The 60948-nt window shown below is 45.0% G+C and overlaps 1 protein-coding gene across 1 annotated transcript; it reads left to right on the forward strand.

The window, feature by feature from the left end:
* Nucleotides 1-39061: 39061 nt before the first annotated feature.
* On the forward strand, nt 39062-40018 carry SERTAD2 (SERTA domain containing 2). Its single transcript, XM_068985664.1, has one exon. It carries the CDS (start codon nt 39062-39064, stop codon nt 40016-40018), a length of 957 nt encoding a protein of 318 aa, XP_068841765.1.
* Nucleotides 40019-60948: the final 20930 nt, after the last annotated feature.

The following is a 60948-nucleotide window of genomic DNA, read 5'->3' on the forward strand; positions in this document are numbered from 1 at the left end:
TCTTCAATATTTTTTTCTTTGTCTTCTCAGATTTGATTATTTTCATTGTCCTATCTTTAAGTTTGCTGATTCTTTCTTCTGTGCAAATCTACCTTTGAATCTCTCTAGTGAATTTTTCATTTGAGTTATAGTACTTTTCAGCTCTAGGCATTCTTTTTGGTTTCCCTTTTAGGTTTTCTTTCTCTTGAAATTTCCGTTTTGTTCACACATCATTTTCTTGACTTTCTCCACATCTTCCTTTACTTCTTTGAGCAGTTTTGGACAGTGTGTTAAAGTCTTTGTCTATTATATCTCCATTAGATCTTTTCTGAGGACAGTTTCTGTTGATTTATTTTTTCCTTTCAATGGATCGTGTTTTCCTGTTGTATTGCATGCCTCATGGGGGTTTTTTTGGTGAACACAGGACATTAGAATCTAATAATGTTATAATTCTGGAAATCAAGGTTTCAGATCCTCTTCCTCAAGGTTTGCTGTTTTCTTGTATTGTTTTTGTTGGTCATTTTTGCTTTTTAGAATGTGTTAGCCTGTCTTTGTGCCAAGGTCAGCCTGAGGTCTAAGTTTAAGGTTTTCTCGGGTCTTTTCTGAGCCTTTCTTTAGGTGTACATGGTTATGTTCTTGTTTTCCCTATATATTATAGTTTTTCAATGTCCTAGTCTTTAATGTCTAGGTGTGGTGGGTAGGTTCTGGCCCTTTAAAACCCCTTGGAAAGTCATTTCAGGTGGAAGGGGAGGGGCTTGCAATAATACGGAGGGGGGCAAGTGCAGCAACAATGATTTCTACTTCTTTGTCTATACTAACATCATCAGAAGCAACAATGAGAGCCCAGACCCCCTAATATTTAGAGGACAGGATCGGTTTTGCTCCCCTAACTCTTACGAACTGCTTGCAAGCTACTCAGGAGCATGTGCATACCCCGGGGTAGGAGGGTGGCTAGCTGCTTCTGTGCTAAGAGCTGTAATTGACTGAAAGTAACCAAAACTTACTACAGTTTACCATGGAAGTCTTCCCCTGGAAGTTGGAAGCCCTTAACAGATGCCAGAATTTCAAACGATTGCGCCAGTGCAGTTGTTTTCTAGGTGGAGAGACAGATTCCTGGTGCTTCCTACTCTACCATCTCCCAGAATCCTCTCCTCTTCATTCTGTCTTTAAGAGAGCTCTGATTTTATTTGGGATAGCTCTGTGCTAAGCTAAAATACATGATGTTCTGACACCCTTCTAGATGAAGTGGCTACATTCTGCTCTGTTCTTGTCTGTGAGATATGGGTAGAGGTCCCTGGGGAGAATATGCCTTCTTAAATAAAAAGACAAAGCCTCATGAAGACAAGACTTTTGAATTTATTCTTACATAGAATGTAGATGAAATAGCTGGTGGATAGCAACTCTCTTGTGACCTTGAGCTGCCATGAGGATAGTGAACAGTTCCTTTTGAACCAGCTTTCTAGTCCTGAGCTGTGAACCCCAGACTTAGTAATTTCATGAGAAAAAAAAAATAAACTCTTAGTCATTTCAGCCACTGTTAGTATTTCTTTACTTATGTGGTGGTGATAAGTCGCTTCAGTTGTGTCTGACTCTTTGCAGTCCTGTGGTTGTAGCCTGCCAGGCTCCTCTGTCCATGGGATTCTCCAGGCAAGAATACTAGAGTGGGTTGCCATGCCCTCCTCCAAGGGATCTTCCTGACTCAGGGATCGAACTGGGGTGTCCTGCATTACAGGCAGATTCTTCACCATCTGAGCCACTACTTATAGCCAAGGAAATCCTAATATACTACTCAAGCCCATAATCCATCAAACAGAATAGAAGCATAGACCAGTGGAAATACTTATGGCTGTGATGAGCACCAGTATTCTTCAGAGCAATTCAAGAGATTGAGATTTGGGATCTAAGGTTCAGTTGCATACACACATAATGGATATTAAAAAAATATGGGTAAGTCTACTCTTAATGAGACTTAAAGTTTTCTAAATTTTTTGTGTACATTCCTCATTTCTTGGGGTTCACTTGCCAAACATTACTGGCATTTTTTTAAAGTGAAAAAAGAAAGTATTATAGCCCAGTTACAGCAATGAAAGTAGGAAGGGATATGTTGGTTTCTCCCATTACTTATGTTTTAAAGCATTTGAAGAAAGTAGCTGAACTTTTCTAGTCTTTATTATGCTTTGTTATGTATACATCTTTCCATCAGAGTATGAAGTGACAAGGAGGAGAAAATTATGAATAATTAACCAGCCAGAGATCTTACTTTCTCCTAGTTCTTTCCTTAAGCTTGCCCTAGGGCCTGACACAGTGGACAGTGAGTAAATGTTTGTTAGACAAAGAGGAAAAAGGTGGAGTTGGTTTTATATTGAATTGCAGGGACAGAGGTACATTTTGAATGCTAGTCAGATGATGAGATTTATTCAATAAAAATGTTTCTTTCCTGTACTCCAGTCTGACCTAATGCCTTAAGTAAGTGGAGCTCCATCTAATCTCCAGTGTGTATCCCAAACCTGTACATGAGATTCATCACAGCTGACAGCAGTGAATGAGGCCTGATGGCGAGGAGCAAGGGAGCTTGCCTTGCAACACCAGGGACCAGTGTGCAGTATTGAATTTAATGAGCATTATCTAATTAAGTAATTATTAATAACAAAACAGCTATAATACCTTACTTTATCATTTTTTAGAGACTGTGCCAACATCTTTACATTCATAATCTCATTTAACCCACATGATAACACCATGCCTCAGGTTCTAATTCTGTCCCATTTTTACAGTTGAGAAAATTGAGGCTTAAGCAAGTTGTCTAAGGTCAGATCGCCAGCACACAGTCAAGCTGGAACTTGAAACCCTGTCTGTCTCAGGACGATTTGACTCCAGAGTTAGTGTTCTTAGGCATGTCAAAAAATCTTAACTATAGTTTGTTTAATTACATGTTAAATAATCTCAAAATACTCTGTGTTTTGTACTTTGGTTTCTCTGCAAAGAACCAAAAGGTAATGGTATAAAAGTGGTCTAACTCATAGTAAGACTTTTTTACTGTTAATGTGAAAAAGATGGTTTCTGAGGAAGGGTGCTTTACATGATCTTTTTTTATTTACTTCGAATGGGAGGGTGGGTCGGAGGTGGATGAATATGCTTTGCTGGCGTTACAGCAACGCATGGTGGGGGCAGAAGAGCGTGAATGTACATTATGCAGAGTGCAGCTTCACATCCAATAGGTGTATAACTGAGCTGCCTGACTGTGGCAGCCTGATGAATCATGGCATTTTAAGCTCTGTGTGTGTCATCAATGTATGTGGGTTGAAATTGCACGGAAGCCTAGTAGTCCACAACAAATAAATAAAAGCAAAAATACACCACTGAAATAACTGCAGCATTTCATATAGCAACTGAATATTTGTGAGATCTGTACATTGTGAGCTTTTTGTTTTTAGAGGTAATGATTTTATTAGCTTAGATCATTTTAGCATTTTCTGTTTACTTAAGTGTTTAAGATTCAGTCATAAAAATCTCACTCTGAACTAAAGCTGTTTATAGACACTTAGCCAGTGTGTGGGCATTTTGAAAAGAAAAAGATATATTTTTAAAAGATATGTTAAAAATTTGCTGCTTTATAAATAGGTAGGTAGATAGATAAATGGATAGATTACCATACTTAAAATTTCCATATGAATCTGTTTGCAGAAATGTGCTTTGGCAAAGAGTCTTCTTTAAATAGTGAAGTAAAGTGATATTTGCAATAACATAAATTTGAAAAAGAAAAAAAAAAAAACCCTGTATCTGGAATCTACACTTTGCCGCTTGGTCATTGTGGCATTCTGAGAACGTTTTCTTTGAACCTCAACTCCTCAGGTGTAAAGTGGGGTGGTAGCAGCTGGACCTACTTGGAGCTTTGAGGTATAGGGAGCAACAAAGATGGTGATGTCAACGCACTTCATAATGTGTAAAAATAAGTAATTATACAGATTTAAAGGTGTGGTGTTGTTATCACATTCTCCACAGCCAGCAGATGGACCAGTCTAACACCGTCCTTCATCCATGAAAGTGACAGTGTCAATTTCTGTCTCTCAGGCAACACAGATTTATTGAACTCTTATACTGTGGTGGACTTCCTTCACATCAGCGGAACTTATGTTTAGATTTACAACAGCTATGGTTTATACAGTGGTGTATTATTTATTCAGGCGTTCTGTATACATGCATTTCATAGATGTTTGAACTTTCTCTTTAAGCACCCAAATTTGTTTGATGTAAACTTGTTCAATAAAAATATTTCCTTATATCATTTCCCTATATTGTTGTTATTATTACATTGTCCCCCCAGAAAGCATTGAACATAATGCTGCCTTTTCTTCATGATTCAGGATCATTTAGATCGCTAAGGTATTCCGTTGGAATACAGAGTCCTTTAGGGCAGGGCTAGTGAGGGGCATGGTGCTCTTTGTCTCTATTTTAAATGATCCCATGCACTAAATTTTTTGAGCTCTTGTGTCAACATTTTTTAATCCCCCAACCCTGGTTTCTAATTGTTAGCCACCTTTTTCTTTTCCTTTTTTTTTTTTGGTGGTGGGGGGGTGGTGGTTACTATCAGTGTGCTTCTTTTTAAATCCATTCTCCCCACTAATTTCCATTTACGATCTATTGTGTAGGGGAAAAAACAAATAAAATAATCTTTAAACTTAAATAGATACTCAGGGAGGGCATAATAACACATGAGGTTGATGCATGGGCTTTATGATTTCTTCTTTTTTTTTTTTTCCTCAAGGACTTCTTTTTGCTTGCTTTGTTGGTTCTGAGTAACTGGACTCTCTCTGAATGAATCATTTTGCGCAACACCACCATTTCTAGTCTGTATCAGTTTCCTCTAATAGTCACCAGTGATACTTAGCTAGCTCATTACCAAATATAAAATTCTTCAGCATTCCTCGATCCTCACATATTCATGAGAGGTAGGCAGGTTGTATATATTTAAAAAAAATATTTTAAGATGATGAAATGAGAAAACTAAGGCATAGTTGGAGGTTATTTGGCAGGTTATTTTATCCAGGGGTTGCAGCAGAATGCATTCTAGGGAGGCTTATTCACCCAGACATGCATGTAGCCTTTACCTGGATCTTCTTGTTCAGTTGTGTCCGACTCTTTATGACCCCATGGACTGAAGCATACCAGGCTTCCCTGTCCTTCACCATCTCCCAGAGTTTGCTCACACTCATGTCCATCGAGTCAGTAATGCCATCCAACTATCTGATCCTCTGTTGTCCCTTCTCTTCCTGCCTTCAGTCTTTCCCAGCATCAGGGTTTTTTCCCAGCTGGCTATCCCATTTCACTAGGTCTGGGCAGGACTCGGGTTACATTTTGGAAAAACATCCCAAATAATTCTAATGCATAAAGCTTTTCCTAACTTTTTCCCCATTTTCTGCACTCTTCCGCCATCTCTGCTCTCATTCAGAACCACTAGGTTGAGTTTCTATGACCAGTAAGTGATTTATTAAGATGTTTTCACCTGCATGTCAACAAATAGTGTCTTACAGTTATGATTTGTAATGGTCCTGTAGTCAACTGAGGGCTTCCCTGGTGGCTCAGACGGTAAAGACTCTGCCTGCAATGCAGGAGACCCAGGTGATGTGGTGATCAGAATAGTGCCCTCCCTCCCCACCCATGTTACCCATAGTAAAAGAGAGTCTGTGAATGTTTCTAAATTAAGGGTCTTGAAATTCTTATTGTCCAGATTATCCTGGGTTATTTGTCTGTGCTCCGTGTAATCATAAGGGTCCTTATCAGGGGGAGGCAAGAAGGTTAGAGGCAGAAGAAGATGGGACGACAGAAGCAGAGGTTGGAATGGGACATTTGGAAGATGGAAGAAGGGGATGCAAACCAAGGGGTGCAGGTGGCCTTGAAGCTGGAAAAGTCAAGGAAACAGATTCTCTGGTGAAGCCTCCAGAAGGAACACAGGGCTGTCAACACTGCAGTTTTAGACCTCTGAACCTCCAGAATTGTAAGAGAATAAATTTGAGTCATTTTAAGGCCCTGGGTTTATGGTAATTTGTTACAGAAGCAATAGGAAACCACTATAGCTGGCAAGTCTAAAATACAGACTCCTAGGCGCTCCCACAGAGATACTGTTTTAGCTGAGCTGGGCAGGGTCTGGGTTGTGGGGTTGAACCATTCCCCCAGTGATTCAGTGGTCTGTGTCCTTGGACCTCACCTGTGGTTACCAACATACTCATAAGGCCATTGACTATCTCCCTTGGAGGTCTGAAGGTGGGTAGTCCTAGCGCCAGTTGTTCTTATCAGCTCGTCAGCTCAGTGAACACCTTCAAGGACCCAGGCTCCACCTGGACCTTTCCCCACCACCTTTGGTCCTTAGCCTTCTAACATTATGTACACAGAATGGCTGCCTTAGCTCCAGGGACTACATTCTCCTATGGTCAGGAAGGAGAAAAAGAGCCCTTCCTGCATGCCCGTATGTCTTCCATTTTTTAATCAGAGAAGAAAAATTCTTTCCCAAAGCTCCCAGCAGACTATCCCCTTTACCCAGCGGGCCAGAACTGCACCACCCGGCATTACCTCCAGCAGCAAGAGAGGCCAGAAAGCAGGAAACCCCAGACCAGAGTGCATGCGTGCTCAGTGGCTTCAGTCGTGCCCATTGTGTCCAACTCTTGGCGACCCTGAGGACTGTAGCCCGCCAGGTTTCTCTCTGTCCATGGGACTCTCCAGTAAGGAGTACTTGAATGGGATATGTCGCCCTCCTCTAGGGGATCTCCCTGACCCAGGGATCAAGGCTGCATCTCCTGCATTGCATGCAGGTTCTTTACTGCTGAGCCACTAGGGAAGCCCCCTGGACCAGAGTACTGTCTCAAAACGCTCTCCTGTTCTCCTCCTCCTGGGAGCCCTTTGTATCCCTCAAAGGACACTTACCTCTCATCCAGCTGGTGCCTCCCTCCTCCAGAGATGACCCCTTAATGCCGGGTCTTTGTGCCTTTTAAAATCACCTCACATGCCACCAGTGGCAGTGTTCACTTTGAAGGGAAAAAACAAACAACAGCACATTTTCTTATTTAATCTTTATAACCCTGGGAGGTGGGTAGTATTTTCCCTTTTTTACAGTGAAGAACCAGAGATGGAGAAACATGCTGTGGAAATCTCATTGGTGGCCAATCCGCCTTAACTGTGAAGCTCAGGCTCTTAACATCACACCAGCTCCAGCAGTGATTCTCTGCCGTGCGCTATTCCTAGTACATCTTTGAATATCAGGGTTTGGGCACAGTTGAAGAGATTACAAAGTCACAGCAACACTAAACAAATCAGTCATTACAATCCAGTCACCATCACTGGAGGTTGTTAAGAGAGGAGTGGGGTGACCCGACTTTTGTTTTAAAAGTATCCTTGACCACTGTCTTGAGGCTACATGGTTGGGGCCAAGAATATTGCAGTATTTGCTTCCCATCAGACTCAAGGTCAAGGCCAAAGTCGTTGCGTTGGCTTCTAAGGTCCTCTGCACCCTCCCCCCTCTTCCCTTTACCTCCTCTCTACCCATGATCCTCTCCTCTCCTCCTCCACTGTGCCCTGAGGTCCCTGAGCCCTTGGGCACACACCTCACTGCAGCCCTGCTCCCTTTTTCTGTTCCTCCTGTCAGGAAAACTGGTGCTTGGCTTGAGTCTTCACCTTCAGATCTTCACTCAAACACCATTCTCTCAGTGAGGCTTTTCTAAAGCACGTCTTCAAAATTGCCCCCCACCCCACACAGACACAGCCAAGCACACATTCCCCATCCTTTAGAACACCTACTTTCTGTTATGCTGTGTAATTGACTCTTGTTTCTTTTCTCTTTCCCCTCACTGGAACGTAAGAGCCATGAGAACAGGGATTTGGGTGTGTTTTGTTTGCTGCCACATTCTCAACTCCTAGAACCTAGGACACAGTGGACATTCAATAAATATGTATTGAATGAATGTATTCTCTATGCGTAGCTCTGATTGGTTCCATGGGGGGTAAATTCCTAGAAATGAGGTGACCACAGTACAGGATACGGACCTTTTAGGAGATTCTTGATACACATATCCAAACTCTGTCTTTCCAAGTTTGAATTCACTGAGAGTTTCATCAGTGGCTATGACAACCTGTCCGCGGTGCCTTCACATTGTTAGCAGTTCTGTCTAACTTGCTTGGTGTATGGCAATTATATTTCTAATTTGTATTGCTTTGATTAGATGCATTTGTACTCGTTTTTTTTCCTGCATTTCTTCCTTTTGTTGATCATCAGCTTGTGTCCTTTGCCAGTTTGTCTAATTTAGTTTCATTGTTTCTTAATGTACTGTATGTAGTATTGGTGTAACTGAGCCATAGAATTAGGTTAGGTTAGGTTAAGTTACTAAGTCTTTGTTATATGTTTGCACATATTTTTCCAGGTTTGTCATTTTTCTTTTAATTTTGCTTATGGTGTTTCTTGATGTATAGTTTTTTAGTGTAATTCGTTTTAATTTTATAGTTCTTTTTTTGCTTTATGTTTAGAAAACAAATCTTGTCTACCTCTAGGATCAGTTATTCATTTGTAATTTGTTTTAGTTCTCTTACAATTTTAAAAATTATTTTATTATTTAGTTAATCTCTTGTGTTTTTTCATGTGTGAGGCGAAACTCTAACACCCATTATTCACCTTTAATCATTAACTGTTGCACTAACAATGCCATCTTTAGAATATACTAAATCTTTATACTAAGGTCTGTTTCAAGTATTTCAGTGCAGATTCATTTATATTTTTCTTTTGCCAGAACCCAACTCTGTTAGTTATTACAGCTTTTTAATACATTCTTTAAATTTTTTTTTTCATTTGTTATTATTAATAAATTTTATGCTCATTCTGTCAAGTTCTGGAATAGATGAGGAATTTACATCCTAAAATAAAAATCAGATTGTGCCTCTCTCCCATGGAAAGTCTTTTAATGACTCCCCCTCACCTTCAGGATATAAAGGCCAGACCCTTCAATGTGGCATCCAAGTCCTTCCTAGATGTGCCCAGTCAAACTCTCTGGTCTGGTATATTGCTACTCCCTGCTTGCGATTTACAAGAGCCTTACCCATGTCCTCTGCCGTTTCTCACCTTCCCATTTCTGCTGCTCCATCTGCCCTTAAGGACCTTAACTAACCACCATTTACCCTAAGATCCATCACCGCCTCCCTGTTTCCACACTGGTCAGGCTCTGTGGCCGCTCGTGTGTATCCATCCTCACCCTACGCATGTCTGTATCAGCATGCAACCCTGTGTCACAGTGATGAGTTAGTCTACCCTGTGAGCTTAGCAGGAGCATTTCTTGTTCATTTTGCATTTCTTGTACCTGGCATGCTACCTGGCATGCCGTAGGTGGTATAGATGGATTAGAGGAGAAAATCTAGGACCGGAAGTCAGGAACTAGATTGTTGAAATAATGAAAGGTAATATGGCCTTGACCAGGGCAGTGGTGGGGAAATGGAGAGGAGGGGACATATTTGAAAAACATTTAAGAGAGAAAATTGATAGGATTTTATGTCTGGTTAAATGTGAGAGAAAGGGAGAGATAAGAAACTTAGAATCTTAGATTTCCAACTTAAGACACCAGGGATACCTTATTGGTGGTTGTTGTTTAATCACTAAGTTGTGTCCAACTCTTTTGCGACCCCATGGACTGTAGCCCGCCAGGCTCCTCTGTCCATGGGATTTCCCAGGCAAGAATACTGGAATGGGTTGCTCCAGGGAATCTTCCCAACCCAAGGATTGAACCCTCATCTCCTGCATTGGCAGGTGGATTCTTTACCACTGAGCCACCAGAGAAACCCACCTTGTTGTTACCTTAACCATATTTAAGCATTCAGAAGGAGGAACAAATTTAAGGATGATAAGATTAGGACACTTTTAGATGTGCTGTGAGTTGGAGATGCCTTTATACTATCCGGTGAAAATGTCTAATAGGTAATGAGATAGAAATTGGCTAATTATATACTATTATTGTTCAATCCTGGAGAAGGAAATGACAACCCACTCCAGTAGTCTTGCCTGGAGAATCCGACGGACAGAGGAGCCTGGCAGGCTGTAGTCCGTAGGGTCGCAAAGAGTTGGACACAACCGAAGCAACTTAGCATGCACATTGTTCAACCTAGGACACTTTTGAGATTGAAACAGGGTGCTGTTACTAATTATGCCAGGACAAGCATATATTAGGTATGACCCTGACAAACTGGGATATATGTATGGTCTTTCTCTATATAAAGCTCAGATACGAACCTCAAAGAGAAAGGTCTAGAATGTGATTAATGGTTTGTGAATCACTAGCATATAGATGCCCTGAGAGTGGGTGAAGTTACCTCATGAAGATTCCGATATCCTAACCATCATCCACTCACCTTTGTAATCTTCTCTGGTCCCAAATTGCAGTAGGGGATGATTATTTTTTAAAGTGAAGACCTATAGGTTTATAGGGTGGTAAGAGGAAGAGGAGCCAACAAAGGAACAAGTAACCAGAGAGATAAGAACCAGGAGTTCAACCAGAGTTACTGAAAGAAATGGTTGGAGGCAGTCATTAATATCAAATGCTATAGATAGGTGTTCAGTCAGTGAGGAACTGAGAAGTCTCCAATGGCTTGGCATTTAGGGAGTAATGGTGCTCTTTCCAGAGGTGGTCGGTATAGTTTTTTTGTGAAGCCAGAGGAAGTAGGTGGAACTGAAACCATGAAGGGTAACGACAGCAGTTGTTGTTAGTTGGTAAGTCATGTCTGGCTCTTTGCAACCCCGTGGACTGTAGCGCTTCAATCTCTGTCCATGAGACTTCCCAGGGAAGAATACTGGAGCGGGTTGCCATTTCCTTCTCCAGGGGATCTTTCCAACCCAAGGATCGAACCTGGGTCTCCTGCATTGTCAGGAGACAATGCCTTTACCTCTGAGCCACCAGGAGCCACCAACATCCCCGCAGCATTGAAGCAGGGGAGGGCCGTTTCTTGTTTTAAAAGTGAAGAGGGAGAACACCAAGTCTGTAATTTATTGACTGCAGGAAGGAGCCAGTAGAGAGGGCAAGACTGAGTGTGTAGGAGAGAAAGAAATACTAGTCTGCAGTCATATTTAAGCTGTTTTACTCAGCCCAATTTTCTTGTCTGGAGTACCTGTGCTGTACTATAGTTGAATGCCACCACTCTGTTCCAGTAGCAGTCACCGAGACTTTAAAAACCATTCATTAGATGTTTTTCTATTTAGTTGGCTTGGGATCTAGGTTTTTCTCCCTCTTTTTCACTACAGACTCAAGATGTGAGCCTTTGAATACAATATATGTCTACTAGATGCGTTGATTTGCTGAAATGTTACTGGCAAAGTGTTGATAACCCATCCATTTAGGTTTATGGGTTGATATGATAGTGTCTTTGTTGATAGATTTAGAAACATACACTGCAGATGAAAATATCCTTTTGGGATGTATATATGTGCGTTTATGTGGTATTGTATGTATTAGAAGGAAAAGTGAGTTTTACACTGAGAGTTGTTTTTTTTTTCCCCCTTTTGAGAAGCTCCATTAAGGAAAAAAATGTTAAGTTTCAGAATAGAAACGGTTCGGTTTCTGACCTGCTACCTCATAGTAAGAGGCTTAGTTGTAAGGTTAACTTCCTCAGAGAGAAGGCAGGGACAGCAGCAAAAGGAAAAGGAAGGTTTAATTGCTCTGCAAAGGCCCAAACATGCTCTGAAAAGTAAAGATTTCAGGCTTAATGTGCACGGAACAAAAGGCCGTTGTGAGCTGTGTATAAGAGTTGGTGAGAGTTTGTATTCTGCCCCTTTTTTCTGTGGGAGTTATTTCCTGTTGTTGACTAGAGTTCTTTATTTAGAACCACCTAGCTTCAGAATGCCTGCTAGTGAGCAGAAAAGTGTGTATTTAAAACATAGGCTTATTTCAAGACAGTCTCTGAAAAAAAAAAGTTACACTACCCATGCGCTGAGAGAGCACCACCTTCCCTGAGATCAAGAGGGTATGGGGGCTTTATTCCTATAACCCTGCATGGAGGGTTACAAAAAAGAGAGAATCAGAATGCATTTGGGGTAGCTGTAAATGCTCAACTGAACACCTGTGGAAGATAGTTCACCAGGAAAGAGTGTTTTTGTTGTTTTTTTAAAAAACAAAACAAGATTTCACTTTTTAGGGCTAGATGCATGTTAAGGAAGTAACAGGAAGCCTTACACATTTTTTAAGGAAGCTTTTATCCTTTCTAGCATGGGTGGGCTGCTGTCCATAGGATCGCACAGAGTCGGACATGACTGAAGCGACTTAGCATGCATGCATGCATTGGAGAGGGAAATGGCAACTCACTTCAGTATTCTTGCCTGGAGAATCCCAGGGACAGAGGAGCCTGGTGGGCTGCTGTCTATAGGGTCGCAGGACGCAACTGAAGCGACTTAGCAGCAGCGGCAGCAGCATGATAGAAGTTAGCCTGACGGGTGAGAAATACACCCCAAATACTGGCTTTAAACCTATTATTCTCTTATATTTGCCTTGTCAGTTGGGCTTCTTATTAAAAACTTTTGGTTACGCTAGCATCGTCACTGAATTTTGCAGTCTGTTATTAAGAGAGAGAGAAGGACAGGATGCATGTTCATGTGTGGTCAGTCGAGTCTGACTCTTTGTGATCCCATGGACTGTAGTCTGCCAGTCGTATCAAATGAGTAAAAGGAATTAGGCCATTACTGAAATAATGAAGATAAATGCATGAAATATAAATATTACCCATTGCTTTATTAATAGATATTACAAGTTGTGGGAAAAAAAACCTTACAAAGTTCTATTTCATGGGAACCATAAGAAAGGGGAAAAAATGTGTCTTTTAATGTCTTGAAATCTAAAACAATACATTTATATGGTTTACTACAACATATTTGTTTGCTTTTCATGTTTTTAACAAAGAAATTAAATTTTGTAGTATCTCTCTCTGATTCCAGTACTCCTCCGTTTATGAAGATTAACCACTTTCCTGAATGGTTTTGGTCTCTAATGTTTTTATTCTATAATTACATTCATCTGTATTGATAAACAATATATAGCATTGTTTTGCATGTTTTAAAGTATTTTATATAAATGATATTATACTGTACATACTTTACAACTGGCTTTATTTTACTCAACATTATGTTTTTGAGATTTAACCACGTTGATATTTGGTAACTTTAGTATTTCTTAACCACCATAGCTTTCAAATGTATTGATTAATTTTCCTTTAGCAATTACAAGCAAAGCTACTATAAACATTCTTCTATGTCTCCATGCGGGATGAAAACAAGAGTCTCTCTAGATTCAGCCCTTCTCATCCCGAATTCCTCCAGAAAATTAAGCCCCAGTACCCTAAGGCAGAGGAGGGCATGGCAGCCTACTCCAGTATTCTTGCCTGGAGAATCCTCATGGAGAGAAGACCTGGTGGGGTGCAGTCCTTGGGGTCACAAAGAGTCAGACATGACTGAGTGACTAGGCACACATGCAACGCATCCTAAGGCATTTGTTGTATGTAATGAATTGTCTTCTGTCCTCTAAGTCTAGAATGGTTCATGTTTGGGGCTAGAGCTGGAGACTGACACCTGCTCCTAAGAGTGATCACACCAATCTCTATGTAATTCTTGAGTTCAATGGGGAGGTTCGAAATCAGCCCTGATGGGGTATTTACACCACAGAAATCAGCAAATGCTTCAAAAAGGGCTTCTTTCCCCATTCTCCACCCCCACCACAACCCCAGCCAGTTGTTAAACATTTACTAGCAACCACTGGTTCTTACCTTTATACCACCCTTGGGAGAATTGAGGAAATAGTCACTTGAATTCTTTTCTGTAGGGCTTATTTTCTCATGGAACCCTCATGGAGAAAGATTACAGGTATGTGGGCAGTGTGTGTGCATGTCCAGCTCCACTAGCTAATGTCACATTATCTCCAAAGTGGTCAAGTGGAGAGCTGTGAACTAACCTTTTATAATTTGCATTTTTCCTATAACTGAGGAGATTGAGTATCTCTTCACATTTGTTGGATATTTGAGTTTCCTCCTTTTACCCATTTTCTGTTGGTTTTATATTTAAAAAAAAAACTGACTCTGAGTTCTTTTTTACTTCTGAGTATTAATCTTTTGCTGATTATATGAATTATATACCATCACTTGACAGTCTTTCACTTATCTTTATCTTGTTTATCTTGTGTTTTGTTTAATGGATGTTTAATTTTTAATATAGTCCAAGTTATTGGTCTTTTTCTTTATAGTTTGTGCATTGGGTGTCTTATTTCTTTTCTTTTGCCTGTTCCAGGTGGCATGTGGGATTTTAGTTCCCCAACCACAGACTGAACCCACACCCCTGCATTAGAATCATGAAGTCTTAACTACTAGACTGCCATAGAAGGCCCTGGCTATTTTGTTTCTGAATAGTCAAAGTCTCAGCCAGAAACAGTATTCCACTCAAATGATTCAACTAAAGAGACATAAATGAAGGGACTTTTGACAGAGATGTGACAAAACCTGAAGCATGGAAGACCAAGAACTTAGATCTTACTGTCCTCAGGTCTGCAGGGGAAAGGGGAGGAAATGGTGTTGCTAGAGTCTGTGAGAGTGAGTGCCCTGGAGAAAGGGCCACCTGTAGAAGCTGTGGCTATGGAGGGATGGGTTCTGCTGTAACAGGAGCCCCAAGTAGGAAGGAGCAAGGAAGAAATAGCCCAAGCTCTCTCCCCTCTGAGCCACTGGTCTCTTTCTGGTACCTTCCTGTTGAGGAATCCAGCTGGAAGCTGGTTGGCAAAGGAGCTTTGTCCCTAGGGGTCAACATTTCCAGGCACAGAGCAAAGAAGAGAATTAATCTTAAGAGACTGAGAATAATCATACATTCCTTATTCTGAGCCCATAAATATATTTTCCTGTATTCTCTCCTAAATGTTTTTAAGTTTTGTTTCACATATTTAGACATTAGTCCACCTGAAATATATATATATTTTTTAATATGAGATACCTAATTTTATTTTTCATGCAGGTATCCAGGTGACCTTTAGTCATTTATTGAATAGCCTATTCTTTCCCACTGATTTGTTGCCTCACCTCTGTCATAAACTTTATGTGTACATACATGTGTGGGTCTGTTTCTGCACTCTCGATGCTGTTCTGCTGATCTATTTATACCTTGCCAACACCAATCTGTTTTAATTACTAGAACTTTATAATAAGCCTTGATATCTGTTAGGCCACATCCTCCATCTTGTTCTTTAAAGTTATTAAAGCTATCTTTTGTCCTTTGTTATTCCAGATGATTTCTGGATTTGCTTAAGTTCCATGGGCAGTGGGGAGGGGAGCATTGGGATTTAAGTTGGAATCACATTTAATTTATTGATGTGTTTTGGGGAGACTTGAATAGTATTAAGTATTCTTGTCCGTAAATGGTGTGGCTCTCCATTAACTCTTTTCATCTGATGAACTTTTGGAAAGGTGTCTATTTTCTCACTTTTCATTTTTGGTTGTAATGTGGAAATAGTAATTCTGGAGTCTTTATCTTTAGAGCTTTTTTTTTTTTTTTAATCGCTAAAACTGAAAGCATGATGTCTAACAGTTCTAAAGTGGTAACAAATTAGGATTGATTGAAAATAAATGTCTGATTCATCAAAATTCTTTTCAACCTTTTATAATTTGGGCTTTAATTTCTTAAGGAAAAGTAAACAAATATAAATGATGTTCAAATTACCATTACTATTCCCACAAAAGCTGTTTATCAGCTGTCCCAGTATGTACTGTGCTGCCCTCTGCGTTATGAGGGCAAATGAATCACTGTAGCCAAAGTCAGGGAATCTGACACTTTTTCAATGAGTTTTTCTTTTTTTTAAATTTGATATGACTCTTTCATATGTATATTTTCTTCTAAAAGAATCATCTTTAGGAACAACTAAATACACGCATTGTTTGAGCAAACTCAAATTTGTGAAGTGTACATTATTTGTAACAGAACAGAACAGCAGTGGGCGTCAATGCTATAGATGATATTCTCGTGGTATTTGCTGCCATCCCCTCTCCTTTCTAAATTTGGTGTTACAGATTCAACTTCTGTTTTCAAAAAGGGAAGTTGCATATAGCTCATTCACACTATTATTTTCTCCTTAAAAGCCAGTTTCTCTGATAATTGACCATTTAAGGAGTTTCATACACCTCAAACAAGACTTCTCTAAAGACAGCAGTTTTGAAATAAATATTACTTAGAAAGATAATCTTCAATATTTAAAGCATGTTTAGGAAAACCATTGATGAGTTGCACAAATGTATCTAATGTAACATTGCTGTTTATCTGAATAGTTTACCTTGGTTTCTTCCTACTCGGCTTTCACTTTGCCTTTCTGAAATTTTAAATATAAAAATATTTTAATTGAAAAAATATATTTTTTCAATTTAAAGAAAATATTAAATTGGACAGTTAGATAATTTTGGAAAAGTCTTGCTTATTCTGGCAACATGTCTTTAAAGAACAATTCTGCATTGGTGACTAAAAGATAACGTCTTGCTTAAGTGTTCCCTCTCCTCCAGAAAACCAATAAAAATTCACAGTGGCAAAGTACTGATCCGCTTTTTTGTTGTATGCACTGTTTCCATTTAAACTGTGTTCTCTGCCCACGTGTTTATTTTTAATGATATTTCATAGTATCATACTTCATAGTCTGAAGTCAGAGGTATTTCCTGGGCATCTATACACATTAAAGCTTTGACCTTTTTTTCACATCTCAAAGTAGAAGTTTTATATCTGGGACTTCAAAAAGTGGCTTAAATTTGTTATTTACACTCCCAAAATCACCTTACTTCTCTTAAATGACCTCTTTACTCATAGGTGATTTAAAGGTACACAATCTTAGATCTCTTCTACAACAGATATGAGAGTGTGTGTCACAGAAAATAGGATGTGAGGTTGATTTTATATTCTTCCAAACTCCTCTGTGAAGGTAGTCCCCATTGTAGCCACCTTTTCATAGACTCTTAGCTCTGGGAAGGGGCTACAGGAACCTTTGGGCCCTAGTGCCTCATCTGGCAGGAGGTGGACACAGCCCTAGAGATGGGAAGGCCCTGATTCAGCTTCCTTGCTGACTGTGGCTGAAGAACTAACTACACTTGAGATCTTCTGACTAACCACATGTGCTCTTTTCACCTGAACCAGTGCTAATCCTAAATCTGTGACATGGCAGATTAAGAAACTAAAAAGTCAGTGATCAATCATAGTGATTTATTTGTACAAGATCTTCAAACTCCTACTCCAAGACTCAGGCTTGATGGTCTGGAAGCTGCACAATTTCTAACATTCATACAAGTTTTCTAGGGAAGCCAGAAGTGCCGGTACCTTGAAAAGAAGGTGAATTGCTCAAGAAGGGAGCATGGTTTATGGACAGGAAACCAGGGTCAACATGCAGATAGGCCAGCTTGTAGAGGCCAGAGAGGGAACTGAGGACAAGGAGAGAGGTTTCTGAGGAGCACCCACCAGCCGTGGAGGAGCAGCATCTGGCAGGAAGGGAGCACTGAAGAGTTGTCACTAGGGAAGGCTTTCTCTTTCCAGCTGAGAAAAGGTGAAAGCAAAAGCCAGAGTGTCTAAGGAGAGCCACTCCATTTATCAGAGGATTTTACCAGGAAATAGTGGCCAGTGAAGTAGGGAGGAAACTTATGCTCAACAGAAGCCATCTTGTCTAGAAATAGAAGGGACGAATCAAAGATGCCAGAAAAAAGAGTTTCAAGAGCGTCTTATTCCAATATCATCATTAAGATTTTGTTCTAAATTAGGATTTAAATATTGTCAGATCTTTAAAAGAGAAAAAGGTGTGTTCACTAACAGGAAAATGACCCTCTCTCAGAACACAAGGGACCGTCATTGCAAAGCAGCCTAGTAACAGTGAGGGAAACTTCGAGAGTGGCTCTTTACTGGAGTTGAAGCTCTATTCTTGTGAAGCATGACTGCAAGGACAGGCAGGAGAAAGCCTGACGTGAGGAGGTGGACAAAGAGATGGAGAAGACTTTGCAGAGGCAGATGAGTTAACCGGCTCCTTTGGTGCCAACAAGTTTTAACTTGCTAGTGGCTGAAAAGTTCTGAACCTGTTCATGCTGTCTTTGTGAGAGTGTTCATTAGTTTTCCTAGTCATCCTATCCTGTGTCAACTCTCTGATAATCAGTTAGGTAATGTGGGACTTCGAGACTTTATTTTGAAGATTTATTAATAGATTTCAGTGATCAGTGAATGGGAAGTCCGCATTCAGTTAGACTCTCTGTATTTTCCATGAAAAGATGATTTAACCCAGCTGGCTATATTATTGTGTTTAATAACTGAAACATTTATGGGGGGGCATAAGATCAATATTTCCAAGGTATATAGATGGATGGTTGACTGGTATTTCTTGTGGAACTTGAAAGATAAAACATAGTAAAGGAGAAAGGATAAGTTTGAAAACTGTTGTGAAGTCTTTCTCAGTTTATATAGCTAGCTTGTCCTTGTGTCAATTCTTTGGTGCATATTAATTAAGTGCTAAAAGTGGCCTTCAGTTAGTGCAGTCATCTGGTTGTTTGCAAGTCGTGAGGGTACAGAAACTTTCAAGAGAAGCAGTGAAGTGCAAACTAGTACCCCGAACCACAAAGCAATGTTGAGAAGTACCTCTCTGAAATTAAACTCATGAGTAGTTTTAAAAATTATCATCACAGTCCTATACTTACAAGAGCAGTGTTTCTTTTCTCCCTAAACAGATATGTTCCTGATAGTTAAGTGTGGATGACTGGCCTAATTTCTTGTATGTGCAAGTGAGAGGGAGAAACTCTAAATCCTGAGGCTAGGATTATTTTAAATGGGCTTTTAAGTGTCCCAGAGAGTGAAAGTGTGAAAACCATACTTATGTGTTCACTAAGCATTTCTTGCTCATTTGCTAGGAATAAACAATATTTTTTTTAAAAAAATCATGCATACTAAAGGGAAAGGGAGTTGACTTCAAAAACTCTGGGAGGGCCTTTCCTTAGCCTCATGGAGTTGGATTCCCAGGGCCAGGCAGGAATTGCTGTGCTGGGCTGAGGGGGGACTCTGCCCTAGGGGAAGGGACTGTGTACCACCTGGTGAGGGACCACATGAACAGGTGTTCAAATGGCCACTTCATGCTTTGACTTCTTGGTAAAAGATGCCAGAATATCAAAGTGGGGAAAGTGGGACACATATATAACACAGATACCTATATATAACATATATAAAATGATAAGGCATTTACCTTCACAAGTATGGGAAGGTGAAAAATATTTTACCTCAGAACTGATTGCTTTCCTAAGAACTCAGACCTTTCCTGAGCACACACAGAATTCGTGCTTTAGCAAAATCATGCATCCACTCTGGAGACACACAAATTGTCACTTTGATCTTTAGTTCTTCCAGTAATTCATCTGCTAGAAAATATCCAAGTGTCACAAAAATTGTGCAAGTCTAACTTGCTGCTCACTTCAATTCATGAATAACAGTTTAAATTTATTTGAAATTCAAGAGAGCCTCTGGCCTCTGCTACAGAGAGATCACAGTATTGGAGCTTCTATTTCAATGGCTTCTCTTTAAAGTGAGTGGGTTGTTCGGAAATTGTTAGTAGTGTCCTCTCTGAAAGGCAGAATTCTGGAAATGAAAAATATCTTGGCCTCATGGCAAAATGTTTGAATACTGTGCCACTTAGGCACAAACTGAGCAGGATGCGCTGAGGGCCCGGACCACGACTTCCATGATGAGTAATTTGGAATGCCATTGTAATGAAAATTTCCAAAGATATCCACAAATCATTAGCTTTTGGCACTGGCTGTACTTAAAAATGAAAAATCTGTGTAACCTTTTAATTATATCGAGGGTCCAGTAAAAAATCTTTTTGATTCCCTTTCAAGATAAAACAAGAAACATTTTCTCCTCTACCAACATTTTAGCCCAGATTTAATTTCAATAATATCGTCAATTTGATAGATAACAAATCATTACTGAACAGTTCCAATAGGTCTCAACTTATCTTGATGTTAACGACTTATAATCACCTTTATGTTAGGTCTTAAAGCTTTATTATCCTTAAATATAACTAGTATAGTGGACCATTAAATTCCAAAGAGATCTGAGACGATATTGATTGGGGTGGCAGCCAAAATTTTAAGGTGCCTGAATTCCTTTACGTAACATCTTTAAACTGAATGCGCATGTCATTTTTAAAATAATCATTAATTTTCCAGGGGAGGTCTCCTGTCCTAGGACTTCTAAATTTGCACCACACACACAAGCCTCCCAAAACTAGTATAAATTTCCCTAATAAATATAAGTAGTTCAAAGCAGAACTTCTTAAGGAGAAGGAAAAGGCTATCGCTGTGAAACTGCGCCTAGGTCCCCCTGCGTCTTCAAGCCAGGCGTCCCTACCTGCGTGGGCTCTGCCGGGTTTGCACCGCGGCCGAAGCCTGCCACGAAGGCTGCAAAGTCGTTTCCCTCCTGTTCCGATAAAGTACTCGACTTGGTGACCATTTCAAGTGTTGGGCTGAGGACACCGCACTCAAGGGGAATTTGTCCCCACCTCCAGCCGGAGCCTTCATCCTACTTCTCGGACACTCTGAGGGCCGCTCGTATGTCCAGAGACGCAGGCATCGGAGAGCGTCTCAGCTGCGGAGGCGCGGCCCCCGCCCTCCCGGGACATCTGTCTCGAAAACCCCGCGGGCAGCGTGGATACTGCGCCCCGGGGTCGGATTTTTCTCTTTCCCCATCCCCCCGACCCCCCGGGACCCTGCCTGCCCGGCTAACCGGCCCCAAGTTGCAGAATAGCTGAGATGCTTGTCATATTTGCGGTCGCGCGACTCAGCGGGCTGTGCGCGCGCGGCACTCGTTGCCGCCTTTGTCACTAGCGGCTCCGTCATTTGCATGAGTGGTCTGAGGGGATTATTGGTGGTTAGTTGTGGTCCCTTGGCCGGAGTGTCTCGTTTCCTCTCCCCTTCTCCTTAAGCTTTTCCTTAAGAGAAAATCAAGGGCGAGCCGGCTGGGAAGGGAGCCGTGGGCGGCGCTGCCACCCGGCGTCTCGCGTGCTCCGCCTGCCCCTTCCTGCTCCTGGGGCGGACGGGGCCCCGCTCGGCATTTATCGCGCCTCCCGGGACCGCCGGGGGAGGGGGCGGGGCCCGGTCGAGGGGGCGGGGCCTGGTGGTCGAGGGGGCGGGGCGGGCCGAGGGGCGGGGCCTGCTGAGCCCGGGGCCCGGAGCTCGCGGGAGGCTCGCTGGCCGCACGTCACTCCTCCACAGCTAGTGCTGGAGCAGTGGCTGCCGCTCGCTCGGTCAGGGCGCCCCCTCCGCCCGCCTCCGGCTTCCTCCTCCGCTGCCTGCCGCCGCCACCTCCTCCTCCACCATTGTATAATGCTCCGAGCGCGCAGGCAGAGGACGGCGGAGTCTTAGCTTCGGTCTCGCCTCCTGCCCGCTCCTCGGCGCCACCCTTGGGCCCCCGGAGCGGGGGATTCCGCATGGAGCGGGAGTAGCTTGAGGAGTGGGCAGAAACCCCTCCCGATGTGCTAGTTCCCAGGTGGAGCTGCATGTGGTAAGTTCTCCCGGCGCCGGCTTGGAGGGGATTCTCGGCTGCGCGGGGCTCCGGGTGGGTGGGGGCAGCGCTGGGACCTGGCCAGGGCCGGGTGAGCCTGGAGGGCGGAGGAGGGGCCCGGGCGGCCGCGAGGGTCGCGGGAGCCTCGGCGAGAGGGACCTGGGCTGGAGCAGGTACCGGGAGGAGCGCTCCCTCCCGCTGCTCCCCGGCCCCGCGCCCTTGGACCCCCGGGGCCGGCGTCGGGTACCCCCAGCGTTCTCGGGCAGATCTGCTGGGGGAAGGGCAGGCAGGGGACTGGCAGTCACGGACCGGGGTCAGGAGAGGGTCGGGAGCTAACCAGAGCCTAACGGTGGGGCGGAGGGAGCTTGGAGCTGTCGCTTTTACGTCTGGGATCTGTGTGCGTGTTGTGGCGGTTGTGTTGTTGTGAACGTGCGAGACTTTTTTTTTAAGACTCGTATTGCTGGCGCGACGGCTGCTTCACTTTTCAGTCCTGTGGCCGTGTTTGCATCCAGCTTGCTTTAGTGTATTTCTGTGAGTTGCCCTGTGTTTTAGCTTAGAAACATCCTTCTCCGCCCTCTTTTCGCCCGTGCCCAAGTGAATTGATTTTGAATGTGTATGTGTGTTAAACTGGATGTCTCATTAGTTTTTCAGTTAGAAATCTAAAAGTCATCTTAGTGGTGACCGCCTCTGACTGAGAGGGAGGGGGCCGAGGGGAGCCAGCTGTCCCAGGCCCTGGACTTTGTACCAAGACGTGGTGCCTTCAGAGCGCCTCTGTATCGAGAGAAAATCATAAATTCCCTCCACCCTCCCTTGGCCAGCAGTTATCTTACTTTTAGCAGAAATAATAGTAATAGATTGAGATGGGAGTAGAATTCTGTGTTTAGCCTTAAATGTCGCAAAAAGATTAGGTATCATTGTCTTAGAATAACTTTTTGTTCCCAAGCTGGGTTAGTTTCAGGATGTTTCAGGAGGTGGAGAGTAAGTTTTTACAGGCACTTAATGGGGAAGGGCAATCAGCAAGGTGAGTCTCAGACTGTACCAGTTTTCATTTGAGTCAAGCTGGACAGCCTCCTTTGGTCTTAAGGAAGATAGTAAATGTTTTCAAGCTTTGTTCATGAAATATGCTTTGTGATTTCTCAATATATGTTAAGAAATGTCCATAACGTGTGTAAAGAGCCTAGAAGTTGTACTAGCCAATCGGATCCCTGAGGCCTTAAGTGTTCAAAGTAGCCTTTTATAATTAGAGACGAGTCTCTGACAAGAGTGAAGTGGGCTCTTGGCTCCACTCAACCCCTGGAGGACAGTCCACCTGAGAGCCTCTGGGTTGTTTTGCTGATGGGGGGTGGGAGGGGGTAGTTGTTCAGCTACCCAGAAGCCATAACTCACCCCTAGAGCTCCTCCCACTCCTCCCCCTTTTTATAGCAGTCTATTCTGATTTGAGTGTGGTAGGGTGTGCTCTGAGGATGAAAATACCCATCCTGAGATCTCAGCTTCTGGCAGGAGCAAGAAGAGCTTGTTCGTAGATCTCTACTTTCCTGTTCATTTCAGCTATTTCTTCATGGGGGTAAAAAAAAAGAGAGGGATAAATGTTAGAAAGTTTGCTTTTAACTTTGTTGATTTACTTAGAGATATTATACGTAAATATAAAGTTGTTTATGTTGTTCATCAAGTTTGAAACCCTTTAAAATAACTTTATTTCTTTCTCCTCCTCCTAATTAAAATGTGCATAACCATGTTGCTCTCAGGTGAGAAAGCTTATGAAATGGATCGGACAGCCTTTTATTTTTTAAACATTCAGCTCTGTTCCTTGGGTAATTACAATAGATAGGAGACTTAAATTTTATAATACCAACTAAGTGTAGGACATGAATGTCCTAGGAAACAGTTTTATTGTCAAGCGAGTGTCACAGCTTCTTAGGTAACAGCTGCTTGGGCCTGTTTCCCTTAAAAAACTAAGAAAGGGATATTAGCTCACATTTATAAACCCTTTAGACTTCTGTTTGTTGAATTGTCCCCTTGAAAGCCTTTTATTTAATTGAGAAGCTGAAATATAAACTTTACCCAGTTGCCGTGCACTAAATTATTAATAATGAGCATAGTTAAATGGTATTTATTTTGATATTTTAAAACTCAAATTTGTGTAGCAGCGGATAGCTTTTGGCATATGCTATTTTAAACAGTGTTCCAATGGGAGAATGAGTTGCAACACTACTTAGAAAGGTGCACACACACAAAATAGATAAGAAAACATATAAGGGGACATTGAAGATACATATGTACAAATAAATCAAGGTTTTTTCTGTCAAAAATTAAACTGATGAAGAAAATAAAAATAAAAGCATACTTCAAATTATCAGTAACAAGTTATACTAAAAGTTTGCCCATGGTCAAAATATTTTACACTTTAGCTATTAAGAAAGATAAAAGCTACAACATAAACTTTTAGAAGTTTCTTTTGCTGTGATTTCTTGTTAAAAAACAAATACTAATAAAAAGCATGAAGTTTTATATTTTGTTATATCAAAAAAATCAAGACAACTTTGTTAGTATTGTAACATAGACTTTAAAAATGTTTAGGTTAAGATGATATTTTGGAGTATGAACTCTAACTCACTTGTAGAATTTTTTAAAACTTTGTTGCTACAGAAATTTCATATTTAGTGTTACAGCCTATCCTGTAGGAGATAGTTATAGTTGCAATAGTTTCTTGGCAAAGCAGGGGTGGGGTGGGGGGAGAGAGAGGAGAGAGAGGTGTCTCTGATTACTGAGTGCAAAGATCAGGTGTATGCTCAAGGCACCAGAGGACAAGCTCCAGTTTTAAGTGAAAATGGCCTTGAAATAAGGGTAACACCCACCTTCACGGTCTTTCCATTAATCAGCACTGACCAGCAGAACAGGATCATCTAAAAATGTGGTGGCCACTGCATATGGACAAATCATGTCTTTTCTACCAACTGTTAATAATTATTCCTTAAACAGCCAACAGAAACCCCCAAGCTAGGACTCCTGCTTAAAGAAATGTGTGGATATTTAATTTAATTCTAACATTCTTTTTTTTTTTTTTAATTTATTTTCACTTGGAGGATAATTGCTTTACAATGTTGGTGTTGGTTTCTGCCATACATCAGTATGAATCAGCCTGTGGCAGGTACACATATGTCCCCTCCCTCTTGAGCCTCCCTCCCACCCCCCACCCCATCCCACCCTTCTAGGTTGTCACAGAGCCCCCAGTTGAGCTCCCTGTGTCTTACAGCAAATTCCCACTGGTTATCTACTTTACATATGGTTAGTTCTAATATTCTTGAAGGAAAGAGCAGCTCACCAATGTTGGCATATCTTTTAAACAAAATGATTGTCTCCAATGGCCAGTGCAATTGGCGTTAAAGGCAAACTTCTGCCCCTCTATACAGATGCTGGGCAGTCCTGTAAGCAGCACTGTCCCCCAGAGCGCCCATCACTCATTGTGTGGAGCAGTGTCTTTCTCTATGAGCACTGTGTGGCAGTTCATTCTTTGTATGAATCTGTGAATGGCATATGTCAGGCCAAAAAGACGACATTCCTATTCTGGGTAATAAATGGACGCCTTGTTGGTTTTTTTTTTTTTCCTTGAAGATCATGAGACAAACAAAACATACTTGGCTATCTAAAAATTTTCTTTGAAATAGAAATTCAAAAATAAAAACATCAGAATGTCTTTGCAAATATATGATTGCTCATAGGACAAACCAGATGCATGTCATTTCAACAAGCACCCCAGACAATGAAAACTCCCTTTTGGAAGAGAATTCGTTTCTCTTTGTGGTCCGAGGGCCCCAAGAGCTAGAAAGCCTCCTTCGTCTCTTCTCAAGGTCTCCCATCCCTCCCCTGAACTTAAACGGGGATCCCTGCCTGGAGTCCCAGCAGCCAGTCCCACAATTTGGTGTATCTGTCTTAGCAACCCAGGAGCACAGAAGCCGTGTTCTGCACCCACTGCAGCTTTCAGTTCGGAATGGAGTCGGCATCTGCTGTCTCGTTTGGCCTCCTCTCACACTTGCACGCCTGTGTGTCCAGAGCTGGGCCTGCCCCTGAGCAGGGACAGCAGAGCCAGGGCCGAGTGTGCCCGCTCGGCGCTGCCCCGAGTGGACTGAGCCATGCGGATGCGTGGGGCGGGGGCCGGAGGGAGGGGAGCGGGGGACAGCGCCGGGCCGACTGCGCAACTGCTACAGCAGGTCCGACTAGTTTTAGGTGCCCAAAGGCGGCTTTGTTTCTCTGGTAACTCCGGGTAGCAAGCAGCAGACCTCAGTTGTGAACACTCATTTATGTCTGGCCTTACTCTCTCTCTGTCCCCTTGCAGAAACCTGTAGCTTCTCAGAGTTGCTCTTTAATCCTAAGCTTTTTTTTTTTTTTCTTTCTTTCTTTTAAAAACCTTCATAAGTGGTTAACTGAAAAGACGAGGCTAAACCAGGCGTCCGTGTGCTTCTGAGGAGTTTCATGAAGTAGAACAGTGACCGGGAAGGGCTTCTGACTCTCTAGGACACACACACAGCCCCACTCACTCACTCACTCAGTTGCCTCTGTGAACCTGTTCCACAGAAGTCAGAAGTCTTCCCTGATGGTGCCTGTGGTCAGAAAATTAAATAATGAAGCGTTACTTGCTGCTGATCAACCTTTAGCCCCTTGCTCTGCTCTTCTGGCTGACTGCTTATCATTCCACGCCAGCCACAGCTCGCCGGCTTCAGGCAGGCCGGCTGGAGTACCCCACCCTGGTGTTTAGAAGTGTTGAGTTAAACTCAGGGAATCTGAAAGTCCCAAGGTCATCTCTACACCAGAACAGGTTTGCATAAAATTCTAGCCACGCCAGTGAGATAACGAGGTGGCAACTGTTGTAATCTCAACCTGTCTTAGTAGTTATTCCATTTTTTAATAATACTTGATACAGATTTGCTTTTCAGATTTCTTCCCTTTTCTTGAGGAGGGAACCTCCATATGTATGTACTTCTGTGTCTTACTTGCTGTCACAGAAAACAGGTCTGGCAGAGGAGTTTGAGCACCGTGGTCTGTAGCGGATGAAGAAATTTTTGCACTGCCTCTGTGCTTGTCACGAACCTGGTGATGGTCTTTTCTGAATAGTTTTTTTTTTTTTTTTTAACAGACTACTTTAAAAAATATTTTTATTACGGCCAGAAATAGAAAATAAAATAGATTTTACCTGATGACGGTTGTTAGCTGTCTAGCAGTAGTTGGTTAGCAAATTCAAAACGTGGATCCCTCCAGTGGCACCTGCATTCTTGCTTCGGAAGCCTGTAAAGATAGGCAGGGTGAACAGAATGTTCAGGGGTGGCAGTGGGGTGGGGTGGAGGCAAGATCTCCTTAAAGGTCCTTGAAGCTCCTACAGGTTGAAGTTCTGAGAGGTAGTTTCCTTAGAAAATAAATATGTATTGCTTTCAGTGTGGTACTCTGATTACTTTTATTATGTTTGACTGAGTGACTTTGTGTGAAGTTCTGTGGGTCATTAGTTATCAATGCTCAGAAATCCTTCGGAAGAAATACTTTTTTATCTCAGAACAGCCCCAAAGTAATTTTTTTTTTTTTTAAAGAAGGGCTGTCATATTTACAAAGTATCATTCACTGCCTTCAAGCTTAGTTTGTATCCTTCTTTCCTTTTTCTACTCTGAATTATTCAAGTGTATGAAGTAAAGTTTAAGTTGTCTTTGTAAAACCTTATTAGGAGTCTGCCTAATTTTTAGAATTAACTAAACATTCTGAATATGAATGAAATAGATATTTACATAGTAGAATAGTTGTTTCTTCCCTTTGGTGTGTGTTAGTCACTTCAGTCCTGTCCGACTCTTTGCAACCCCATGGACTGTAGCCCACCAGGCTCCTCGGTCCATGGGGTTTCCCAGGCAAGAATACTGGAGTGTGTAGCCATTCTCTTCTCCAGGGGATCTTCCCAGTCCAGGGATTGAACTCAAGTCTCCTGCATTGCAGGCAGATTCTTTACCCTTTGAACCACAAAGGAAGCCCTTCCTCCCTCTCACGCGTCTCTGAAGTATATTTCTTTTACCTTGTACCTTAAATTTTAATATGCTTCCCTGGTGGCTCAGACGGTTAAGTGTCTGCCCACAATGCATGAGACCCGGGTTCGATCTCTGGGTTGGGAAGATCCTCTGGAGAAGGAAATGGCAACAGTACTCTTGCCTGGAAAATCCCATGGGAGGAGCCTGGTAGGCTACAGTCCATGGGGTCGCAAAGAGTCAGACATGACTGAGTGACTTTACTTACTTAAATTTTAATACTCATATGTCATATTATAGAAATGTGATAGTTTTCTTTTTAGGGATAGTTTTCTTTCGAGGAATTCAGATTTAGACTATATACAATGCTTAGACTTACTCAATGAGTAAGTAAATGAAGAATATTTCTCTGGTTTTTCTCTTTAGATTGCATGTAGAAGTTAGAAGATAAAGTAAGTTCTATATTTTTGAGGAATATAAAGTATGTCTTCTTTTAAGTGATTTTTCACAGTATTAAAGCATTACCAATTTTAAAACAGAGGAGATTAAAAATTAATAATATCCCTTAAAAACACTTTTATAAAAACACTCCCTAATGTAGCATACTTAGTTTTTGTTAGTTTTATTAAGTTAGTTGGCTAACAAAACCTAGAAGGTAGTAATGTTTTGTTTTAATTAAGATGAAATTTTATTTTCACAGATTTGTTCTAGCAAATTATGTTTACCTGTGTTGGTGTGACTGTTTTATGTATCTGAAGGCCTTCTTTAAAAAAAAAAAAACACCATCACATACTTTTGGCAAAGCGTTTGGTTTCAACCCTAAGCCTTTTCCCCTCTGACATTGTTTATTAAGGGTCTCTAGTGTGAGCAGAAAAACAAGGTATCTTTGGGGAAAAGATAGTACAGGAGAGTTGAAACCAGAATCCCATCCAAGCAATTATAAGAACTGGAGAAAAAAATGTTTTCATTATGCAGGGGAGTGGGGGTGGGACAAGGCTGGTTGGCCTTTACTGGCATATAATCTTAAGGGAAAGAAATTCAAATCTAAGAATTCCTTCCCTTAATGATAATGAGGCTTTAGATTCAGCATGCTAAAGCTGAGTTCCTAACAACAAATTAGTGTGGAATCGCATCATAATTTTTAATGTCTATAATAATATATTATTTATAAAAATAATATTATAATGGTTCATGTTTACCAAGTTTCCTATGGAAAGATTGGTGATAATAGTTCATCTCTTATGAACATACAATATCATAGAACTTCAATACCTCAAACAGTGGTGTAATTTGTAATTTACATAGGGAGAATTCCAGCAAGTTATATAATCAACTTGCTTCATGATCTCTCTAAGGTTACCAGGGTTTTACAATTTAACGGCTCCTCCCCAATATTCTTTATGAAGTTTTCCCAAAAAACTGCCAGAAGCCATTTCTGTTCAGTGTGGAGGCAATTTCCTGTTATTACAAAGCAATTGGATTGTTGAAGGCTTTTCTATCCTAGTAAAATTCCTACTGCTAACCTTGATACTCATTGTGTGGTTGGAGATCACTTTAGGACCCCCACTGGAAATTCTGAACTACTGGCTTCTCCCAGTCCACATCTTATGACTCAGGTTGTATGTTTGTTGTGTGTGTTCTTGCTTCAGGAATCCTCCAGGGATTTTAGTCATGGATTTTGAAACATCAGTGTTGCTTATATACAGACAACAACCTTTTCTTTATACAATATTTCCAGATTTTGAACCATAGCATAATATAGTGTGGTCTTCGCAGGGCTCTTGGCTTGCCAAGCAGTGTCCTATGGAGACCTGAATTAGGGACCAGTCTTGGAAATATGTATACTTTGAGATCTGTAGATAGAAATTGCGGTGAATAATCAGAATTCAGGAGTGCCTGTTGCTCTCCTGCGCCCCCTTGTGGTTAGATGTGATACTCTCTTTCAAAGCTCAAGAGGAGCTCCAACTTGTAGTGGGCATGCTTGTTTACAAAGAGCATTTATAGCTTTCTTCTGAGTAAAATAGCCTATCAAGTTAATATCATAGTTCTCACTGAGGGTGTAAATAGTTTATTGTGTTTGTTTGACTTTTTCTAAATTTGTAGAATTTAAAAAATATGTGTTGATGTGTGTGTACATGTTTTACCTTTTTCTTATGGAAAATTCCAAACACACTCAAAAATAGAGAGAGTACAGTGCATCCCCTTGTGCTCATCACTGGGCTTTAACAGTCATCAGTATTTTGTCAGTCTTGTTTCATCTTCATGGTCTTTTTTTTTCTAGAGTATTTTAAAGCCTATTCCAGGCTTAGAATCTTTTTTTTTTTTTGCTTATCTTAAATTTAGAAACTGTATAATTCGGCTCAGTCTTTTGCTTTAGGTGTGCAGTGCTTTTAGTCAAAATTGTTACGTAAACTAAGAGGATTGTAAACATCCTCAGTATCTTTGGAAGGTGACTGATGTCCCTAGCTTCCTAAGAGTTAGGTCTAAAACCTAAAGTTCCCAGCTGGCTGAGGAACCAGTAAGACAGGATATTAGAAATATTTTCTATTACTTAACAGTTACAGTCTAAAAAACCTGTTTCTTTACAGATGTTTATTAACAAGGCCATAATTTATTCCTAAGAAATATTTACTTGAAATATTATCTCTCAGGATTTGTTTGCTAAATGCAGTTATGAACATTTGAAAATGTCCTTTTCTTTTTCCAAGAGGAAAGGTTATGTTTGACAAACCAGTCAGAAACCGTCTGCAGTTTCATAGAAGTAGATAAAAGTCCTAGGAGGGAAGGCAAGAGTTTCTTACATCCCCAAACAGTAAAAGCTGTTGACTTCGAGGTTGACTTCCTGGCCGAATTTCGGTTTGTCTCCAGGCTTTTAAGACGCTGTCGAGAAAGCCCGGGGATTGTTCGCTGCGGGACCCGTCCGACTGGAGTCTGATCGCGGATGCGCGGCCGCGCGCTACCCGCGGCAGAGAGCGCCGCCGGGAGAGCCCCGGGAGGCGCCTCCGCAAACAGTGGTGTCGGGTTACAGCCTCGGAGCCGCGCCGAGCGCGCCTAACTGGCTTGATCTAGTGACTGGCTTCATAATTACATTGCTGATTTGTTAGGGAAGGCTTTGTCTTACTTAGCAATTAGCATGGATGTTACTGCAGGGACCTCATCCTGGATGAGCTTGGGCTTAAAAAAAGGAAAAGAAAAAAGAAAACTTCCCCGATAGGGGCAGCTTTAGGGGTTCAGTTACTCACCCTCCCTTGTCTTCTGGGAGTAAACACGCAGAGGCTTTCTCCCTGTTGGAATTTTGCCCGGGTTTCTGCCATTCCCGGAGGCCGGAAGCAGTCACTTTGGGGTCTGCAGGCAGCCTCGGGGAGTGCTGACCCCTGCATGGCCTCCCGGAGGCTCACCCCCAGGAACTGGGGAACTGCACGGGTTACAGTGCATGGAACACCCCCGCTGGCAGATCCTTGCAGGCACGCCACTTTCTTTTTAAAATTAATTTATTTTAATTGGAGGATAATTACAATATTGTGATGCTTTTTGCCATACATCAACATGAATCAACCATGGGTATACATATGTGTTCCCCCCATCCTGAACCCCCTCTCCCACTTCCCTACCCACTCTAGCCCTCTAGGTTGTCCCAGAGCACTGGCTTTGGGAGTACCCCACTTTCTGTCAGCTCTCTCCCAGATCTGCCAGCACCCCCCCCCCCCGCATGTCCCTTCAGGGTGTCCTGTCTAAGTCGTGTCCCCCAACCCCCACCCCGTGGCTTCTGCTGTTACCTGGGGGAGGAAGGATGTCAAAAGCATAGCCATTATCAGATTTCTGAGTGTTGGATGTTTATTAAGGTGTAATATTTTAACAGTATAGAAAGTTGTCTAAGGGAACCTGGCTTCCCCTGTGGAACAAGGAGGGGGCCTCTCCTTCCTGCCCGGGAGGTGCTGTGTGACCAGCTGACAAAAGAGCTCTTCCCAGAGTTCGCCGGAGGCTGGTGGCAGGCGTCCTGGTCAGGAGCAGGGGCTCTCCACTTGGACCACCTCAAGAGCAGGACCCACAGCACACCCTAAGGCAGGTGTCAGAGGGGAGAGATGAGAATATTCTGTGTTTCAGAAGTTCTCTCACCGGCATTTGTAGCCAGCCTCTCTCCTGCTCTGGAGAGACTGTCACCCACTCAGTAGTTTTGCCAGGGGCAACTTCTTTCTTCTTCCACTGCCCCCGAAAGAAACTGAAAGTGTGCGCGTGTTTCCATTTACAGGACTTTAACTTTGGGTTTGGCAGCTCAGGATGTCTGAATGAGGAAATAGCTTCTGCTAGCCTGCTTGAAGACACTCGTCACACATCATAGCTTCTTTTTTCTTCAAACTGGGTAGCTCTGTGAGGAAAAGTCATCATTCTGAGTCATTAGCGTTACTGTGAACGCCTCGTTTTTATGGTTTTTAGTGTTAGCACGGGCACTTCTGGACCCTTCAGCAGCCCGTAGTCACCAGCAGTCACACAGGACGGTGTGGTTGGGGAGACCCGGGACTGAGCCTTTCACTTGAGAGCTGTTAACTAGTGACGTGGGCATAGCAGGCCAGCGGCTCATCGAACAGCAGACGCCAGCCTCTTCAGCCTGGTGAGGACGTAGAGTGAGACCCGCTCCCGGGGAGCCCAGGGCCGCACTAGGAACTACCCTCCCCTGATGGCAGACACCAGGACTGAGCTCTGCCCTGTAAACTGACTGTTGAGACATGTCACTTAATCGTGAAGCCCGCTACACTCCTGAGAAAGGAACACCCTGGCTTTCTACTTGTCACTTACTGGTCCAAAAGGAAATTGGAACAAGCTCTTGAAAATGTACACAAGGTACAAACCATCCAGCCTTGAGGTGTTTTAAAGTAATAAATTTCAGGATTCCCCCGTGTGCCCTGCCTCTGTGTGTGGACAAACGAGTGTTTGTGAGCATCGGGTGGTGCGGAGCTGGGAGCTGTTTCCACGTCTGCCCTGGTGTGCTGGCCGCTTGCTGCCCCTCCTGGCTGCCTCTTTGATCATATGGTCAGTCTTAGCTTCCCCAGTGATTTCTTCCCTTCAGAAATTGGAACTAAGCTATCAATCCTGACCTTCTTTTAAAACACCTTTTGCAGCATTTATTCCCTTGGATACTGAGTAGGATTTTCCTTCTGGAGGGCTTTCCTTCTGTTTGGGGGGCTAAACTGAGTTAAAGTCTTTTGCATCTTTTTTTGACCCCGCCACTGAGTAAGAAAGCCAGCCCCCATGGTGGGCCGGGGCAGGCTCCCAGTTTTGGCCTTTCATAAGCCCCAGCGATGATGCTGCCCTCAGGGGTCGCGCACAGCCCCTCCGTGCTCCTATCAAGTCAGTGGCCCCCAGGCTCTGGGCCTCTAGGAAGCACTAGTGGCCACAGCAGGCTGCAGGTTAAAACAGTGGGTTTTGTTGTTGTTAGTGGGGATGACAGAAGTGGTGGTTTGCAAAAGTGGATTTAATATTGTTAATTTTAAAATCATAATTAGTTCGTGGGGAACCTGGTGCTCAGCCGTTTGTAGACAGCCTTTTGGGCTAGGGTTTTGTATGGAGCAAAGCAGCTCTCTTGCTGCGAGCTATTGAAAGTCAGCCCTCGACATAAGTGTTTGTATTATTAAAATAACAAAAAAAGGAGGGGAAAAAGAAAATCGTAACATTTATTTTGACAGTTCAAATAATATTAAAGGACAGTGTTGTAAACAGTTTTTCTAAGACATAGCTTTAAAATAATTGAAAAAGCACCGAGTTTAAGAGAACTATTTTGATTGCTTGTTTTTTCTTTTTTCTTTTTTTTTTTAAATGTTTGCGTCTTTTTCCTGTAGTGCTTTAAAAATATAAAAGCTATGAAATGCTCCTTTTAGCACATGGGTACTATTTAAGTTTCTCTTTGGACACTGGGCCTCACTACCATTCACTCTGATCACAGCAAGAAGAACCTAGGCCCCAGTGAGCTGGTGGTATCACATGTATCAGTCTGAGAAACTGAGTTTTATCATTAAAATTGAGCTTAGGACATCTTACTTCTGCATGTAGTCTGTCTTTTTTGATGTCAGTTGCCATCAGAAAGCTACTCATTCTGTTTCCTTACCTGTTTAGGCACAAATAGGGAAGCAGTTTAGACTCAGATTTAATTGAGTAAAGGTATTCTCAGGCTTAAATATGAAATAGCTGGATGGGGGAAAAAGGAAGTCGTGGTTGTCAAAATGAGGTCCCTAGACCAGCATCACCTGGAAACTTGCTGAAAATATAGATCTCGGTCCTCCACACCAGACCAAATGAATGAGAATCTGGGAGAGTAGGGGGTGGGGGGAGCATTCTTTTACCAAGCCCCCTCTGTGAATCTGATGCTCACTCAAGTTTGACAACTGAAGAATGAGAGAGGCACGCACATCTTTCTGAATGCAGGTGGGCTCTGCCCACCCTCAGTGCCTCAGGTCCTGACAGATCTCCTTACTTAACACCTGCCCTGTACAGCTGTGCCCTCTGAGGTTCGTTCAACCTTCCCCTTGGTCATACCCTCCCTTCACGCCAAGTTTACACTCAGAGCCAAAGACTCATCTCTGTTTTTGTTTTACAGTCCTTCTCTGGCTATCCCTCAATGTCTTTTCTCATTCTTTCCATTTACTATTCATCCAGCCGCTATTTCTGAAGCATCTTCTGTGTGTCGGGGACTGCCCCTGAGGATACAGAGATGAACAGAACTGTCTAAAACCCTCAGACAGCTTACCGTCTGGGGTGGGACACGTACACTGAGAGGCAATCCTGCCTTAAATATAAACCTCAAATCCTATCTCTGGAAGTCTCCCTCCAGTCACCTAGTCTGTACTGATCTCTGACTCCTGGCTGTGGGAGTCATTAGAATCTGGAATTGCAAACCCCCAAATAATATCTTTTCCTGCTTCTCTGGTTCTTTCTCTTCTGAGGAATCGCCTAGTGACGTTACTGTTGACCATCTGCCCCGGGCAGATTTGTAGCATTTGAGGGAGGGTCCTTCCTAGTGAAAGTGGCTCAACTGAAAGCCAGGTTTGATATCTGGAGAGTTTTATTCACTATTAAACTTCCTGGAAAACTCCCGCAGAGAAGTGTTCATAAGTATTCCTCCCTATGAGTTTTTGTTCTCTCTTTTCAAAACTTAGATTGCTGCAGTTAATACTTGCCAAAATTTATGTTAAGCAAATCAGAATGTTAGGGGTTTGTTTCTAACAAGCTTATTGGGGAGGGAAGGTATTTTATCTTGAACTGTATATTAAAAGCCAGTGAATATTCTAAAAAGAGTGACTGTGGTTAGTTTTAGACTCCTCTAGGTGGACAGGAAAGGGAGGGAGCACCCACCTCACTCCTCCATGTCAGAGTCTCTAACCAGCCCCTTTGGGCTTTCGACTGAAAGACTGGATAGAAGACATGGGCTTTGGGCCTGGGTCTTCACAAGTCGAGGGAGGGGGCAAAGTGAGGTGCTGAGCCTCCGGGTAGCCTGGAAACCAAGTTGTCACAAGCTCCTCTCTCAGGGACTTCAGGCTACCCTCCGGTGTCCAGTTCCACTCCAAGGGGCCTCTCATGCAGGAACAGCACACACCTCCTGCCAGCCCCCCACCCCCACCCGTTACCTTGAAGCCCTTAATGACCTCCAGCTACTGCTCCATCTTCACTCTGCAGCCAAGTGGGGCCTTTTAAAAGGTCACGTGCCTCTCCAGTGGCCTGGAGAGCTACTGCTGTTGTCTTGAAGTGCCTGAGGAAAGGCTTTGGGCAGCCTGGCCCTCGTGTTTTTGAGAGGCTTGTCTTGTCTTTGAATCGTGTCTGCTCCGTGTTCACACAGCTCCGAGTGAAGGTCCTTCTCACTTCCCTCCCACTTCCAGGAGTTGGAGGCCTCTTCTGAACGTGGGCAGACAGAACTCTCTCAACAGGGTGTTAAGCAAACTTTGGGAAAACTTTTTTTTTTTTTAACAAATTTTAAATTAAAAAAAATGTAATGTTCTATATAAGAATGTGGGTTAGATTTTAGCATGTCATTTTTCACTCCTTTTTGTAAAAATGTAGATAGAGTTCAGATTACAAATCAAGATTGTGTGCACTTTGCAGTCTTACTGGGTGTGTAGAGCAGTTTGCCTCATAAAACGAAATAGAAAAATGAAGCCAAACCTGCTTTGAGAGATACTCTATCACGGGTCCTTATTTACACATTTGAGAAACATCCAAGATTCAGTTCGTCTGTCTGTTCCTGCTCACGGATTTGGCTTACCCAGGTCCTCCTCCTTCCCCTTCAAGACAGCATTACAGATGTCTCATCAGGCTTTCCCTAAATCACTCGGGTCCATATCGCATCACAGAGCTGTGGCCAGCTTTGTTGTTGTTGTTGTTTAGTTGCTAAGTCATGTCTGATTCTTTGCGACCCCATGGACTGCAGCACACCAGGCTTCCGTGTCCTTCAGTGTCTCCCGGAGTTTGCTCAATTATCATTGAGTCGATAATGACCAGCTAGATTATTCTAATTGGAAATCAGGTGCCTCTCACATTGAAATCTCTCCGAAAAGTATCTCCATAGATCTCCCTCAGCCATGAGAATTTGGCTAACCATGCCTGTAGTACCACATGCTTGTTAAATAGTTAAGTTCTATGTGCTTGGTGAGTATTTCTAGAGAAACGTGAGTTATTGAAAAAGTCCTGTTGTTTTCTTCCTGGTAACAAGTCTTTAAAAGACAGTTCTGTGTGAATGACTGAAAGAAAGGAAACGTCTGCATTGTCTTTCCTGAGTGTTACTGCTCCTTCAGAGAGCCAGTAAACATTTAAAGTACCCATGAGCTTACATACTTGTTTTGAGGCATGTGTTTGGTTTACATTTTGGGATAGTGCTTCTCAAACTTTCTGTGATGAAAGACCATCTTGTTTGTGTTTTTTCTCCTTTATGGACTAATACTTCAGTAAAACCTGACAGAATACTGGAAAAATGAAATGAGTTACAAGGATATAAAAATAGAAGCCTCATTTGAAAAAGTTTTATTTACAAAATATAATTACTCTATAAATCTGCCATAAAAATTTCTAAGCAGTATAGAATTCTCTACTTACCTCATTGTGAACCAGTAACAGTTTGCAGACTGGTTCCATCTATGGATCACACTTTGAGAAACACTTTTAAGAGAGAGAGAGTGTGTGCGCACGCACGTGCACTTGTGTACTCACACACACTTGGGTGTATTGGGTACATTCAAATTATAGTGTATAACATAGGTTATATAACTGCCTTATATGATAGCTAAATGCATTTGGTAAGCTCTTTGGTAAAAGTAGGGCTTCCCTGATAGCTCAGTTGGTACAGAATCCACCTGCAAAGCGGGAGACCTGGGTTTGATCCCTGGGTTGGGAAGATCCCCTGGAGAAGGGAAAGGCTACCCACTCTAGTATTCTGGCCTGGAGAATTCCATGGACTGTATAGCCCATGGGGTCACAAAGAGCTGGACACAACTAAGCAAGCTTCACTTTCACTTTTTTTTTTCCTTTGGTGAAAGTGGAGTTTTTCTGGAATTGGCATTAAATGCTTAAATTGTAAGCAAATACAAATGGTATATACTTGAATACAGTTATGTGTTTCAAAATACAGCTGTCCGGGAGTACTTCTGATGGATAAAGTAGAAAGTGTTTTGTATTATGAAATGAAGTCACCTCCTCTCTGATTCACACTCAGGTTTAAATGGGCACAGATACTTTAGATAGGAAATCTCCTATGCAAAGTGTATAAACAAATGAGACAGCACTGAGCAGTAGGCAATGTTGCTGTCATGTGAAGCACTAGATAAGCCCTTTGTTACTATCATACCTTCTTTGCCTCAGAGAACAGTTAATTATGGGACTGGTCTTTGGTCCTAGTGATTGACAGCCATTTTCTTAATGTTTACGAAGTGGGGGGAAGTGTTTCCTATAAGCAACTCCACATTCTTTATGAGCATTAACCAAGTCTCAGGCTGATTCTGACTTGATGGATTGCAGTTGTCTTCGTTCTCTGCTGGAGACTGAGGCACATGAAGGCAGCCACCCAGAATGGGACTTGTGTGCCAGGCCCTGTGTCCACCTGCATGCCTGGCCGCCTTCCACAAAGCCCTAGAAGGAAGTTTTATTATGGTTAGCCTTATCCCTTTAGGATGAGACTCCTACTTTAAAATGATAATGAAGTGTAGGATAAGTTGTTCAGCCCCTTGAAGACCAGGCTTTAGTCCTGTGCGGGATGACCCACTTTCTGGCATAGTGCCCAAGACAGCCTAAATGCCGGGTGAGTTAAAGGATTAAAGGAGGCCATTCAGTAAAAGACAAGTCACCTTTAGAAAAAAATGCTGGGTAACTGCAAAGCACTTTCTTATATGTGACATCATGAAAAAGAGTGAGTGGCCTTGAGGAGAGCATTAACACGCCCCTCTGGGTAAGCATTGGAGAGGGGGAAGGAACAAGCCACGGGCCTAGCTTGATTAGAATCATGTCTCCTGGTCTGAATGACACGAGGACAGCTTTCTTGGTTAAATGGTTATAAAGTGGGGTCTGTGAGACACAGACCGGTGGACTTGTGATTGCTTGTTTTAGATGCTGAAGTTCTGAGAGGAAGGGCCAGCTGCTCTCCAGAAAGCACAGGCATTTGGGGGTGTCTTCAATCAGGACAGAGCACATGAGGAGGCTGCCATATCAGGCAAGGTGGGCAGGAGTTAAAACCCGTTCCCCAGTGCTCAGGGTCTGAGATAGGAGGTCGCTGTAGGAATCACAGTAGGTATTTTAAGAAATGTACCCAGTACCCAAACAGCAATACATATAATCACAGCAAATTTATTTTAAATTAGTCCAGTTGCACTCAGGTATGACAGCCTATGATGAAACTTAGCCATGGAAAAACTTGGGTTGGGAAATCCTCCACTTGATTCTTGACAGAAAAGGGATGGCAGCTCCATCACTGTGGTCATTTAATACAGCCTAAGCCCTTCACCACATGTCACCGAACAGTCAGAAAGGCTCTGTGCGTGATGGGGAAGAAGGCAGTGTTTTGAAAGCATATGCAGTTCTACCAAAACTGTCCATGTTCCCCTTTTTCCAACTGTGTTCTTTTCATCATTCCAGGTGTGTTCAAGCTGTAATCTATGACACCTTTACCTGTTTAGATCATAGCATTGTCAGTGTTTTCTTGGGTTTTAAAAATAGAGATGTTGGAGGGAGGGAAGTTGAACCTGCTTGGTAACAGGGTAGGTAGGCACAGGCACACAAGCGAGAAAGTAAAAATCACGGTTTCCATGGTAATGTTTAACTTGTCTGTGTCGTACACATTTCTCAAGAAATACATTCAATAGACTACCCAGTGATAAAAATTGCTCCACCGCCACACAAAGGTAGGTTTCCCAATGAATTCCTCTGTTGTAAACCAGCCCCCAGCCCCGGACAGGGAACTCATGTCCTGAGTCTTGACCTCTGAAATCGGCATCTTTTTTGAAAACGGGAGGGGGGCGGGTGGAATTCGTTTCTGTGGGATTGATTCCATCTCCTTCCTTTCTTCCTTGGCAGATATATGTTGGGGAAAGGAGGAAAACGGAAGTTTGACGAGCATGAAGATGGGCTGGAAGGCAAAATCGTGTCCCCGTCAGACGGTCCGTCCAAGGTGTCCTACACCTTACAGCGCCAGACTATCTTCAACATTTCCCTTATGAAGCTCTACAACCACAGGCCCCTCACCGAGCCCAGCCTGCAGAAGACCGTGCTCATCAACAACATGTTGCGGCGCATCCAGGAGGAGCTGAAGCAGGAGGGCAGCCTGCGGCCCGCGTTCCCCGCCTCCTCGCCGCCCGCCGCCGCCGCCGCCGCCGCCGACCCGCTGGGCTCCAGCGCCCGGGAGGCGCCGCCCGCCTTCAGCCAGCCCGCTCCCGCGCCCTGCGAGCTGGGCGGCGCCGCGGCCCTGGAGGCCTGCCTCACCCCCGCCTCGCTGCTCGAGGACGACGACCCAGACACGTTTTGCACTTCCTCGCCGGCCGCCGCCGCCAGACTCGCGCCTCCCGCCCTCCTCCCGCCGGAAAAGGACAGCTTCTCCTCCGCCCTGGACGAGATCGAGGAGCTCTGTCCCACATCTACCTCCACGGAGGCCGCGGAGGCCGACGGCCCGAAAGGGGACTCCTCCTCCGGCGGGCCCGGCGCGCCTCAGAGACCCGAGGGGCTGCAGGACGGCGGCCGGCCCGAGGACCCGAAACTGATGGACTCCCTGCCTGGCAACTTTGAGATCACCGCGTCCACGGGCTTCCTCACAGACTTGACCCTGGACGACATCCTGTTCGCCGACATTGACACGTCCATGTACGACTTCGACCCCTGCACGTCCGCGTCGGGGACCGCCTCCAAGATGTCCCCCGTGTCGGCCGATGACCTCCTCAAGACGCTGGCCCCCTACAGCAGCCAGCCTGTCGCCCCGAGCCAGCCTTTCAAGATGGACCTCACCGAGCTGGACCATATCATGGAGGTGCTGGTCGGGTCCTGAGCCCCGGGGCCCCCGCACCTGCGCCCCACCCCACCCCACCCCCTGCACCCCGACAGCTCTCCGCACTGTGCATGCACCCTTGCTTGCCTTCTTCTGAGAAGAACATTCTACAAAAGGATCACACTAGTTTTTGCTTTGAGCAGAGTTGGAGTGCCTTCATCCAAGTATGACCACTTTTAATACGCTTTTTTTTGAGTGGTTCCTCAGAGACCTGCTACCCGGGAATAAGAAAGAATACGTTTGAAGACGATGTGGCTGTGTTGAATGACAAAAACAGTTCAAGTGAAGCACAAGGAATAAGTTGGGAAAGCTGTAAATTGCATGTGCATATTTGTCTATTTTTTCTATAAGTTTTATTGCAAGAGGTAAAAAAACAAAAAGAATATATATATATATTATTTAGATAATCTCAGTACCTTTTCCGGCATTTTCGCCCTGTATAGGTTGACTTGGCAATTAAGCCTTTTTAGAGGCATTAACTACTCCTCGTAAGTGTTGCATTTACATGGCTGTTTAGAAACTGCTGCCCAAATTTATTTTATATTTTTGTACAGATTCTGCAGTTTATGATATTGTTTTTCTAAAAACAAATGCTGTTTATACATATGAGATAGCTATTTTGATAGGATTTGCTCACATAGTTCCTGCAAACTTCAGATGTACAAGTTGCACTTGTACTTTTATAGAGTTGTAATGTTTTATATGTGTTTGGTGCAAAGAGAAAATTGGATCAAATCAATCCGCAGTTGATGTCCCCAGATGCAAACACACATACACAGCGCTTTAAAAAGGGCCAGGAGATATCACACCCAAATTTCATGAGCACTGACCCCCTGGCATGAACACCCGCCAGCACTGTGACTTCCAAAGCCAGAGCCACTTGTGCTCATCAAGCTTGCATTAAGCAGTTGGCGGGAGGCAGCCATGGAGCTCCGGGTTTACATGATGGTTCTCTTTCACTCGCTCTCTGAAGGGGAAGTCTACCAAGTATTCTATTTATGCCAAGTCTGCGCTTTTAATTGTTTTTTTTTTTTTTAAACAAAACCCCAGATCTTTCCCTTTTTAGCATAATTTTTATGAAGACCTGAAATTTTACACACGAATAGAATTTTATGAAAAGCGACCAACCCCTTCATGGAACTAAACCCTATTGCAATGCTTAGGGCTCACCAAGAAGGAACTCTTCCCCCGGAAGGCATCCATCATGTTGCTCAGTTGTCTTTTCCAGCTTCCTTTCCCTAGAGCTTTCGTTCCCTCTGTTGCTAAGTGCTGAAAATGACATCTTCATGATCACCACAGTGAGCCTGACTCTCCTTGGCCCAGCCTGGGATGTACTCGTGTGACACCCATGGCTCTTGAACCAGGAGTTGGCCCCATTACATCACGGCCTCTGATCTGGTTGCTTTCTCCAATCAACTGCTTTAACTTCACTTTACAAGGCTGTTTTACCCAAATACACAGGACTTTCTATGCATGTCCCCTTCTCCCCCCACTTTGCCATCCTCTCTCTGCCAGGAGAACTAGCTTTTTATTCCTAGTGATATACTTTTAATTTTGAAATGTTTGCGATGTATCATGCTTATTGCCGAAATTGTTTATGGCCTTTCTGTTCAGTTTTTTCTTTTCTTCCAATGGTACTTTAGCTGGTTACAACCTATATTGTTGAAACGCAGATGGCTTCTTTAGGAATAACTTTTATATTTATTTAAGAATTTTTAAATTATGGGATTTGTGTTGTTGTTGTTGTCTTTGTTGTTGGTCATTTGTCAATATTCAGTCACCAATTCTGCTCACTTCTTGCCATGGATAAAATTGAGTCTTTCTGGCCAATTAAAAAAAGACAGCTTTATAAAATGGCACTTTAAACAAGCCATAGATAGTTTTATTTTTATAATGCACATGGCAAAGCAAATACATTTGTGATGAAGGAACTGCTCATCTAAGCAAAAGATTTGCGTATGATATGATTAAATCTTTCTACATTCTGATTTACTCCCCCCCCACCCCAGCCCCTACCCACCCACCTAAATGTGTTTTTAAAGGCTAATTATCAACTCATTCAAGCAGTGAGAAATCGATCAAATTGCACTGTTCTCCTGTAAGCACCCTCCACCAGACACTTCTTACTACTACGGATGTGTCATTCCCTATAATAGGACCAGGGACCATATAGTTAAGGTGAGGGTTTTTGTAGATGCTTCCAGTGTCACTGTGCCTGTCCATTTGAAGGGCTTCCTTTTCCTGTAGAGAACAAGACCGCCCAGATGCCATGCTTCTGCTAGCTGGAGGACCCAGCAAACCCTCCACATGCCGCACACAAACACATACGTGTCCGTGCACAATAGTGTTCATTATCCCGGACAATAACAGGGTAAGGCGGCTGATTTGCCATTGTTAAAAACTGATTGATAGTAACTTAGAACAACTGTACTTTGGTTGGATTAGCAAATTGTGTGTTTAAACAAGTCCCATATGTTGGGCAGCAGTTCAAATAAGCACTGCGAAATGTTGCCCACACGTGGCTCTCCCACTCTCCCGCGTTGATAAGGCTGGGCTTCAGGATCAAAACAAAAACCCCCAACAGCAGCACGCAAGTGCTTTTTAACTCTGGACACCCTTGCCATGAATTCTTGGTATTCAAGGTCTAATGAGGAAGAACATGGGACGTTAGTGGCCCTTTTTTGAAAGAACAAAACCACCAAGTGTTCCAGTTATCTTTGTGTCTTATTTTGACAAAGCGATGTCCCAACAGGGAAGAACGTGAGCCTGTGTGTAATCTCCGAGCCCCAGTTCGGGCATGGAACGTGCGTCCACATGCCACCCGGCGGCAGTGCCTTTCCCCTCCTGAAGGACACCACGTGGGTTTCAGAGTCAGGCAGGCAATGTGAGGTGCCTTTACGAGAGCGACATGCTGGCTGGGGCTGGGAGAGGACAATTATTGACAGTGATGTGCAATGAAGTGACAAGATGAGAGCAGAATAATAAGAGCTTTGAATTTGAAGTGATTTTTTTCATAAGTTATTTATTCCTTTTTTTTCTGTGTAAATATATTTATTTTACTGTGGAGCTCTAACAACATCTGGATGGTAACATGGGCAGAATGTAAGTAGGAATGTATTCTCCTGTAGGAATGTCAGTCTGTACTAGAAGGGGGGCTGAGCCAGACCCCTGGGTCTTCTCATCGTATGCACAGTCCACATTCATTATTACTCTCTCCTCTAAAACATGGGTCTATTTGAAATATGCAAAAGGTATGGATGAGGAATGTTTTAATACCTCCAAATTTTTAAGAAAATCAAGCATCAAAGGGTTGATATTTTTAAACTTTTTTTAGTCGCACTTTCTCTCTATGACAGAAGGGGCAACCACACCACTGACACCCTCATTCACACCAAAGGGTGAGAACTAGCCAAGCCACCTCCACTGGATGAGTGTCTTTCTCAATTGTGCTGTTTATTGCCATAGCCCCTCAGAGTGTCCCAACTGCCCTGAGATCAATCAAGGAAAATTTCCTAAATAAATAAACTCCAAAGAGCCAAAGTGTCAACTTACAGATCATTTTTAAAGCTTAAATTTATTAACCACCCTTGGTGGTAAATAATGAATTATGAATCTGCAGGGCAGCCTTCTCAGATGACAGATGTTAAAAAAAAAAAAAAAAAAAACAACCAGAGAGAGAGACTCTACTTTGTGCAGCGATTGTTATTCTCTATATGAATTGTCTTAATTTCAAAATCTTGCTGTTACAAATTGGACCTTTATACACTTTCTGAAAAGAATTGAAAAGAGCATATTTAACCTTTTCTGGCTGTAAATGGTTAACTTCCTGTAACTGCCAGTGGCAGTGAGGTGTGTGCGTCCTGCTTATGTACAATTGTTTTCAGGGCTTCTGAGAATGAGTCTAAATGGTTCTTGAAAATTAGCCAGGATCAAGTACTATTGCAAACAAAGCCAATAAAAATTGTGGATGTCTTTTGGGGATAACAAGTTTAGAAGAGAAGTGTGGTCCATACAACCAAGATTTGGAAAAGATGTACAAAGCAACATGTTTGGTGCATGGTTTTTGAGGAGGGCTTTTGTCAAAAAGGAGGTGTAACCTTTCCCCCACAGACCTGAGAGCTGTGCCTTTTCTATGCAATATTACAGACGTTACATCAGAACCCAGATGGTTGTATTCACATGTAGGTTTGGGCTGTAATCTGAACAATTGGACAGATTAAATGTACATGGAAATGAGCAGTCTTACTTTTGTAGTTTTATATTATACAATAAACAGTTAAAGATGAGAGAGGTGTGTTTGCCGTTTCCTTCTGCCTGGAGTACAGCCAGCTTGTATGTCACCGTCTGCCCATGTCAGTGAACAGTGCCCCTCCCACCCCCCACCTGCCTCCACTGAAGTTGGTGCTATCACCGTCTCCCTCCGTCTCCATCTCAGAAGCACTTTTCTCTGTTGGTTCTCCCCCCGCCTCTTGGGTGCTTCTCAAACCTCCTTCTCCAACTCTTTCTAACATTGGATTTTTCCCAGGGTTCAGTTGGTGACCAGCTCTTCGCTGAGCCTCTACTCTGCTTGTTTTCCCAAGGGTTCCTAATCCATCCAGGACTCTGAAAACTTATTTCCAGCTCCTACCTCTCTCCCAGCTTCCCTGGTGGCTCAGACAGTAAAGAATCTGCCTGCAATGCAGGAGACCGGAGTTCGATCCCTTAGTCGGGAAAGTCCCCGAAAAAGGGACTAGCTATCTACTCCAGTATCCTTGCCTGGAGAATTCTGTGGACAGGGGAGCCTGATGGGCTACAGTCCATGGGATAGGGAAAGAATCAGATAGGACTGAGTGACTAACACTTTCACTTTTTCACCTCTCTCCCAAGCTCTGGACTTAAGCCAAGCTTTGCCATCTCATACTTAGTACATCTAAAACAGCCTCATTTAGAGGCTGGTCCTTCCTCTTTGGGCCTGTCTTTGGCCTCATCACCCTTCTCCCAGGTGTATTCCAGCAGCTTCCTTTCCGAACCCACTACAGCTTCTGCTTCCCCAGCTCAAGCCATCTTCCCCCTTCACCTCCAATTATTCCACCTGCTTCCTAGCTGCTCTTGACCGCCGTTGGGTCATTTCTCTAACACCCTTGTGGCCAGGTTTGGCATTCCAAAGCACAAGTGGTTCACAAATTTGTTGCACATCTTCTGGCAGCATCACCCCCCATTTATACAATCCAGCTCCCCTCTGGCCCTCTCCCAGTCCTCCATAGGGTCATGGGGGAGACCCAGTGCAATCTCCTTGGCAGCCGTGCCATCTTGGAGGGAGTCATGGGATCCTAGGCTCATCTGCTCTGGGTAGTTTTGGGCCACTCTTGCCAGCTGGTGAGGGAATGGAGCTGGAAAATGAGGGTTCCGGTCAATCAGCCATGGAATATGGCGGCAATCGGGGAGCACTTGAGAGCTAGTATAGGTTGAATTGTGTCGTCAATAAAAGATGTTAAAAATTCTGACCCTCAAGACCTCAGAAAGTGACCTTAATTTGGAAATAATTTTACTATTTTAACTTTAAAATTTATCAAACAAATGAGTCAAGTTGGGTGGGTCCTAATCCTAATGACTAGTGTCCTTATTTTTAAAAGGGGAGATTTTGACACAACCCTGTGAAGATGAAGGCGGAGAGCGGGGTAACATGTCAACACATCAAGGAACAACAAAGATTGCCAGCAAACCACCAGAAGCTGGAGGGGGCAGGGGTGGCATGAACAGATTTCTTCCTCAGGGCTCTCAGAAGGGACTGGCCCTGCTGACACCTCAGTCTCTGACTTCTAGCCTCCAGGATGATTTCTATCGTTGAGGCCACTGTATTACGGCAGCCCCAGCAGACTCACAGTGGGGAGAACAGGCTTAGCTCTATTCAGACAGCCTGGTGGAGATGCTCATTAGGGCACTAGAAATAAGAGGCTGCTGCTCAGTAGAGAGGTTTGTGTCTGGAGCGTGAGCATCTGCTACTAATTAGAGATGGGACTTGGGTGACTCGTTCAATTTCTGTGCTCCCGAGGAGGAAGAGAGTCATGGCTCCTAAGTCTGTTGGAAGATGTTGACAGGGCAAGAAAAATGCAAGCTGTGGGCATTGTCTATCCTCTCGTGCCTCCACCTGCACCTAGTGCAGTAGGCATCAGAACATCTGTTGAACTGAAAAAACAATCAGGGACTTCCCTGGTGGTCCCGTGGCTAAGACTCCACGCTCCCAAAGCAGGGAGCCCAAGTTAGATCCCTGGTCAGGGTACTAGATCCCATGTGCCACAAGTAAAGATTCTACATGCCACATCGAAGACCCAGCACAGCCAGATAACTAAATAATATTAAAACAAACAAACACTAGTTGATTCTTCTCTCCAGAGGAGAGAAGCACAGAGCCTGATCTTCCTTGTCTGGGTCCCAGACCCACTCCCATCCGGCCCTCTGGCGGCCCCTGTTGCCAGCCCATAGCATGCGTGCTCCTGCTTGTGCCCCCAGACCTGCTGTAGAAGTTTCATCCATCACCCTCAGGCCAAGCTTAAGTGCCTGCACGTGAAGCCTCCTCCTTTTCTGGAGGACTCTGCCTTTGCAAAGACACTTAGCAAGGCCAACTGTGTCTCAGGCTAGTTTCTGAGCTGCCCCCTGCTACCTGTGCAACTGTGCAACTGTGTTTCCTGTGCTACCCCCTGCTGTTTGGGAGAGCAGTCACCTTATTGATGTTCATTTCTGACAGAGGTCAGCAAACTTCAGCCCTTCGGCCAAATCCTGCCCGCTGCCTGTTGGTGTGAGTTTTATTGGAACATGGCCACGTTTGTTCATGTGTATTGTCTGACTGCTGTCCGAGTGCAATGGTCACAGAGACCGTATGGCCCTCAAAGTCTGAAATATTTGCTTTTTGGCCTTTAACAGAAAAAGTTTACCAAGCCTTGATCTTTGCAAACCACACAGTGCTTAGGACAGAATCTGACCATAGTTGAGGCCAGGCCATAGCCGTTTTGCTCAGGGTCTTAGACCAGGACGTCTAGAAAGGGGTCTGGAAATTGGCACAGTACAAGGGTGGGGGCAGTGGAGTCAATGCTGGAGCGGGGGAGGTTGAGGGTTAGAGAGGGCAGGGGAGTCAGAAAAGTCACACAAAAATGGAATCTTCTGAGGGCTTAACACCTGGGGAGGCTTAGATGTGGATCTTCTGGCCAAAGGGCCCCATTTTACAGATGTGAAAGCTGAAACCCAGAGAGGGGAAGTGATTCTTGTTTTTGTGACAAGAGAACGTAGCGTGGGGGTTCATGGTTTTGCAGTCAGACTGCCTGAGTTTGAGTCCTGCCTCCATCATTGATGGCCTATATGTGACCTTGGACAAGTTTTCGAAACTGCCTACACCTCAGCTTTCTCATCGGTAAGGTGAGGGTCATAAGTGAGCTTATCTCATGAAATGATAGAGATCACATGTGAAGCACAAACAGCTCTAGGGCGTTAAAAAAAAAACACCCTCAAATGTTAGCTGTAGCAAACATGGCAGTGGCAAGGCTAAAATCCAGGCCTCAGCTTGGTGTGGGGTTTTAGGTCAGGCCAGTAAGCAAACCTGGGGCCTCTTAACATTGAAAGCACGATTTATGGGGTCACCACCATTTCCCTAACACCACACTTGTCATCATGGCATTCAGCTGTGTATTTACTGAGGACACTGTGCTCCAAGCTTCCGTGACAGTATGGGGTCCCAGAGTCCTATTGTCTCCTCTGTCCTTGCTTTTACGTACATTTGCTCCTTTGGGAGAGGAATCTTAGCTGAATTGGGAGGTTCGGCATCACCACTTGCTGAGCACTCACACAAGCCAGACGCCACTGGGTGCCACGTGCGTGATCTGGTGGACTCTGCCCGAGCCCTTTCAGGTTTATCTGGTCACCTCCGCTTTATAGAGGAGGGAGTCCAGACTCAAAGAGGCTAAGCAACCTTCTGAAGGTCACACAGCTGCCACATGGCAGAGCTGGGATTGCAGGCTGGGCCTCTCTGACCCTTATAACCCCTTCAGCACACTCTCCTATCACCCATCGTCACTGCTGGTGTCATTCCAGCGAGGCAGGTGCCGCCTGGAGGCTGAGCAAAGTGAGGGAGTCAGGAGATGGTAGCCCAATCAGAACTTCACCTCTGTCACTTGCCTGACCTTTGGACAAGCTGCTTCACCCCACTTCTTCTCCACAGGGGAATGGCTCCCTCCCGGCACACTGAGGCACTACCCCGAGGGACAAGAGAGGAAGGTGTCCCAGTGCGGCCAGAAGTGAACCAGGAGATGGGACTGGTTTAACAGGGCTGAAGACACTGTGTGACCTTGGATCGGCTGCTTCCCCTCCCAGGGACTCAGTTGGCTCAGTGGCCAAGGAAGGAGGCAGGACTACGTTCATGCCACATGCTTCGGGCTGTGCTTCTTCCTAGCTGCCAAGTTGGAATCATGGGGGCCTCCACCAGCATCTCTGGGCACAGAGCCCCAGGCCTCGGGAGTTTACAAAGCCACTCAGGTGGGAGGAGAGCCACTGCACTCGGTCCCCCAGCACCAGCCTTCCCAGCTGCTGGGTGTGCATGAGCATGACCGGGGAGGCGCACACACTGGCGCCATCCCTGGAGCTGGGAGCCCCTTGTAGCAGGCTGGCTGCTCCAGCCCCACAGCCGGCCTGCTGCCTCCTTCCCATCCTCCTCCCTCCCTCCCTGGGCAGGGAAGCCAAGCTGCCAGCTGCTAGCAAGGCCTATTGTTCAGCAGTGACAAGAAGTGGCTGCAGAAGCCCAGGCCCCAGGAAAGGCTCGAGACGGTAAGGGGGAGGGGTGGGCCAAGCTGGGGAGATGTCTTCTCAGGGTTTGGCCTGCCTGCCTGGAGAAGCCAGAGCACAAACACACCCAACAGACTTCACACTTGTCTCCTCAAGATGTCATCACCGGAGGAAGTGCGTGTCACTGTTTCTGTGTGCCAGCGTTGCCGAGCCAGGCTGCCTCTACAAAAGGATTTATGGTCACTTATCTCCCAGCTGAGTGCTGAAAATGGTGCCAGGTGGCCAAGTGCTTTGGAAATGCTGTTGTTCGAAGTCAGTCCAATCCACGCGCTCATGGGGAATGCTGCCTCCTTGGGCCTGGAGAGGTTCCAGAGAAGGCGACAGTCATCCTGGACGTGTGTGTGTGTGTGTGTGTGTGTGTTTGTGTGTGTGTGTGTGTAGTTTAGCGGTGTAGGAAGCATTTCACATCCATTGTGCTGTTTGATTCTCAGGACAAATCAGGAGCGGGTGGCAGTGGAGGGAGGCTGAGCTTGCTCGGGAAAACTGAAGTACACAGAGGGGCAGGGGTACAGGCCCGGGCTCTGAACTCCTACCTTTATTACCTTCTGGTGGTTCTGAGTTTAAAGAAACTGGCCTGAAAGTTGATTATGAAAAAGAAGGGTCAACAGCCTGCCTTGGAGTCACAAATCTCTTGGAACTTGGTAACAGACTCGCTAAGAGCTATAGCCATTAGGAGCTTCCTTTCAGTCCTTTCTGTCCCTGAGAGTCTCTCTCCCTTGCCCCCACTGGCACACACTCTCCCAACGTTGAGGAGAGCAGAAGGGGCTTAGCTAAGGGGTCACCAAGGCCTTCCTCAGTTCTCAGCTGTGAGGCTTACCTAACTGTGACTCCTGGAGCCAGCCCAAACACTCAGCCTAAAAAGACCAGCACTTGGAAGGTCAACCAGCTTCAGGATAAATGCTGAGTCCTCCTTCTCGCCCCAAACCCAATTGCCGTTCCCAGGCCTTGTGGATGTCGACCTTCTGCAGCCGCTGTGCCCCTGCGCTGGCCTCTCTCTTTCTCGCAGCACTCCCCCGACTCCCTCCCACGCTCCTCCGTCTCTGACTCAAGCCTCTCCCTGCTGCCTTCTCCTTTCGGTCTCTCCCTGCCTCCATCTGTCTCCTGCTTTACTACTTGGAAGCCATCTTTGCTGCTGCAAACTCTGCTGAGGACACCACCTTTCTGCCCTGGAGCCTTCCCCCTTCTCTTAGGTCCAGGGAGCTGGGCTCCAGCTTCTGGGCTTTGAGGCAAGCCTGGCGGGATGGGAGGCTCCAGGGCTTGGGTTTCTTGAAGTCCAGGACCTCTGAGTCACCAGGCAAGGGCCCTCAGAGTGTCTGAGCAGGCCTCCCCTGATGCTCTGGGGCCCTGAGTACCTGGCTTTGCCATCTGGGGCCATCCAGACTCCCAGCTGCGGGTCAGTGGGGATAAGAAGTTTTCCAGCTGTTTTCCAGGTTAGCCTGAGCAGCTCTGACTGGCTTGAGTCCAGCTGGGCTGTGGGTGTGGAGGGAGTCTCTAGGCAGAGGAAGGGCTCCCTGGGCTGGCTGAGCTGGTAGGGGGTGGGGGCAGGGGCCGGCAGAGGGGGGCTGTGAGGAAGGGGTTGGGGGCTGTGCCAGCAGGGAGTGGGCAGTGGAAGAGGCTTGGGTCATTTTTCTAAGGGGCCCTCAAACCAACTGTGCAGCGTGGGCAGAGGGTGCTTGGGACCCTGTTCGGGGGCCGACAGGTAGGGGGAAAACCTATGCCCAGAGGAAGATGGAGGTGGGGCCGCTTTCTTCTGTAAAATACCTTCTCTCTGCTGGACACTGGACTAGGTCTTCTCTTGGCCACCCACTCACAAACTCAGGCAGGGAAACTGAGGCCCAGGAAAGTTAAGCAAGTTGTCCAAGGCAGCACAGTGTGTATTGATATTTGGGATCTGCGTGTGCCTACAGGCCTCTGTTCAGCAAGACACGGACATGTCACACTGCTGCTGGGGGCCTGGGCCATGCTGTGGGCCGTGGTGGAGATAGTGCCACGCAAAAGCTTGTCCGTGATCTCTAGCTATCTTGGGGCTGGCTCAGAGGGGCATGATCTGTCCCCTAAATCCTAAATCCTAGCAGTCTGCATCCCCCGCCTGCTAGACCCCTCAGTTTGGCTACAGGGAAGAATCAGATGGGCAAGAGAGCCTCTGGAGGCCAGAAGAGCTCTTGCTCACTGATATTGCTCCTTGTGGGTCATAGCAAACAGAGGAGAGAGCTCTTCCCAGCTGGAAGTGATCTGCAAGCTTGTCTGATGGTGGAGGCTGCAGGAAGACAAGGCTGGGGTAACTGCAGGTTAGGGAGCCCTTGGGCTGTCATTCAGTTCACCTCTGTCCGCTAGTCCCTCGTATCCCCATCACAGCAGATGGTGCCTGCGTTCCTAACAAGCTTCCAGCAGATGCTGGTTCATGGACCACATGTCAAATAGCCAAGTGTGTGATTATGTCACTCTTGCACTCAGTCGACTTTCTTGGGATAAAATCCAAAGTTCTTATCGTGACTTCTGCAGCCCCTGCTACTTCTCCAGCCTTACATCCCCCCTCTCTCTGTTCACTTTGCTCCCACGGCCCATGGCCTCTTGCTCCTACGGCATGCACTGCTTCCTTAGAGGGTGCCTCCCTGTGCTGATTGGGTGCTCGTATCTGGGCTGGAATTTGTGTGTTTTTGAGGCCATATCCCCAGCGCCTGATACAGGGACCGACCCTCCAGGGTAGCTACTTGCTGAAGGAGTAGACAGACTAGATTCTTCTGGACATCGGGGCTCGAGGACTGAGCAAAGCAAACTGGCACCTGCCCTTCTGCAGCCCACAGCCTTGTTCCCCAGGAGGAAGCTGGGATGAACCGAGAAACCCATCAGGCATGGTCAATATTCCTGACTTCTTCCTACGTCTGCCCGGGGCTTTTTCCCACCCACTGTCTCACTAACAGCTCAGCAAGGCAGAGCTGCTTCTCCTTACAGGGTGGGCTTCTGCCCGCTGCTCTTTAGGGCTCCACTTGCTGTCCCCTGGGCCAGTGACCTGAGTGCCTCACCCCTTCCTCTCTCAGGACCAAACCTGGGGTGACCCGTGGGACTTGGAGAAGAAGTCAGCTGCCATACCCTGTGTGCTCAGGCTGGGAGCCACACTCACGCCCTGGGGATGTGAGCTATCCACACTCCTTGCTCCCCAATACTGAGGTCTGGGAGGGGTGAGAAGAGGGAAGGTGAGGGCATGCTAGCTCCAGTCTGTAGGGAGGAGCCCCCAGGGGCATCGTCTAAAGCCAGATAATTGATTGAGATAATGAGGTGTGTGTTGGTCTTGCTGCCAGGTAAGAGGTACTTGCCATTTCCAACTGGTGGAGTTGTGTGTTCCTAGTCTGAACCTCCCTGCCCCCATCACCTAAAGGGAGCAGAAATCTCTTTAAAAGAGATTTAAAGATTTTTTTAAATTAATTTTATTTTTAAAGATTTTTAAATTAATAGGCTATTTTTTTCAGAGCATTTTTTAGGTTTATAGGAAAATTGTACAAGAAAGCCAAGTTCCCTTCTAGTCTCTTATCCTGCTCCATCAAATCTCCCCTGTGTTGACTTAAAATACAGCTCACAACCTAAAAGTTGAGAGTTCTGTTTTATTCAGTAGGCATATTTAGGATTTCAAGCCCAGGAGACAGCATCCCAAGTGACCCTGAGAGAACTGATCTGAGGAGGCAGGGGGCAATGGGTGAAGGGGAGGAGTCAGGTTATAGAGAAGTCTGCAACAAAGGGCAGGTAGTCTGAACATCAAAAGTATTTTTGTGAATTAAAGAAAGCCATCTATCTCCAGTTAAGAACTTTAGCGTTTTTTCTATGTATTGGAAGATGCAAGAGGCTGGGCTCACTGAAATCATTCCTTCCATAGGCATCTCAGCTATCTGGGGCCAGTATCCGGAGTTTTTCCTCAGTGCTCACCGTAAGAGTGGTTGCAGCCTGTTGGCTGACAGATTGCAGATATTGTTCTTTCTTCCTGGTTGCCCTGGAGGGCTGGAATTGCGGATGACTGTGACATCCTTGTTCATTAATGTGGCAGGAAATACTCCATTTCTCACCTGTTATTAACACTTTGCATTCGTATGTTATATTTGTTGCAGTTGATTAGCCAATATCGATACATTATTATTACCTAAAGTCCACAACTGATGATAGGGTTCACCCTTTGTGTTGTGCTGTTCCATGGGTTTTGACAAATGTCATATGTGTGACAGTACGTTTCATACAGAATACTTTCACTGCCCTAAAAATACCCAGTGTTCCTCCTGTTCATCCCTACCCTCTCCTCTTGGCAATCCCTGATTTCTAATGACTCCATAATTTTACCTTTTCCAGAAGGTCATATAATTGGGATCGTACAATATGTAGCCTTTTCAGACTGGCTTCTTATTAGTAATACACAGTTGAGTTTCCTCCATGTCTTTTCATGGCTGGTTAGCCCATTTCATTTTATTGTTGAAGAAATTCTGCTGTTTGGATATTGAAACCCAGGAGTACCCTCTGGGGCTCCTAGGCACAGAAGCCATTTTTTGTCCCCTGTTTCTTGTTGGGTCTTCCCTGGTGGCTCAGACAGTAAAGAATCCACCTGCAATGTGGGAAAACTGGGTTCAATCCCTGGGTTGGGAAGATCCCATGGAGAAAGGAACGGCTACCCACTCCAGGATTCTGGCCTCGAGAATTTCATGGACAGTATGGTGTTTTTGTAGGCATGACTCCAACCTCCATGACCTTCCCTGAATTCCAAAGGGCAGATCTGAACAGTTAACCTGAACAGCTAATCAAGGGAGGAGCAGCCAAGAAACCACCTGAGACAAGATTACAGGCACCAGAGCTCATCAAGACTAGGCGACCACCTGAGACCCTGCACATACCCTAATCTTGCCAGCACCCCCACACTTGAACTATTTGCTATAAAAATTCCTCAACAAATCCTCCCAGGTTGGCACACAGTTTTTCCAGGCAGAAGCCTGCTGTGTCCCCCTCTGCCTGGCAAAGCCATAAGGTTATCTTTTCTGCTTCACCCAAAATTCTGCCTCAGATTTGATTCAGCACTGAGTTGTAGAGAGGCTGAACTCTTGGCATCAATATATGATGTTGTGTGTATCCATTCACCTACTGAAGGACATCGTGGTTGCTTCTGGTTTCTGGTGCTTTTGAATAAAGCTACTATAAACATTTGTGTGCAGCATTTTTGTGTGGGCATGATATTTGAACTTGTTTGGATAAACGTTGAGCATGATTGCTGGATCATGTGGAATCACCGACTCAATGGACATGAATTTCGGCAAACTCTGGGATATAGGGAAAGACAGAGGAGACTGGCGTGCTGCAGTCTGTGAGGCTGCTAAGAGTTGGAAACGACTTAGAGAATGAACGTGCACAAGTGCTAAGTCGCTTCAGTCAAGCCTGACTCTTTGCAACCCCATGGACTGTAGCCCACCAGGCTCCACTGTCTATGGGGATTCTCCAGACAAGAATAGTGGAGCGGGTTGCCATGCCCTCCTCCGAGGGATCTTCCCATCCCAGAGATCAAACCCACGTCTCTTATGTCTCATGCGCTGGCAACATATCACTCTGCTTTATTTTCTTCATAGCTTTTTATTATCATGTGAAGTTATGTTTGCTTCCATCTTCTCCTCTTCTTCCTTCTTCTTTTTCTCTCCTATAACACACAAACCTCCTGACTATAGGGACTGTCTTGGTCAACAAACTCTTCAGACACCAGATGGTCCAGCGACCCCAGATACTTGTACCACCCTGGGGAGGGGGACGCTAACCAGCAGCCCCTGAAACTTGACTGATGTCATGTTTTCAAGCAGCTCCCTGGTTGGAGACAGGACCTGATTGACCTGACAGAACAATAGAGAAATATGATATTTTCCCCTATGTGCTGAGGGCCAAGTTCACAGCCTCCCGGGTGGCATGGAACAGCAGCATGGGTTGTCAGAATAGGGATTCTATCGGAGGCAGAGAAAACTGGGTGGGAACCAGCTTTGCCTCAGTTTACCACCTCCTCCAACCTGGCCCCCCTCAACAATAGAACAGCTTTCCTTACACTCACCGTCTTCCCTCAGCTCCTTCTCTGCTGCACAACCCTTAGTGGCTCCCTATTGCCATGAGGAAATATGTAAAAAAACAAAAAACAAAAAACACCCTTTTCAGGCTTTGCAGCCCTGTTTTCTCCCATCCCACTGACTCTTGCCAGGACGCCCTCTTCCCAGCCCCCACCAGGCCCCGCCCACCCCCTGGAGCTCGGCTCACCCGCTCACCGCTCACCTCCTCTGGGAAACTTCCCCGACTGCCTGTACTCACAGGCTCCTGCGGGCCTCCTGTCAGCCCCCGCCCCCCGTCAGTTTGCTCAGCTCGCGGGGTTTTGGAGGATTGCTGGGGCCTGTTTGTGAGCTCGGACTCCAGAGGAACAGGGACCGAGTCCAGGGCCTGTGAGCGCCAGCTGGCTGTGGAGTGTGATTTGTTGGAAGGGGTAGGAGGGGAGACTGAGCCACCTTGGTGGGGCTAAGATCCCTAAGAGAGCACCAGCTCAGAGAGGTGGGGCCCGGCGCCCTGGAGAGGGGTCCGTGCAGCCGACCCTCCTCCCCTCCGTCTCCCTCCCCCAGTGCGGAGCCAGGCGAGTTGACTCAAGTGGCAGGAAAAATGCTCCCCCCACCCTTCCAAGCTGCTGCACATCTGTGCCCAGACAAAGCCAGCTATTAATCCTAGCTTTTGTGTGAGTGTTTGGGTGTTGAATTCCACTTGGATCTGCCAGCTTTTGGAAGGGGAGATTGGAGGGGATTTAATGACAACAAAAGGAACCCACTGAGGGGAATGGGAGGGGACCAGGGGGGCTAAGAAACCCAAGTGCATTCACTCTGAGCCTGGTGAGGGCTCCTGGGAGCTCAACTTCGGCCAGAGCCTAGCAGCCTAACAGGGCTCCCAAATTCCCAGGGTTTGAGTCACAAAAAGAGGCCACGCCCCAGGAGAAAAACCCCAGCTTCACGGGCCTGCGGTCCACTCCAGCCACTGCCTGACAAGGCCTGGCCACTGCCCCTGTCCCTTTCAAACCAGGGCAGCCCCTTACCCTGAGGGACCAAGCCCAGGTCATGGAGAGCCTTCAAGGCACCAGGAGTCCCAGCACAGCCATGAGGGCAGAAGACCCGAGTAGTGGGCTGCCCGATGGCCTCTACCCGCCTCTCCTGAGAAGTCATTGAGCACCTGGTCCCGGCCAGAAGTTCCACCTCCAGGAAATCCAGTCCCCACCAACCCTAACTCAGCTGAGACATTAGAATAGCCCAGGACACAGTCCCAGTGTGTGTGTCTGTATCTAAGAATGTTGGGTAATTCTGAGGGGGGAGGACCTGCCGCCCCAGGCAGGTGTTATTTGACTAGTTTGTGTAGCAGAAGCTCATTACTAGATTAATAAGCGGCCTGAGGTGTGAACTGAAACCCCCTGATCTGCCCCTGCCCCTCCTGCTTTGTTAATTTCACTTTTAAAATGCATTTCCCATCTGTGGCTGTTTGACTCCCAAAGCTGGCCGAGCTGTCAGGTCACACAGTGAAGTACAAGTGGTTTTAACTCTGTGTGGTGCGGAGACAGACCCAAAGCTTCCTCCCGGTTTTTTTTACCTTAGCTGAGATGTCTGGTAATATTTATTCATTCATTTGATAGCTGACCGAAGTATTGCTCTGCAGGCCAAGTTCTGCTTTTAGCTGTTGGGCAAGAAACGCACAATGTGGCTGCCTGCTACAACTACGCTTCCGGGCTTAATGAACTGTTTTCTAGTGGCTGTTAGCACGTCCACAGATGTTTTATTCTACCTTAATTAATTCTAGGGCTTCCTAGGTGGCGCTAGTGGTAAAAAACAAAAACAAAAACCCACCTGCCAGTGCAGGAGATGTGGGTTCAATCCTTGGGTTGGGAAGATCCTCTAGAGGAGATCATGGCAACCCACTCTCGTATGCTTGCCTGGAGAATCCCATGGACAGGGATTGGGCTGGCTACAGTCCATAGGGTCGCAAAAGAGTCAGACATGACTGAAGCTCCTTGCTGCTGCTGCTGCTAAGTCACTTCAGTCGTGTCCGACTCTGTGTGACCCCAGAGACAGCAGCTAACCAGGCTCCCCCGTCCCTGGGATTCTCCAGGCAAGAACACTGGAATGGGTTGCCATTTCCTTCTCCAATGCAGGAAAGTGAAAAGTGAAAGTGAATTCGCTCAATCATGTACGACTCTCCGCAATCCCACGGACTGCAGCCTACCAGGCTCCTCCATCCATGGAACTCTCCAGGCAAGAGTATTGGAGTGGGGTGCCATTGCCTTCTCCTCAGCATGGCACAATTAACTCTAGAAATAAAAAAGTAAGCTCGAATCATTCATTCATTCATTCATTCATCCCTTCACTCATTCAGGCCCACCAGATCCTCTGTGCTAAAGACCTGGAATGTTCTCCCAGCACTTTCCTGCTCTTTGTGGAAGAGGAACGCACGGGCGCTATAAAGGCTCCCTCCTCCCACCACTGCTTCCCTGGACCTGGTCTCTGACGCCCACAACCCCAGCTGCCCTGGAGGTGGGTGGAGAATAGGGGGGCCACTTGCTGCCTCCGTGATGATGGCTTCCTCCGGGTTAGGGAGGATGCCCAACCCCTGTAACTCTCAGGCTGAACCTTCTGGAAATCATAAAGCCACTTTATTCCCGAGGGCATAAAGCCCATTTTGTCAGATGGCACCTGCACCAGTTGTTGAGGGCCTCCCTGAGCCTGGGAGAGAGACCTCAGCCACTCCACTGACTGGGGAACACCATATCTGGGGACATCTCGCTCTGCACTAGGGAGTGTCGACAGGAGCTCCTCGCTGGGTTGACAGTGAGGGGCTTGCAGGCACAGAGATGGTCATGAGGTTTAAGAGGATGGTGAGCTTTTAATCCCTTTGTCCTGCTTCATAAGGGGTGGGGGAAGGGTGAGATGAATCCATAGGTCTTGGGGAGCTCTGACACACCTGCCCATGAGCTGCAGTAAATGAAGTTATTGTGGAGGGAGGGAGAGTCAAGATGGACAGCAGTCCACAGGCTTCTCAGGATGCAGTGCCAGGGTGTGGAGGAAGGCCGGGGGTCCACACCCTTCACCAAGTGTGGCTCCTGGGGAATCAGTCCATGCGCAGAGGCTATGCAGACCCTTCTGCCGTCTGTGGCTCTGGGGCTAGGATTTTCTTTCCCCAGTTTCCCTCCCGAGATGGTCAGAGGACCTCAGTGAGGGTCACAATCATCAGAGACTCCCTGTGTGTGTCTGCCCAACCCTCGGGCAGGAAGGGTCTAACTTCCTTAATCAGAAACAACAGAAGTGCCATTTATTGAGTGCCACGTGCCTGGTGACATGCTAAGCTCCTCACATGGTATCAACTAGTGAAGACCATCCATGAGGTCAGCACTACTATTATTCCCATTTTATAGCTGTGTACACTGAGACTTAGAGAAGTTAAGGGCCTAATGCCAGGTAACATGGCTAAATGGAGGTGAGGCAGGACTTCAAAGCCTGGACTCTTCTCTACTCTGCTGGGGATCCCTCAGACCTCTGGATCTTTTTCTTCTTCCCCAGGGCCACCTCTCTCAGCCATTTTGCAGTCTAGCAATGTGGAAAAGGCCTGGAAGACAAGGAAAAACCCAATTTGAGCCGCTAGTTTGTCTTCTTGGTCAAAGGTGAGTGGCAATGAAGAAGATGAGTGGTCAGGAGATTACCTGGAGGTTTTATTGCTCCATGATGTTGATCTTTCCCCTCTCAGAAGAAAACAGATTAGCAAATTTTGCTCTAGAAAGTAAAATTTTAAAGTAAAAATGAGTTGGATTTTTTTCCTTTTGACAAAAACAAGTATACCCTTTCTATGGCAAAACTAGAAAAAACAGAGACAAAAATAAAAATGTGAAATACTCCCTTGTGTCACTCAGAGGTGATGACTGCTAAAACCTTGCAGATATTTTTGTCAATATGCACATATTTTGTCAATATGCACTTTCTAAGTGCAGATACATACACGCACATACCCCTTTTCAGATTCTATTTTCCTAACAGAGCAAAAATTTTATTATTATTATTTGGAAACTGCATTGTTGTTTTTTTTAACTCAATAATTTATCTAAACATCTTTTCAAGTAGGGACATATTTATTCACCTACTCTAATGTATTCAACGGCTGTGTGGTATTCTGGTTTATGGCTGTACCATAATGATTCATTGAACTAATCTCCTAATGTTAAATAATTAGGAATTTCTACTTTTTGTCCTATTAAAATCTCCGTGCATCCTTATCTAGAATCTTGAAGTAAACCTAAAGAATCAAAAGGTGCGATTGTGCTGTCCAGCAGCCCTCAGGAAAGATTGTAGGCGGGTATCCTCATAATCAGAGACTCCTGCTCCAGTCACACACACACACACAATTGCTATTCCTAGAATATTCTTTCATTAAAAAAAAAAAAAGGTTGACAATTTGATACATGAAACACTATCTCATCATTGTTTTATTTAGCATTTCTTTCATTATTAATTGGGGCCAACAGGTTTTCATGTGTCTATTAGCCATTTTTATTTCCTCTCTCAGTTGCCCGTTCATGTCGTTTGTCTATTTTTCTATAGGACACTCTTTCTAACACGGTTATCTTCTTTAGGTGAGTGGTTCTCAACCCTGGCATGTTAGAATCACCCGGAAGACTTTTTAAACAAAGAAAGAATAAAAGTGAGGGAGGGAGGAGGGGGGGAAGGAAGAATGACAAGGGAAGGAAAAAAGAAAGCAAAAAGGCTTCATCCCAGAGTAAATATTTGGTGGCGCCTGAGTTTCAATATTTTTTAAAGTGTCCTCGTGCTTCTAATTTGCAGTCATGGCTGAGAACCCTTGTTATAAATTAGATTTCTCCCACTGTCTGGCTCCAGATGCTTTCATCGCTGAATCTATTTTCATTTCTTTGACACTCAGTTTTCTCTGGTGAAAAATGGGCAGCAGAACTGGGAAGCAATACAGCACCCTCCTCCCAAATTCTATAATCCCATTGAGGAGGCTGGAGTTTCAGGAAAGAGGGTGAGGCAGACGCTGTGGTCAGGCTCTCTGCCAGGTGGATTGGAAAAAATTAAAAATGCTCAGTCAGGCAATTAGACTTTCCCTGAAGACAGCCGGAGCTCTAAGCGGAGGGGACGAGGCTGAGGTTTTTCCGAAACTTTGTCTCTACTGCACCCACCTTCAGATGCACAGCAATCTTGCCCTTTCTGGGACTTCACGGTTTAGAGTTGAATCCTTATTTGAGACATTTCTTCTGCTTTCAGAGGTCAGCATGAGACAGGAGGGGTATAGCTAAGGTATCAGGAGGGCACCAACCCCCTGGCTTCCAGGCCTGCCCTGGGCATGGGAGGGCTCTCTGGAGCACCTCCCTCGGGCTGCCAGCACCACCTCTAATCCTCCTGAAGGGCTTATGGCAGTCTCCAAACAAAGTTGAAATGAAAAATGAAATGAAATGAAAAACAAAGTTGAGTACCGTTAAAACTCAAAGGCTCCATCCCTTTCCCCTACGAGAGTGCAGGCCATGCCGGTCCCACCTTGGGGACAGGATGGGATGAAAGGGTCTTTCTGGTGATTCAGGCAGGAAGGTCCCTGGAAAGCCCCAGGCTGTCTCGGCACCTCTCCAGGTCAGGCACAAGTAGGACGGCCAAACGTGGTAGAACAGGTTCATCAGCCTGAACCTTGGCCCACTTGGTGCGAGTGTGTGAACCCGAACCTCAGTTTCTTCATGTGTGAAATGCTGATGTTTAGGCTGTTGAGAAGACAGCAGTGCAAGCATACTGTAGATCCCCAGAAAATGCCTGGGGCGCTCTGTGCCTGTCTTTCCACGCCATTTCCGTACCCTCACCTGTCAGAGCTGAGGGCAATCTGAGTCCAGCCTGGGAATCTCCATCCCCCTTTCCATCCTTATGGCCCCCACTTATTCCATTTCTCAGGACAGAGGAAGCAGCCCTGCCCACGTGGTCTCCAGGCCCCCAGTGCTGAGTGGAACTGGGCCTGCAAAGCTGTGTCCCTGCACGCAAAGTCCCTGCCTTCTCTCCTACCCTCTCCTCTCAAACCCAACAGCCTTTGCACTTTGCCATTCAGACTAAACTAAA

This window comes from Capricornis sumatraensis, chromosome 1, assembly GCF_032405125.1.
Source record: "Capricornis sumatraensis isolate serow.1 chromosome 1, serow.2, whole genome shotgun sequence".
NCBI lineage: Eukaryota > Metazoa > Chordata > Mammalia > Artiodactyla > Bovidae > Capricornis > Capricornis sumatraensis.

Coding starts and splice junctions, on each gene's coding strand:
- SERTAD2 (XM_068985664.1), top strand. CDS start 39,062: ATGTTGGGGAAAGGAGGAAAACGGAAGTTTGACGAGCATGAAGATGGG.